General features: G+C 43.7%; 3 protein-coding genes across 5 annotated transcripts; all 3 read right to left on the reverse strand.

Moving 5' to 3' along the window:
* Positions 1–1332: 1332 nt before the first annotated feature.
* LOC118400257 (Krueppel-like factor 15) lies at positions 1333–5088 on the reverse strand. Its single transcript, XM_035796928.2, has 3 exons — positions 4923–5088; positions 2825–3950; positions 1333–1604 (listed from the first exon to the last, which is right to left on the reverse strand). The coding sequence occupies exons 1-3, from the start codon at positions 5017–5019 to the stop codon at positions 1436–1438; spliced, it is 1392 nt and encodes a 463-aa protein (XP_035652821.1). The 5' UTR covers positions 5020–5088; the 3' UTR covers positions 1333–1435.
* Positions 5089–18399: 13311 nt separating this feature from the next.
* On the reverse strand, positions 18400–24963 carry LOC118400258 (solute carrier family 45 member 3-like). 3 transcript variants are annotated; one of them, XM_035796932.2, is made up of 8 exons: positions 24803–24963; positions 22251–22827; positions 21826–22067; positions 21417–21529; positions 20764–21233; positions 20314–20579; positions 19842–20153; positions 18400–19727 (listed from the first exon to the last, which is right to left on the reverse strand). In XM_035796932.2, exons 2-8 carry the CDS (start codon positions 22390–22392, stop codon positions 19536–19538), a joined length of 1737 nt encoding a protein of 578 aa, XP_035652825.1. In that variant the 5' UTR covers positions 22393–22827; positions 24803–24963; the 3' UTR covers positions 18400–19535. The 3 variants fall into 3 exon arrangements, with proteins under 3 accessions (XP_035652825.1, XP_035652823.1, XP_035652822.1); XM_035796930.2 differs by having other exon boundaries at positions 22251–22886; XM_035796929.2 differs by having other exon boundaries at positions 22251–22957.
* Positions 24964–28931: 3968 nt separating this feature from the next.
* Positions 28932–39881, reverse strand: LOC118400259 (nuclear ubiquitous casein and cyclin-dependent kinase substrate 1-like). Its single transcript, XM_035796933.2, has 8 exons — positions 39597–39881; positions 34259–34308; positions 34057–34153; positions 33805–33851; positions 33494–33643; positions 33268–33414; positions 32837–32995; positions 28932–32677 (listed from the first exon to the last, which is right to left on the reverse strand). The coding sequence occupies exons 1-8, from the start codon at positions 39611–39613 to the stop codon at positions 32388–32390; spliced, it is 957 nt and encodes a 318-aa protein (XP_035652826.1). The 5' UTR covers positions 39614–39881; the 3' UTR covers positions 28932–32387.
* Between the last annotated feature and the right edge of the window lie 31853 nt (positions 39882–71734).

Raw genomic sequence — 71734 nt, forward strand, 5'->3', positions numbered from 1 at the left:
AATCGAATCCACAAAATGTTGATGCTCCAGATACTCAACTAGTCTAAAGAAGGCCAGTTTTATTGCTTCTTTAATCGTGACAAGATTTTTCAGCTGTGCTAACATAATTGCAAAAGGGTTTTCTAATGATCAATTAGCCTTTTAAAATTATAAACTTGGATTCGCTAACATAATGGGCCTCTGTACACCTATGTAGATATTCCATTAAAATAAAATCTGCCGTTTCCAGCTACAATAGTCATTTACAACATTAACAATGTCTACACTCTATTTCTGATCAATTTGATGTTATTTTAAAATGGACAAAAAAAAGTGCTTGTCTTCTAAAACAAGGAAATTTAAGTGACCCCAAACTTCTGAACTGTAGTTTAAATAGCATGCTATAGAAGTATCCAGACACTTTTTTACAATCAATTGTTTTTGAGAAACTTACACCACCAGCGATATACTTCCTCATGCTCGTTCTGCAGTTAAACATGATCAAAGGCTCCAAAAACACCGAAATACATCATTTTAGAAACAGCAACGCTCTCAGTATAGTGATGCAGGCCTTTAGATGTGTCATTGAGAACTTTATCCGCAACGTTATATTCCATTTTGTGCGACTCGAGCGATAATTCTCTGTGTAGCCCACAAGACTTCTCCACACAGAGAAGCAGCACATCTGCAGAGGGGAAACCGCTTCAGTCGCACAAAATTGAATATAACGTTGCGGATAACGTTTAGAATGACACAGTATCGAGTGTCTGGGCACTTTTACAACATGCCATTTACATTCAAAATACAGATTTGGTTCAAATAAAGTGAACTTCTTCTTTAAGCTGAACAATCACATCCCTGAAATGGCCGTTACCTGTTAGCTCACTGTGTAGCACCAGGACAAGCCCTCATCTGCTCCGGTTGCAGGAGGGAGGGGAGGCGGCAGAGGCCGGTTAGGGTCTGAATCAGATTCAGTGCCCTATTCCAGGGTCCCGGGGGCCCTCTGGGTGCACATTTTGTTTATTGCCCTATTATTACACAGCTGATTAAACTAACCAACTCATCATCAAGCTTTGATTATTTTAAATCAGCTGTGTAGGGAAAAAAAATCCAAATTGGCACCCAGGGGGGGCCCCAGGACCAAGTTTGGGAAACCCTGCCCTACATTCTGGCCCAGGACTGCTTTTATAGCACCAGAGTCCTGATGAGGACCCAGACTCTCTGGCAAGGCCTCCGCGGGGTAGGGCTGGGTGGATGAGTCTCATGAGTCTGTCAGCCCATGGTGAGGTTGAGATTGTACTGAGCTGGGTTGGGCTGGGCAAGCACAGCCAGGGTAAAGGTAGGGGACCAGGCTGCAGGTTCTTATTATTCTGCCGTCCTGGTCAAGTGCTGTAACAGAGTTAAGGGTGAGTGAAGGTGGGTGGGTGGCATCAGGATCCAGACTGGGCTGGCTGGGTCAGACGGTAGTTCTGATGTTTTTGCCAGGCCGGGGGCTGCGGTGCACCTTGGTGTGTTTGGAGAGGTGGTCGCTGCGGGCAAACTTCTTCTCACACAGAGAGCACTCGTAAGGCTTGACCCCGGAGTGGGAGCGCCGGTGACGAGACAGCTCATCAGAACGAGAGAACCTACAGAGACAGAGGAGCACAGGTCAACACCCAAAGCCCTGCGATAAAACAAGTTGGTGTTTTGATAATTTTCTGAATTCGAAATGTTTGAGGTAAACATTCAGTCGGTTACAGCTAAGTGTGTCAGGAGGCCGGTTATTCCCACTGTTTGATAGCCCCCAGACTAGCGCTCAGACTCAACTCTGAGGGAAATAGGAACAATAAATGGTGGGTCAAACAGTACTTACAATACACACTGAGTGTACAAAACATTAGGAACACCCTCCTAATATTGAGTTGCACCCCTTATGTCCTGAGAACAGCCTTAGTTCATTGGGGCATGGACTCCACAAGGTGTCGAAAGTATTCCACAGGGAGTCAACATGCTGGCCGATGTGGACTCCAATGCTTCCCACAGTTGTGTCAAGTTGGCTGGACGTACTTTGGGTGGCAGACCACTCTTAATACACACGGGAAACTGTTGAGTGTGAAAAATCCAGCGTGTTGCAGTTCTTGACACACTCAAACTGGTGCGCCTGGCACCTACTAAAATACCATGTTCAAAGGCACATAAGTCTTTTGTACTGTACGCCCATTCACTCCAAATGGCACACATACACAATCCATGTCTCAAGGCTTGAAAGTCTTTCTTTAACCCGTCTCCTCCCCTTTATCTACACTGATTGAGGTGGATTTAACAAATGACATAAATAAGGGATCATAGCTTTCTCCTAGATTAACCTGGTCAGTCTATGTCATGGTAAGACCAGGTGTTTCTAATGTTTTGTAAACTCTGTGTACAAACATTATAAGCATATCCTTTCACATCCTCCAACTACCTCAATAACCCTAACGTTTCCCTTAGGAAGCTCACTGCAGTTGCTTATAGGGATATTAGAAACTGTGAGCGTGTTGTAATATCTCATATTTGCAGAGCCTCTATTGTCTTATAAAAGCTCTACTCCCTACCTCCACAGACAGATATTATTTGTCTTTATGCTCAGCTTTGCAAAATAATTACAGTGGAATACTGTGTCAACATCCTAACAAGGGGTATAGAGCATGTTTTCTACTGTCATCATTACACCCACTTCATTTTGAACTAGTCATTACAGGCTTTCTTCTCTCTGTTTAATTATCCTATCACATGTTAATAACTAGCCTATATGATAATGAACTAAACAAACCTAAGCTTCCTGTGTTTTCTGCATGTTGACTAGCATTGTTATGATATAACCCACCTCCAGCCACAGTCAGGCCAGCTGCAGGTGTAGGGCTTCTCTCCGGTGTGTCTGCGGAAGTGGGCCTTCAGATGGCTGCTCTTGGTGTACATCTTCTCACAGCCTGGATGAGAACACTTGTGCACCCTCAGCGTCTCTGTAGGAGGGGGTCTGTTCACCTTATGTGGGGCCACAGCTTTCACCACGGCCCCTCCACTGTGACCCCCAACCACCGTTGCCCCAGCAAGCCCCCCGGCAATCCTCACGGTGATCGGTAGAGGGGCAATCTTCACGTACTTCTGGTCTGGAACTCCGGCGTCCATGCTGGCTACGTTGAGAAGGGTGGCTGGGGCAGAGGGCACCTGTGAGGCAAGCAGGGTAAAGTTCTGCCCTCCGTGGAGCCCCAAGACCAGGTGGGCCAGTCTCAGCCCACTGGACGGCCCAGGAGTAGAGCCTGTCTGGGGGAGAGGCTGGGCCAGCGGCAGCGACTGGACCTGGAGTACCAAGGGTGCTCCCAAGAGCACTGAGGGGTTGGAGGAGGATGGGGAGGGGCACAGGGCTGCTGGGCTGTGGGTGTGAGGGATGTTGGGGGTTTGTGGGTTGGGGGGTGACAGGGCAGCGCTGGTCCCTGGGTCACTTTGTCCTCCTGGGGAGGAGAGAGTATGTTCAATGGAGCTGGAAGGGGAGGGAGCAGGCTCCTCCATGGGTTCACTAGAGAAGAGAACCCCCTCTCTCACTAACTCCATCTTCTCCCTGAGGAACTCCTCGATGTCCTCAAGGGTGGGAGAGAAGGGCGAGGGCAGGCGGGGGCTGAAGTCAGGCAGCCTGGGGTCCTGCAGCATGCCTTCTTCTCGCTTCTCCCTATCCCGCTCTATGGGGGTAAAATCCTCCTCCTCTTCCTCCTCTCCAGGGCTGAAGCTGAGCCGAGCACCAATGTCCCCAGCATCTGGGCTGTAACCGGAGGCAAAGCTATCCCCCTCGCTCCTCCCCTCACTCCCCTCTCCCTCCTCAAGCTCCAGGGAGATCAGACGAACACTGTCCCTAAAGAGGTCATTATCAGAGACCAGCGCTCTGCTGCGTAACGACACCATTGATACCGTCCAGATACACAGGAAAGTTGAGCAGAGAACCACGCTTCTCACTACACCTGCACAGAAAATGTGAGGGATAGCGTAGTTAAAAATGTGAACGGTTAAACATGAATAAGAATGCAATATTTAATACTGATATGCTGTTTAGGAAAGTTGCACCTTGCTGTATTTGAAGGAACAGCGGAAATGTGGAATGGTCCAATGGAAATGCGAGTGCAAGGTGAGAGGATGTGTCAGCCAAGGTGGTTTGTGAAACCAGCATAAACGTGTATCTTTTGGATTTGAAAGATTCTTTCTCGCTTATACTAACGTTAAGTTCCAAAGGTTTCCAAAACCATACTGCAAGCGAAGCGTATTTGCGTTCAGACAGAGTGTTGGGATTGTAGTGTTCACATGGAGCCAGCTGTGGTCCATACCATCAACTGAGAAGTGGGGCCGGCTGTAAAATGTGTATACCCCCATTGGGTTCTCCAGAGCTAGGTAATAATAGGCTGAAAGCTAACAATCAACAAATTATTAGGCCAAACATCTAATCCGAATGGTATCAAGGCCGAAACACATGTGCTAAAACAGAGCAAATATATCTATCATCAAATTAAAAATAATAAACCGAATGTGTCATTTGATTTCATTAATTCGAACATCATAACAATAAAGCAACACGCGGGATAATTAATGGATACATTGTGCACAATGACGCCTCCAGCGTAAACACTTCCCACATGACGCCCATATGGGTCTCGGGCGCTAAACAACATGTTGCAGGACTGTAATAAGTGCGTAATTACACCAAAGTGAATCATGTTATACAATCGATAAACGTTATTCGGCGTAAGCAAACAGTATTATTTAAAACTTCAACTGCTTTTAAACTCAGCGCATGGGCAGGCGAGGCGCATGGCAAGCCACCTGACTGCAACAGCCAGACAGGAATTCACGAGTCTCAAGTTCGGAGGGTTCTATAAATACAAATCTAAGCATCCAGCGCAAACGAAAAGAACAACTAACATTAGTAATGTCGAACTTACCGTCTATTATCATGAAATATATTAAGAGCTTTCGAAATACACCGTCCTCGAAGTTTTTTGTCCGTCGTGTTATTGTTGCAGAGAGAGATCCCGTCATTGCCAAGGCTCCATGTTGGCATTCTTTATGAGCCCATCACATGACTGGATTTCTGTACGCTCAGAGGCAAGGATCCAATTCCGGCTGTTTGGTTGGCTAAGGTTACGGAGGCTCGCCCTAAAACAAGAGATTTAATTGGTTTCCGCTTGATGGACGCTGTTTTTCCCCCATTATTTTGGAAACGTCATTAATCTAGGCCGACTGTCCCTATGGCACCGGGAAAATTAGAATTAACGCCACCACAGTTATGTATCCAGTGTTTTCAAAATTATATCGTACATACAACGTGGCTCATTCAGAAACCATGTGTCATGAACTGACAAGATGGCAGAGTTTTGAACTGCAGCAGGTGGTACGATGGACATTTTGTTAAATTATAGCCTATGCATTGCTTAATTAGGATGAAGAATTATAGCCTTTTTCATGGTTAACCAAATGTTGGAGTGTCTGTCAGCCCTGCAGAGAGCACATGTATAAACATTAGACTAAGACTGGTCTCATAGACTAGACATAACATAGTTAATGTAAATCCGGGATACTCAAATTATTATATGTCACGTTTGGTATGGTTACATAAGTTAGAAGGTTACTTAGGTATAAAGGAAAGGAGGGTGGTTGGTCGGTGTGAGTGGGTGGGTGTATGAAGCAAATATCTAGCAACCGTCGGGGTGGTTGGGGGTGTATAAAGCGAATGACTAGCATGCCAAAGATTGCATGTTCAAATCTCATCACAGACAATTTGAGCATTTTAGCTAATTAGCACCACTGCTTTTAATCATGGCAAGGCGACCGGAAACATGACCGAGTACAAACAGTGTAGCTATTCCCTCCGCAAGGCAATCAAACAAGCTAAGCATCAGTATAGAGTTGCAATTCAACGGCTCAGACACGAGACATATGTGGCAGGGTCTACAGTCAATCATGGATTACAAAAAGAAAACCAGCCCGTCGTGGACACCAACGTTTTGCTCCCAGACAACCTAAGCAACTTCTTTGTAGTGGGCCGTGCCACTGACACGGCCCACTACCAAAACCTGCGGGCTCTCCTTCACCACAGCCAACGTGAGTGAAACATTTAAATGTGTTAACCCTCTCAAGGCTGCCGACCCAGACGGCATCCCTAGCCGAGTCCTCAGAGCATGCACAGACCAGCTGGCTGGTGTGTTTATGGACATATTCAATCAATCCCTATCCCAGTCTGCTGTTCCCACATACTTCAAGAGGGCCACATTTGTTCCTGTTCCCAAGAAAGCTAAGGTAACTGAGCTAAATGACTATCGCCCCGTAGCACTCACTTTCTTCATCATGAAGTGCATTGAGAGACTAGTCAAGTGCCATATCACCTCCACCCTACCTGACACCCTAGACCCACTCCAATTTTCTTACTGCCCCAATAGGTCCACAGACGACGCAATCACAATAGTACCCTCCAAACTCATCATTAAGCTCGAGACCCTGGGTCTGAACCACACCCTGTGCAACTGGGTCCTGGACTTTGATGGGCCGCCCCCAGGTGGTGAGGGTAGAAAACAACATCTCCACCCGTGAATCCTCAACACTGGGACCCCACAAGGGTGCGTTCTCAGCCCTCTCCTGTACTCCCTGTTCACCCATGACTGCTTGGCCTTGGACGTATCCAACTCAATCATCAAGTTTGCAGATGACACTACAGTGGTCGGCTTGATTTCCAACAACGAAGAGACAGCCTACAGGGAGGCGGTGAGGGCCCTCGGAGTGTGGAAAAATAACCTGACACTCAACGTCAACAAAACAAAGGAGATGATCATGGACTTCAGGAAACAGCAGAGGGAGCACCCCTCTATCCACATCAACGGGACAGTAGTGGAGAATGTGGAAGTTTTAGGTTCCTCGGCGTACACATCACAGACAAACTGAAATGGTCCACCCACACAGACAGCGTGGTGAAGGAGCAACAGCGCTTCTTCAACCTCAGGAGGCTGAAGATATTCGGCTTGTCACCGAAAACACTCACAAACTTTTACAGATGCCCAATCGAGAGTATCCTGTCGGGCTGTATAATCAACTGGTACGGCAGCTGCTCTGCCCACAACCGTAAGGCTCTCCAGAGGGTAATGAGGTCTACACAACGCATCACCGGGTGCAAAATACCTGCTCTCCAGAACACCTACAGCACCCGATGTCTCAGGAAGGCCAAAAATATAATCAAGGACAACAACCACCCAAGCCACTGCCTGTTCACCCAGTTATCATCCAAAAGGCGAGGTCAGTACAGGTGCATCAAAGCTGGGACCAAGAGAGGGAAATACAGCTTCTATCTGAAGGCCATCAGACTGTTAAACATGTTAGCATTAGTCACCTAGCTAACGTTAGCTGCAACAAATTGGAATTCATAACATATCATAATTTTTTCCTATTCGTAACATATTTTACTTTTTCAAATCCCTAGCAAATTGTACAAATTACAATTCGAACATATATGAATTGTAATTCATAACATATCATATGAAATGGATGATGGACATCCACAAATTAATACATACCATATCAAACATAACAGATCATACTAAATAGATCATTCTAACGGATTTACGTACAGAATAATATGAAATGCACTGAGACCACATTGCAAGACAAGAGCCTACTTCCGTTATCATGTTTGGGAGTGTTTTAGCGATACAACGGGGACCTCTGCTGGAGATTCAGGATATTGGCCACAATGATCCAGTCTGCTGTGTTTTTAATTCCTTCATTGTGTTGGTGTGGATTTGGGGGGTGTAATCTGATTCCAGCCGAGTCCTTATGAATAACTTCTGTATCAAACATAACGGACAATCAAACTCAAATAATTTAGTTTACATATGAAAACGAATGTTTGATGTTTAAAATATTTTATTCACAAGATAAAAGGAGAGAGAAGCTTGCAAATAAAAATGAAATTATGTAAGGCACTACAACCTGCTATTACTTTGTGTAACAACTTAACCTTTCCCTTGATACAATTACAAACGGTTTAAAACCATAAAATAAATAAAACAATCCAATATATTATCAAAAACGTTTGAGCCTTACGTAAAATTCAATTGATTGGACATGTTTTGGAAAGGCACACACCTGTCTATATAAGGCAAAAACCAAGCCATGAGGTCGAAGGAATTGTCCGTAGAGCACTGAGACAGGATTGTGTCGAGGCACAGATCTGGGGAAGAGTACCAAAACATTTCTGCAGCATTGAAGGTCCCCAAGAACACAATGGCCTCCATCATTCAGGAAGAAGTTTGGAACCACCAAGACTCTTCTTAGAGTTGGCAGCCTGGCCAAACTGAGAATATCGGGGGAGAAGGGCCTTGGCCAGGGAGGTGACCAAAAACCCTATGGTCACTCTGACTGAGCTCTAGAGTTCCTCTGTGGAGATGGGAGAACCTTCCAGAAGGACAGTCATCTCTGCAGCACACCACCAATTGGGCCTTTATGGCAGAGTGGCCAGACAGAAGCCACTCCTCAGTAAAAGGCACATGACAGCCCGCTTTGCCAAAAGGCACCAAAAGACTCTCAGACCATGAGAAACAAGATTATCTTCGGCCTGATTGCCAAGCACCATGTCTAGAGGAAACCTGGCACCGTCCCTACAGTGAAGCATTGTGGTGGCAGCATCATGCAGTGGGGATGTTTTTCAGCTGCAGGGACTGGGAGACTCGTCAGGATCAAGGCAAAGATGAACGTAGCAAAGTACAGAGATATCCTCGATGAAAAACTGTTCCATGGCACACAGGGCCTCAGACTGGGGCAAAGGTTCACCTTCCAACAGGACAACAACTCTAAGCACACAGCCAAGACAACGCAGGAGTGGCTTCGGGACAAGTCTCTGAAATCCTTGAATGGCCCAGCCAGAGTCCGGACTTGAACCAGATCGAACATCTCTGGAGAGACATGAAAAAAGCTGTGCAGCAACACTCCCCGTCCAACCAGACAGAGCTTGAGAGGATCTGCAGAGAAGAACGAGAGAACTCCCCAAATACATGTGTGCCAAGCTTGTAGCGTCATACCCAGGAAGACTCATGGCTGTAATCGCTGCCAAAGGTGCTTCAACAAAGTACTGAAAGTGTCTGAATCCTGTGATATTTCAGTGTTTTATTGATATCACTCGAATCAGTGTAGATGAAGGGGAGGAGATGGGTTAAAGAAGGATTTTTAAGCCTTGAGACATGGATTGTGTGCGTGCGCCATTCAGAGGGTGAATGGGCAAGACAGAAAATGTAAGTGCCTTTGAACGGGGTATGGTAGTAGATGCTAGGTACACCGGTTTGTATCAGGAACTGCAGCGCTGGGTTTTTCCACGCTCAACAGTTTCCTGTTTGTATCAAGAATAGTCCCCCACCCCAACGACATCGAGCCAACTTGATACAACTGTGGGAAAGAAGTTGGAGTCAACATGGACCAGCATCCCTGTGGAAAGATGGACCAGAATCTATGTGGAAAGCTTTTGACGCCTTGTAGAGTTCATGCACTGATGGATTGAGGCTGTCCTGAGGGCAAAAGGGGTTGGGGGGGGGGCAGGGTTCAGCTTAATATTAGGAAGGTGTTCTTAATGTTTTGTACACTCAGTTTAGGTTAGTATTGAATCTACTGTTTATTAACCCGCAAATCACCGGGTCCTGGGAAAAAAAACGCTTCTCTCTCCTTCCCCCCAGGGAATGGAAGTAATGGATCTAAAATGACAGACAAAATTGAGAGGCAGTTATCCCATCATCCTGAATACTGTGATTTACAACAGATTGCTGTGGGAAGTTCTTGGAACATTTTCAAAGATTAAGATATATACCATCTCTTTATGTCTTTATGTCTTGTGATGGTCCTCTACCTCCTCCTTGGTCCTACAAGATCTATGCAGGACTCCGTTTTGCAGGTCTTGCACTCCAGCTGCTAGCAGCTGTCGCTGAATTGCCAGTAGTTCCACTTGGTTCTAGATTATTGTTTCCAGCTTCATCAGCACGGTTGTTTGGAATACTGTAATAACTTTATGTCGAGTACAAAGGGTATAGTTAACAGTAAAATTCATTTAAATGTTTTCTATTCTTAGTCAATAATAACCTCAGCATAACATCACCAAAATACACTAAGAAATTTGGCTTTGATCTGTGATTATCCAAGTTAAATAGTGTCCATGATACTTTTATGCAGTAGGTCTTAACAAACATATCGGGAACTCATACGAATAAAAGGTAGAATCTTGGGCATCCTGAGTGGTGCAGCGAACTCAGGCACTGCATCGCAGTCTTGGGGCGTCACTAAAGCCTGGGGTTCAATCCCAGACAGTGTCACAACCAGCCGTGACCAGGAGTCTCATAGGGAGGCGCACAATTGATCCAGCATTGTCCAAGTTAGGGGAGGGTTTGGCTGGGGGTGCCTTACCTGGATCATTGCGCTCTAGCGACTCGTGGCGGGCTGGGCGCCTGCAGTTTGACTTCGGTCGTCAGTTGAGCAGTGTTTCCTCTGACACATTGGTGCTTCTGGGTTAAGCGAGAGGGTGTTAAGAAGTGCAGCTTGGCGGGTCATGTTTCGCACGGATGACTCGATCCTTGCCTCCCCCGAGCCCGTTGGGGAGTTGCAGCGATGAGACAAGATCATGAAAAAGGGGGTAAAATTCCACCCTCTGGAGAGATCTGTGGTTGCGGGTGGTGCAGTTGCCATACCAGGTGGTGATACAGCCCAACAGTATGCTCTCAATTGTACATCTGTAAAAGTTCGTAAGGGTCTTAGGGACCAAGCCAAATTTCTTCAGCCTCCTAAGGTTGAGAAGAGCTGTTATGCCTTTTTCACCACACTGTCGGTGTGGGTGGACCATTTCAGATTATCATTGATGTATATGCCGAGAAACGTGAACGTTTTCACCTTTTCCACTGCGGTCCCGTCGATCTGAATTAGCGGCCTGCTCTCTCGGTTGTCTCCTACATTTTGTTGACGTTGAGGTAGAGGTCATTTTCCTGACACCACTACACCAGGGCCATCACCTCCTCCCTGTAGGCTGTCTCGTCATTGCTAATCAGGCCTATTACTGTTGTGTCGTCTGCAAACTTAATGATTGAGTTGGAGGCATGAGTGGCCACTCTCTCATCGGTTAACAGGGAGTACAGGAGGGGGCTGAGCACGCACCCTTGTGAGGCCCCTGTGTTGAGGATCAGTGTAGTGGAGGTGTTGTTTCCTACCTTCACCACCTGAGGGTGGCCTGTCAGGAAGTCCAGGACCCAGTTGCAGAGAGCGGGGTTCAGACCCTGGGCCCCAAACTTAATGATGAGCTTGGAGGGTACTATGCTGTTGAAGCCTGAGCTATAATCAATGAACATCATTCTTACATAGGTATTCCTCTTGTCCAGATGGGAGAGGGCAGTGTGCAGTGCAATGGCGATTGCATCATCTGTGGATCTATTGGGGCCTGATTGGTGTCACACTTTTGCCACAGCCCCAGCTAACACACCTGACCCCAATGATCAACTAATCATGATATTCAGTTTAGAATGCAATTAGTTTAAATCAGCTGGGTTTGCTAGCGATGGGGGAAAAGCATGACATCAATCAGGCCCCTGAGGACTGGAATTGCCCAGGCCTGGTCTAGGCTGTCAGGTAAGGTGGAGGTGTTATGATCCTTAACTAGCCTCTCAAAGCACTTCATGATGACACAAGTGAGTGCTACAGAGCGATAGTCATTTAGTTCAGTTATCTTTGCCTTCTTGGGTATAGAAACCATGGTGGACACCTTGAAGCAAGTGGGGACAGCAGAATGCAATAGAGAGAGATTGAATATGTCCGTAAACACTCCAGCCCGCTGGTCTGTGGATTCTCTGAGGACGTGGCTAGGGATGCCATCTGGACCTGCTGCCTTGCGAGGGTTAACACGCTTAAATGTCTTACTTACATTGGTCATGGAGAATGAGACCCCACAGTCCTTGGGAGCGGACCATGTTGGTGGCACTGTGCTATCCTCAAAGCGGGCAAAGGTGTTTAGCTTGTCCGGGAGCAAGACGTCGGTGTCTGCGACTTGGCTGATTTTCCCTTGTAAGCCGTAATTGTCTGTAGACCCTGCCACATACATCTCTTGTCTGAGCCGTTGAATTGCAACTCCATTTTGTCTCTGTATTAACATTTTGCCTGTTTGATTGCCTTACAGAGGAAATGATTACTGTTTGTATCTGACCATATTTCCAGTCACCTTGCCGTGGTTAAATGCAGTGGTTCGTGCTTTCAGTTTTGCGCGAGTGCTGCCATCTATCCACGTTTTTTGGTTTGGGTAGGTTTTAATAGTCACAGTGGACACAACATCCCCTATACACTTCCTGATGAACTCAGTCACAGTGTCTGTGTATACGTCATTGTTATTCTCTGAGGCAACCCAGAACATATCCTAGTCCATGTGATTGAAACAATCTTGAAGCATGGATTCTAAATATACCTTAGCAAGGGTACTCCTGTTTGAGTTTCTTCCTATAGGAAGGGAGGAGCAGAATGGAGTTGTGATCTGATTTGCCGAAGAGAGGGCGGTGGAGGGCCTTGTAGCTGTCCTGGAAGGGAGAGTAACAATGTTTGAGAGTTTTTGTAGTGCGAGTGCTACAGGCAATGTCTTGATAGAACTTCGGTAGTGTTTTCCCCAAATTTGCTTTGTTAAAATCCCCAGTTTCCTTAAATCAGGATACATGGTTTCCAGTTTGAACAAAGTCCAGTGTAGTTCCTTGAGGACCGTTGTGGAATCGGCTTGAGGGGGAATACACACGGCTGTGACTATAAGCAAAGAGAATTCTCTTGGTAGGTAATACGGTTGACATTTTATTGTGAGATATTCGGATGAACAAAAGGACTTGAGTTCCTGTAGATTATCACAATCACACCATGAGTAGTTGATCATGAAACATACACCACCGCCTTTCTTCTTCCCAGAGAGTTCCTTATTCATGTCTGCGCAATGTACTGAGAACCCAGCTGTCTGTATGCACGGGGACAGTATATCCAGAGAGAGCCATTACTCTGTGAAATAAAAAATGTTGTGGGTTAAAAACTTCAAAGTTGCTTAGGAGCTAGAAGCAAAGCTACCATGTCTTTCGGCACCATCTTCAGTTTGAGTGCCCATCTTCAGTTGGAGTGCTGAATGAACACTTAAGGAGAAAGTACAGATTAATGGAACAACGGCATTTTGGAGTCGACACAGACTCCTGACTATCAAATTTCACAATTTGAATTTTTTTAAGTGCCAGGTTTAGAATACTGTAGCTGATGTACTTTGTGATCTTGGATGTGCTGCCATTAATTATTTCTCTCTCTTGTAACTATTACCTAAGGGACAGAGATGTGCTCGAGACCACCCGGTTTGTTTCTCATTCATCAATGCCCTCCCTTCCTTTGACCTGACTTCAACTTTATCCACACAGCATCTCCTGCCCTGTCGGCACCATTGAGAGCATCTTGAATGGCTGCATCACCGCTTGGTATGGCAACTGCTCGCATCTGACAGCAAGGCACTACAGAGGGTAGTGCATACAGCTCAGTACATCACTGGGGCACGAGCTCCCTGTCATCCAGAACCTCTATACCAGGCGGTGTCAGAGGAAGACTCCAGCCATCCAAGTTACACTCTGTTCTCTCTGCTTCTGCACGGTAAGCAATCAATCAAATGTATTTATAAAGCCCTTCTTACGTCATCAGATGTCACAAAGTGCTATACAGAAACCCAGCATAAAACCCCAAACAGCAAGAAATGGAGGTGTAGAAGCACGGTTGCTAGGAGAAAATCACTAGAAAGGCCAGAACTTAGGAAGAAACCTAGATAGGAACCAGGCTATGAGGGGTGGCCAGTCCTCTTCTGGCTATGCCAGGTGGAGAAAATAACAGAACATGGCCAAGATGTTCAAATATTCATAGATGACCAGCAGGGTCAAATAATAATAATCACAGTGGTTGTTGAGGGTACAACAGGTCAGCACATCAGGAGTACATATCAGTTGGCTTTTCAAAGCCGATCATTCAGAGTATCTCTACTGCTCCTGCTGTCTCTAGAGAGTTGAAAACAACAGGTCTGGGACAGGTAGCACGTCCGGTTCCATAGCCGCAGGCAGAACAGTTGAAATTGGAGCATCAGCACGGCCAGGTGGACTGGGGACAGCAAGGAGTCATCAGGCCAGGTAGTCGTGAGGCATGGCCCTAGGGCTCAGGTCCTCTGAGAGAGAGAAAGATAGAAAGAAAGAAAGAAAGACATAGAAAGAATTAGAGAGGATACTTAAATTCACACAGGACACCGGATAAGACAGGAGAAATACTCCAGATATAACAGACTGACCCTAGCCCCCCGACACATAAACTACTGCAGCATAAACACTGGAGGCTGAGACAGGAAGGGTCGGGAGACACCGTGGCTGAGACAAGGCCGAGTATAGCCCACAAAGATCTCCACCACAGCACAACCCAAGGGGGGGCGCCAACCTGGACAGAAAGATCACTTCAGTGACTCAACCTACTCAAGTGACGCACCCCTCCTAGGGACAGAATGGAAGAGCACCAGTAAATCAGTGACTCAGACCCTGTATTAGTGTTAGAGGCAGAGAATCCCAGTGGCGAGAGGGGAACTGGCCAGGCAGAGACAGCAAGGGCGGGTCGTCGCTCCAGTGCCTTTCCGTTCACCTTCACACTCCTGGGCCAGACTACACTCAATCAGCGGTATAAGCGGTACTGGTACCCGAGTGCCAAATCTGGGACCTAAGTGCTTTTGAACAGATTCTACCCCAAAGCCATAAGACTGCCAAGCAGTTAATCAAACGGCTAACCAGACATTCTGCTTTTTTACCCATAGCTAGATGTCCATAGTACTTCAATCACCTAACCAAACCTACATGTACATATTACCTCAATAAATCAACACAAGTACCTCTTTCTTCAGTACACTAACTCATTACCGGTACTCCTTGTATATAGCCTTGTTATTGTTATTTTATTGTGTAACTATTTTACTTAATATTTATTGTTAATTTTCTTACTTTTTAACTGCATTGCCGGGAATGGGCTCATAAGTAAGCATTTTACGGTACAATCTACACACTTGTTGTATTCGGCGCATGTGACAAATCCATTAGATTTGATTTGTATGAACTTTTTAAAAGTTAAGTTGGCACTCTTCTGTAGAAAACATACATAAGGGTAGTTATAGGGACCGGATTGTAGGAACAAATTTCATTAAAAATATATATTTTTAAATTGGCAAAAATGTATAAAACTTGTTTTTGCTTTTCTCACTATAGGGTATTGTATGGAGATTAATACGGGAAAAAAACTATTTAATTTTAGAATAAGGCTGTAACGTTACAAAATGTGGAAGTGAATACTCTCCAAATGCACTGTATTTACATGATGGGTCATGTGACTTGGTTACCATCGTCAGGTACTAGCCAAGTAGCCTAGTCAATCAACAAGTCAAATCTATCGCCACCCGTTTCAAAATGCTCAAATTATAACCCAATTTATGACATGGCAAGAGGTTTATCTGACGTCAATTGTCACTCTCCATGGAAATAAGTTTTTAAAATAGTTTTATGGTCAGACCTAGCTAGCAGCCAATGCAGCTGGAGAACATGCTAGCTTAGCTAGCTAACTTATGCATAAAAAAAAGAAATCAACATACACATGTTAAAAAATAACTGTATTATCCCCTAACATGTTAATATAAACACGTGGTAGATTTGTATGTTTCTCTGACTCCTTACCTGTACAAATACTAATATTAGCAGTACTTGAAACAAGCTCAACTGCCTGGCAGCCATTTATTTCCCCAACTTTCAACATTTGCTATGGTGACCAAGGTGTCACGTGACTGTTTGTATTGTAAATAAATTGTAAAGTAGCGTTCAAATCAAGTTTTTTGGGGGGAAATAAAAAACTAGCAAGCTATTTACGAAATGATGGACACTCACCTCCACACACTTTATCTCCTCTTTCAGCAGTTTGATCCAATGGAACTTCAATACGGAACATTCCCAGAACGTTCCCAGAACTTTTTTTCTTCCAAAGACCAAACGGGAACCACAAATCCCATTTGGCCTACATATAAGTTCTAATTCACCAAAATAATAACGTTATTTAATGAGGTTATTTGAACTTTCTCAGAAAACAATTTGTTACTAATTTACCAAAATAGCAACGTTCCCTTAAGGTTCTCCTTTGGTTCTTAGTAAAAATAACTTTCCCAGAATTTTGGTTTATTGTTGGGGGTCTTATTTTTCTAAAATGAAAAGAAGAACCTTTAGGTAATGTTACAATAACGTTCTGTGCTAGCTGGGAAGCTTGTGTGTGCAGAGCAGCACAAGAATAAAATAAAAAAATCTAATGTGAAACATGATACCTATAGTATCCTAGTATCCTTACCTAGCGTCGATAAGGTCAATCCATTCTATTTAAACATCTTTCCCTAATTTCTGAATTTGTCTACGCTTGTAATGTCATCAGTAGGCTACAGTAACCTATGCTTCAGATGGGGGTGGCAGGTAACCTACACACACGTACACCCATTGGCAAAGATTTCCAGCTGGCGGGCAGACTATGGAATGAGTTTCTGAATGACAGCAGAGAGGAAAAGGAAGAGAGGCCTAACTCAGTAGAAAATCTGTCCGGAGCACCTGTCTGTCCGGAGCTGCCAGAGTCTCCCGTCTGTCCGGAGCTGCCAGAGTCTCCCGTCTGTCCGGAGCTGCCAGAGTCTCCCGTCTGTCCGGAGCTGCCAGAGTCTCCCGTCTGTCCGGAGCTGCCAGAGTCTCCCGTCTGTCCGGAGCTGCCAGAGTCTCCCGTCTGTCCGGAGCTGCCAGAGTCTCCCGTCTGTCCGGAGCTGCCAGAGTCTCCCGTCTGTCCGGAGCTGCCAGAGTCTCCCGTCTGTCCGGAGCTGCCAGAGTCTCCCGTCTGTCCGGAGCTGCCAGAGTCTCCCGTCTGTCCGGAGCTGCCAGAGTCTCCCGTCTGTCCGGAGCTGCCAGAGTCTCCCGTCTGTCCGGAGCTGCCAGAGTCTCCCGTCTGTCCGGAGCTGCCAGAGTCTCCCGTCTGTCCGGAGCTGCCAGAGTCTCCCGTCTGTCCGGAGCTGCCAGAGTCTCCCGTCTGTCCGGAGCTGCCAGAGTCTCCCGTCTGTCCGGAGCTGCCAGAGTCTCCCGTCTGTCCGGAGCTGCCAGAGTCTCCCGTCTGTCCGGAGCTGCCAGAGTCTCCCGTCTGTCCGGAGCTGCCAGAGTCTCCCGTCTGTCCGGAGCTGCCAGAGTCTCCCGTCTGTCCGGAGCTGCCAGAGTCTCCCGTCTGTCCGGAGCTGCCAGAGTCTCCCGTCTGTCCGGAGCTGCCAGAGTCTCCCGTCTGTCCGGAGCTGCCAGAGTCTCCCGTCTGTCCGGAGCTGCCAGAGTCTCCCGTCTGTCCGGAGCTGCCAGAGTCTCCCGTCTGTCCGGAGCTGCCAGAGTCTCCCGTCAGCCAAGAGCTGCCAGAGTCGTCAGTCAGCCAGGAGTTGCCAGAGCCGTCAGTCAGCCAGGAGCTGCAGGAATTGCCTCTTTTCTCTTTTTGTTATTTCCGTGTTCATTTTAATAAATATGGACACATACCACGCTGCACCTTGGTCCTCACCTTCTTCCACCAATGGCTGTTACAGTGTATGTAAACTTCTGACCCACTGGGAATATGATGAAAGAAATAGAAGCTGAAATAAATCAATCTCTCTACTATTATTCTGACATTTCACATTCTTAAAATAAAGTGGTGACTGACCTAAGACAGGGATTTTTTTCTAGGATTAAATGTCAGGAATTGTGAAAAACTTAGTTTAAATGTATTTGGATAAGGTGTATTTAAATGTCAGACTTCAACTGTACATGACAGACAAGTGAGATTGAAGACGAGTCTCTGCTAGTACTGTACCACAGAGATTTTAAACCCAGAAGCTCAACATCAAGAGATTTCCGGGAACACTTGCAAAACAGACAAGAGACTAGGCAGGGGTTTGAAAAGGTAGAGGTAATTTCTTAGCTGTTCATTAAAAAAAATCTAAAGCCACAACAGAGTCGAGCCAATGTCTTAAATAGTTACACGTTATTCCTCCAACCTCATGAAAGTGACAAACTGACATGTTTTCAGGCGCAGTTCGGTGCGAGACAACCGTTAGACCTGATGCCTTGTTTCTACGCTAGCCAAAGTCACCTACAAGTGTGATTGGTGATTTCTATTAGAGAAGCAGTTTTAGCCTATCTTCATATTGTACTGTATTTAACTGTACTATGTTTCATATGACACTCCTTATGAGAGTGGATCCAGATAGCTTCCCTAGCAACAGAGCACAGCAGGATCGGATCAGACCAATGATGTTTAAAAACCCTGGTGCTGTATAGAAGCCACCGGACAGCCATCATGGCACTCCTCAATTGACATGTTTATTCTATTACAGACACCTGAATGCATACTTTTAAATATATTATGTGCGCTGAACAAAGATAAAAAATGAAAAAAATATATAAAACATTTACCGTAAAGTTTTTTTTGGTACTAATATTACTGTCCCCCCCCCCAAAATACTTAAATGTAATGTAATTTTTTCCTTGAAACATTTAATTGAAATACTGTAGAATTCCAGTCATCTCTATGGAGGACTGCTCCTACTGGGGAATGCCAATATGGCCTACTGGCTTCAAAGCCTCGCAATTGCCAATACATAGCATCGTCAGCCGAGGATTTATATACGTAATTGGATCAGGCACACTGAGAGGAGTCCCCTGACCCCCCCCACCCCAAACACACACACACCAGGATTTATCATTACCATGGAAACATGGGGGGGAAAACACACACAAAAACACACCACCTCTCCTCCTTACCCCTCAACCCCAATGCAAATAGCAGAGTGGGAGTCATACCCCAACTTTCCCTCTGGCCCTGGGGCTCACATAAATACATACATCCACATATACATCTAGTAAACTTACTGTACACAAATGCACAACAGACTTCAGAATACTTTCATGGCCTTAGATAGCAATCATGCAACATTTTAGTTATAGCAGTGAACAAAGTGTACTTTGAAACATGTTAGATTGCAGTAACCAATAGCAAACATAATACATTTCAGACATGGCAATAAGCAGTATCAATTTATCCTCCTTTATTGTGTCAGAGGAACAGTAGCCTGTCTCAGTATTCCCCCTGATATCTTGAAGCATCTGTGACCAGCATATATGGTGACCAATCTTGGAAGGAAAACTATTTTACTGTCCATTACAGTGTTTCCCAGGATTTACCTACTTTCTTGGTTGTGCCAGCACACTAAACAAGAAGTACCTGTCCTTTCAGGCAGTCTTAGAGGTGCTGATATCAGGACTGCAATCATCCACCCTTGGTTCTTTAACCCCTGATGCATTTGAGGAGTCAGGTGGCATATTTTGAAATCTACAGGATTCCATACCGGATTCTACAGGATTCCGGATTCCATTCGATGATAATGGTCAGACAAAATCCAATAGAAATTTGTAATTCCACAACACAGATACATCCACAATGGGTTAACTGTTTAGCCCCGTCAGTGTTGGAGCGCTGTCCTTTGACCCTGTGAGCTTGTGGAGGTCACTGCGTGTGAAGACGACACAGGTGGAGCAGAGCATGGCCATGATGCTGAGGGAGCAGGCTGAGGCCATATAGGCACTGACACTGTGAGACTGCTGCACTATGGAGCCCAGACACAGAGCAGGCAGCACCTGGCCAGAGAACAGAACACAATAGAATAACCATTATTGTTGAGGCAAATAACACACACTCATCTGTTCACTGGTCATCTGGTCTAACCTGTAGAACCTAGCTTTAGTGTTTACCTGTGAAAGCAGGTAGGCACTGTCTAGGATAGCCATGTCTAGACACATCCCTCTCTGAGGTAGGGGTATGGGCTCTCCTTCTCTCTCCAGGGGAGAGGGCAGGGGTATGGGCTCTCCTCTCTCCAGGGGAAGGGACACGTGGGGGGAGGTGGAGGAGGAAGAGAGAAGGGGATCTCCGGGGAGATTGACCCCCTCTGGATACCTGTTGCCATGGATGTGGACGGAGTCAGGGGGAACAAGGGGCTTGGAGGGGATGTGGTCATCACTATCTCCTGGGTGAGAAGGTCTGGATTTGGAACTGGGGAAGAAGACCTGAAAGAAAGAAAGAAAGAAAGAAAGAAAGAAAGAGAGAGCGAGAGAGAGAGCGAGAGAGAGAGAGCGAGAGAGAGAGCGATAGAGGGAAGAGGGTGGGATTGGGTTTATCTACTGTGATCACTTCCCTGTCAGAACATGTAGTGGTAATCTGTCTCACCTGTCTGTCAGAGTGGTACAGACACAGCAGGGTGTAGGGCAGGACCTGCAGCACACAGAAGGTATATCCAGTAGCTGCGGCCATGACAGTGATCATCACTACACTCTTTGAGAAACTCATCACAGCTGTAGCTAACGCTAACAGGACCACGCTGCTAACATACACAGCCCGGGTGCCTAGCAACACTATCCAACGCTCCATCAGGATGGAGCAGACCACTGAGGTCAGGCACTGCAGGAATAGACCCACACTCGCCATGCGCACACCTGGGGAGATACGGGGGTAAGTAGGTGTATGAGTGTATTGAAATGGATGCATTTAAAATCTAATATGAAAATGTTAAAAGGGTTTAAGATAATGAGTGAAAAGGAAAAAAGGAGAAGACAAATTTGCTGCAAACATTGTGGTAAATGAAAAGATAATAATCAAGTAAAAGTCTGTCCATCCTACCTTCATCGTATCGTAGTCTCTCCTGTGTTCCAGGTGTAGCGTTGGGTACTCCCCGGTACAGCCCCACTCCCATAAAGTCTGTGTAGAACAGCATGAAGCTCATCAGAGCCATCCAGCTGAACAGTTCGGCTACAAACAGCCTGCGTATGACTGCCGGCACGTGCATACACACACTGTACATGCGTGGCAGCGCCGACACACACAGCGACACACTCCGCCCCACCGCCAGCCGCACACACTGAGGCCGCGGCAGCAAGGAGTGTGCACAGTATCGGCTCAGGGCGGAGCTAACACTAAGATCCTTCCTAGTTGTCTCTCCCCCTCTGGTGTATCTTTCCTCTGAGATGAAGACTGTGCTGAGGAGGCAGGTGAGGAAGATGAGGGTGAGCAGGGCATAGATGAAGGCCTCCTGGCCGCCCAGGTAGGCTGCTGTCGGGGCATGGCTCCAGTCCAGGGCTGGCAGCAGGTACCTAGGATGAGACAGAGAGGACACAGGAGGACTCTGGTCTATTTAATGATATGATCTCTGTCCAATTCACTATCTCAGAGAGCTGGAGAGTTACCCTGCCCCAGGCAGCACCTGGGGCTGATCTTTAGGGAATAGAGAGAGAGAGCGAGTGAGAGCAATAGATAGAGACAGAGAGGTCCCTTACCCCAGGCATCCTCCCAGGCTGATCATCAGTGAGTAGACAGAGAAGGCCCTTCTGCTCTCCTTCTCTCCTGGGAACTGGTCTGAGATCAGAGCTTCCAGCGGAGTGAAACAGGCCTGTGGATCACAACAGTCATTTAGCTTCTATAAACACCGCACGCACGCACGCACGCACGCACGCACACACAGTAAGAAGCAAAAAAGACCATTTGAATTCAAAGAAAGAATTCAAATATAGTCAGAAACATTCTATATCACAATGCTATCTAAGCAAAATTCCAGTAAACTACAGCAATTACAGGCCCATAAACTACTTCACTTCAACTCTATTGTATTTACAATAATGGCCTAACCCAGATACAGATACTGGACTAGTGTATTTATACTATTTAACAATATATTTTCTGCTCTACCTGCCCAGAGAACTCCAGCAGACAGGCTGACCCCGCCAGCAGGACCCTCTCCAGCCAGCGGGGGTGCTGTGGGTAGAGCAAGGCAGCTAGGTGAGAGGCCTGGGGCATCACCTGCAGGCCCAGCAGAATCCCCACACAAAGGAGCCAGATGAATGGCCGCCGCCGACCGAAACGTCCACGCCACGAGTCACTATACAAACCGATAATGGGCACGAAGATCAAACCCAGAACTGGACCCACTCCTGAGAGAGAGAGAGAGAGAGAGAGGGAGAGAGAGAGAGAGAGAGAGAGAGAGAGAACAGGAAGGAAGAGAAGGAGATCTACTTCAGAGCTGAAGAACAAATAATTTATTCAAACCATGGTCATACAGTGTTCACACTACAGTCATTCAAGAATGACAATATGGTCATAGAGTGTTGCCTCACCCAGCACCATGGTCATGTAGCGTTCCTCCATGCCGGCCTGCAGCAGTAGAGGGGGGATGTAGAAGGTCCCTGCAGCCATACACACCTCCAGACCACAGGTCAAAGCATTCACCAGCAACAGCTGACACACACGGCCCTGCATGACTCAAAGATGCTTCCTCTGTCTATACCTCTATATCTATCTATCTCGCTCTCTGGTCTATCCCCTACTCTCTGTCTCTCTCCCACACAGTTTCTGAGACAACTGTGATACAGGAGTTTATAGTGACTGTTTGGACAGGACAGAATGCTCTTCTCTATCCATGTAATCTAAGGGTCTAGGCTTACAGGGGGTAGTCCTTGAGTGACCTGCGTATGTAAATGAGTACGTGGGGCAGAGTGAAAGGAGGCTGGTGTTTGTGTCCCATGCTGCTGTCCGGAGGTCCCAATGTCTCTTTACTCAAGATAGTGGATAACAGACTAGATAGCTGACTGGATGGCTTCCCCATGTATAGTGTTGTCTGTACTCACATTGCACTTCTGGCAGACAGAGATAGTGGGAGAGTTGTATGTCTAGCTCCGTCTATTTCTCTCTGTCCTATGGAGGTAGTAGAGAAGGGTCAGTGAAGATAAAGGGTTCCAGTCTTGTGGTCATGCCTGGTGAGTGTAGATGTAGTTAACTCAACTCTGCCAATCAACAGAGAAATCCACACATGGAAACATGGGCCCTGAGAGAAGTAAGGGAGAACAGGCTAACATGAATAGTTACAACAAGATAAAGGATCAAATATCATAAGTCATACTGGATGCAACAAGCTTCCAAATTATTTCTACAATCATTTATACATGTGTTTCCCGACTAGTGGGCCTGGACTTGGGAGTCATTGGTGAGCTTTAGATGAGTCACAAATGCTGAAACTTTAGTAACCACCGGAATAAACTGGTTATAAACAGGTGTGGAGTTAAGCTACAGCTTAACACTTATGACAGAGAAGAGGGGGGAAAGCAGGGTTCCATTTATATATCTGCCTCATCCTGTAACTCGCAGGGAAAACAGGATGGAAAACGATTGATTAAGATTCCAAGATGTGATATATTCAAATAAGACACTTCAGGTGAACTGGAATATACTGTAGCTTTCCAGGAAGGAATCAGATAAATCACTGTGTACATACACCCTGCCAGTTTTATGTACCTTCAGTCATCCGACCATTAACATTCAACACATTGTGCAGATAGAAATGTCTGCTTTAAAGAACTGAGGGACAGGATTCACAGTTGATCCAATGTGGGAGCGTCAGCAATCTATTTCAGTCTCCCTTTATTCTCCCATAAAGGTGTGTGTGTGTGTGTGTGTGTGTGTGTGTGTGTGTGTGTGTGCGTGTGCGTGTGCGTGTGCGTGTGCGCGTGTGCGTGTGCGTGTGCGTGTGTGTGTGTGTGTGTGTGATACTTCTGTGGATCAGCTCAGTCATTTCATCAGTAGATTAAATTTCACTTCCTTATGTTATAAAATGCATTTTACCAAGACAAATAGGATTCTTCATGTTCTGAGTCATTCAGTATGGCCTTTCTCTAACATATCATTAACATTATATGCCAAAAATCAGATTTAGACTTTTTCAATAATAAGCACTGAGCTCGAACCAGGGACCGCAGTGACGCCTCTTGCACTAAAATGTCTTAGACCGCTGCGCCACTCGGGGGGCCCTCGGGAGCCCTGTTGACAGTGCGGTGCTGCTTTTTCAAAGTAACATTTGAGGGTTTTACATGGTCGTCTGCAAAGTTGTTTCTGAGGGTCACAAAAAAACTAAATCAGCATGACACAAGCTGAATTAAATATAAAAGGCTTTGAAAATAAAAAGCTTGCAGGTATGCTCAATATGCCGTTGACATTTCACAGAGATAAGATTGTTTGTGTGAGATATCCTACAGTGTGTACACTGAGGTGTGTCCTCCTCTTTCAGCCTGGCTGCCAGCTCACCTCACACACAATGCAATCAAACCCTGACACAATACGTGGATACCTAGTGTACTGTGCCTAGATAAAGCTATCGGACTTATATCAGGAACAAGAAACTGACTTATAAAGACTTGGCATCACAATTGAGACAACTTGACCAATTAAATGAGGAATATACATAGTCCTGTCATGTTGGAACACAGGAGTGATGATTGCCTATAATGACCCTCTGTATAAGCCTATGTAGATATTCCATAAGAAATCAGCCGTTTCCAGCTACAATAGTCATTTACAACATGAACAAACTCTACACTGTATTTCGGATCAATTTGATGCTATTTTAATGGACAAAATGTTTTGATTTTCTCTCAAAAGCATTTTCTACATTTTCTAAGTGACCCCAAACGTTTGAATGGTAGCGTATATATAATAAGATTTCACAGTAAGCTCTCTGTCATTTCATTATTTTTTACAGGTAAATCAATTATTTATTAAAAAACATCTTGACATTTCTAATTCCCACACTTAAATGATTAAATGAATAAAGACATTTTATAGCTAACACTTCTTTAATTCTGTTAAGTATGGCCTAATCCATCACTACAAAACTCACAGTCTAACGTTCCTCTGGGTCACTCGTAGAGCTGTTTCTGTCCACTCCTCATGTGCCTATGTCTGTCAACTCTCAGAAGGAAGTAAGTCCTGTGTGTGTGTGTGCGTGTCGTTTCCGATAAGCCACGCAATTATAGGCGTAATCAGAAATTGACCTAGGTAACACACCTGTTGTGATGTGTGTCGCACCTGTGGTGAGGTAACACACCTGTTGTGATGTGTGTCGCACCTGTGGTGAGGTAACACACCTGTCTTCAGCTGACGTGGGAGCTGTCAGGAGTGCCAGGCTCAGGCTCAGGTTGGGAACTGGAATATCAGCATTCCCATTACATGTCCTGGAGAATTGACTTGTAGGGACTGGGCTAACCACCACAAGACAGTGTCAGCCAAAAGCAGAACAGCGGCTGTCCCTAATAGTAGAAAACACACTTCTCAGGACACATACTCCTAGGAACACATCGCTTAGGACAATGGTTTCCAACCCTAGTTCTGGAGAGCTTTAGGGTGTGCAGACTTCTGTTCCAGCCCAACACAAAGTCTGTTCCAGCCCAACACAAATTCTGTTCCAGCCCAACACAACTTCTGTTCCAGCCCAACACAACTTCTGTTCCAGCCCAACACAATTGACTCAAAGAATCAAGGTCATAATGATTGTTTGACTAGTGCTAGGCTGTAACAAAGGCCTACACACCCTGTAGCTCTCCAGGACCAGGGTTGGTGACCACTGTTGTAAAAACAGACAGACTCTTTGTGTCTGACTCTCAGTTTAAAGACCTGATTACATCCCAGCAGAGAGGTAAAGCAGTTGTCAGTCAGTCACTACACAGCATGCCCGGGGTGAATGTTTACTGAGTCAGCCATAAAGCTGAGAATCACATCCTGGTCCCACACCTGCCAGCGAAGCGTATCAGTGACAACAACAGGTAAGTAACCTAAACCACTAGGACAGTCAGTCGGAGGTCACTGCTTCAATAAATCCAAAATGAGAGGGATTTAATAGTTATTATGTTACAAAAGAAACACAGCTCTGAGCCACAACTACCGTTGACTGGCACAGAAATCCCAGATGGACATGAATAATGTTCATGTCAGGAAAATCAAGAAATGCTTAACATGAGCAGAGAAATGAGTCATGTAGTAGGGCAAATCATGACAGTGCTCAAGCTGAAACAAGCACTTTGAAGGAGAAAAACACATCAAAGTGTTCATGCGCCAGCAATTAAAAGTGCTGAATTAGGCATTTACAGTGTTAAAGAGGAGAAGGGGAATCAGCACATGAGGTCAGTCACACAAACAAACAAAGTCAGTTAACTGGAATCATGGGTGTAGCAACGCAGGCCTCTTCATGTCTGCGTGTGTGTGTTTACCCCCTCCACACAAAAAGGAAAGAGGGATAGCTCTTGTTCACAGCACCCTGAGGTTTCATCAGTGTGAACGTAGGCCAGTATATCAGCCCCCAATGTGCAGTGAAGTGTTTAGATACACCACTGTAGTCCAAAGTGAATCTTCTGAGTTGTGACATTCTGGCTTTATGAGAAAGGACAGAGGTCTGGCACTCTCTAGTGTAACCGATGTGAAATGGCTAGCTAGTTAGCGATGGTGCGCGCTAATAGCGTTTCAACCGGTGACTTGCACTGGGACCTTGAAGTAGTGGTTCCCCCTGCTCTGCAAGGGCAGCAGCTTTTGTGGAGTGATGGGTAACGGTGCTTCGTGGGTGTCAGTTGTTGATGTGTGCAGAGGGTCCCTGGTTCGAGCCCAGCTCGGGGCGAGGGGAGGGACGGAAGCTATACTGTTACTGTTAAATGCCATTAAATCAAGACAGACTGAAAAATCTGAGTTAGGAAAAGCAGAGATGATGGATGGCCGAGCCACTGTGTGAGCAAAACATTTCACTCATCTCAATATATTTGCAAACATTCATATGGAAAAATTGTACAGCCTATAATAGTCCACATGACTGTAGTTATAGCCTACTTTCTGTAGCCTACGTGTGAAATGAGCACAACTCACATTCATTTTGAATACTAGCCCACCTTGTCTGCTCACAAAGTTGTTATAAAACACCTGTTTTTAGTTCCTCATTCACAGACGAGCTCATTCTGGAAATTGTAATGTCAAGACATTATACACTGAGTGTACTGCTCTTCGCGTGACAGACTGACCAGGTGAATCCAGGTAAAAGCTATGATCCCTTATTGATGTAATTTGTTAAATCCACTTCAATCAGTGTAGATGAAGGGGAGGGCAACTTTGATGGGGGTGGGTGCAACAAAAAAACACAACTCATCCTGAGGGGCCACAGTGGCTCGTGGGTCTGCGTACCCACATCCAGTAAAAAAAATGTTTACTGATGCACAACCACATTTTTGAAATTGCACCTTGTGTATTCTATTATTCTAACTCTCAACAGTAAGTTGAGAACACAACTGAGTCCCCCTCCCCTAAAAAAATAAGGTCCACGGGCCTACAAACTTGGGATGTTCTTAATGTTTTCTACAGTGTATAGGCTAAAGCATTATAAAAACGTGCCTAATAAACCAAGATCGCAAACAATACATCAAAACTAATGAAGAACAAAATCGCTGCCAGTAAAATGATAGACTGTTTGAGCTCTAGGTTAACTGACTGACTGAAGTGCAGTATATCCACACCGCATCAAACTCTACAACATTAGAGATGCGTTTAAGGTTACTGTACCTTTTAAACTCCAGTGGTTGAACCTGCAGCTTCATTCTGCAGAGGTCGTGGAGACTGTGTGCGTACTTGGAGATGCTTCCAAGTTTTGTAGCTGAGTCAAATTAATATGTAACAGTCTGCCTGACTGTCTACTGCAATTGTATTGGGGGTAAAAAGTAAGTTAGATAACAAAATACTTTCCATTTCAATATGCGCAAAACATTTGATATTGATAGGCCATGATAACAGAATGATTGACATACCGGTACATTGTCTGCAAAAGCAGAGCTTCTGTATAGTGGAATGCCCTCTTTATGTCCAGTCCTATTGATGTGAAATGTCCACCAACGAATTTGCAGCTGCCAATCAGATGTTTGTGTTTCATTATTGTTCAATCAAGTTGAATGATTCAGATTGGCAGGGCATAGATGATTCTAGTCTATTGATAGTGTGCATCTCAATAGTCTACTCAACAGTGGTTTGCTCTTCTTGTCTCCTCTCCTTCCCTTCATCTGTACTGATGACTAGACACGTGATATTTCCAGTGGGCATCTACCATATTGTTTTCACCTATTCTGTGACTACAAATGAGTGTTAAAGAAGGGAATGAGGCCACTAGACTAGATTACTGTGATGCACCCGTAGACTGCATGGAAACATTGCCACTTTGTGGCTAACAGTGTGTAGTGCCGAGGTTGGGCCCTTGGAGGAAAAGTCCCCTGGAATAGAGCCCCGCAGTGAAGGTTCATAATACCCATAAAACCTAGCGGTCAAACAGGGAAATGGTTCCAATAGTTTTTCCACCATTCATTTATCCTATAATTTATAAAACATTTAAATAAGGGCAGTGTTTCCTGCAGGCTTACCATGGTGTGATGTTTTGATAACCGTGTAAGTCTCTCTCAGACAAGGTGACTTTTATAAAAATATTCGGCACTACTTACTCTCAGATTCAAACATTCTAATTAGCATAAAAGTAGGCATGCAAGACTACAAATCCCTGCAAGCTCCCTCCTGCACAGCATCTCTAGCTGACACCTTTGCTAAAAGGTATTGTTTCAATTTAAAACTTGCATAAGGCATTCATCCAGAGAATCTTACCTTTGGCTCGATTTGGCAGTCTCGTCCAGATCATCATGACATTTGTAGTTCTTTATGATAGCCACATTAGCAGCTAATTAGCATTTAATTTGTGTCGGGTAAATACAGGCAAATATATTAATAAAAGTCACCTTGTCCGTGAGACATTTACATGGTTATCAAAATGTCACACCAGGGTAAGCATACACAAAACACAGGCCTTATTGGAAGTATTTCTAAAATCCCCTATGGGAAAAATGATGGGAACCATTTCCTTGTTTGACCGCTAGGTTTTGTGGGTATTATGACTCTATGAGCCCCACATCACTCTCACATAAAACACAGAGGTCGACATCAGAAAACAACTAGTTAAATCCATATAAAAAGTAGGTTGCCTTTATTAGAAGCCGGGAAACCAAAACATCGTCAACATCATTGTTGTCGTTAATACTTTAAGACCACAATATTGTTTTCTTCATCATCATCACTGCTCACTTTTCCACAACATGCAAAAGATTCAACAGTTCAACGTTCCCTTTCCACACTACTGACAAAAGCTTCTCGGCTCCATCACCTGTAAGAATCCCAATTTTGCTTAAATTGTACTAGCAATGTAAATGTAAGCTACATAGAAAATATTAATGAAAAGCAATAGAAATGCAGGGATACTGAAGAAAGCATAGGAAAGTAAGAGCAAATCCATGATTTATCATGGTTATGTCTTCATGTTAAACAGGGGGATTCCAATCTGGGCCTGGAGGTCCAGAGCACTGCTTGTTTTCATCCTTCCCCTCTACTAAGGGCCTGATTCAGACCTGGGACACCAGTGACAGTCATTCGGTTATCGAGCATAAAAAAGCCCAGCAGTATGGAACTCATATTCCTGTGTTGGAGCCCCCGCTGCCTGAACACAGAAACCCCATACAGTACAAGCATTCAGTGACATTCAGGAATATGATAGAAGCCCTATACTAGGATGACCAATCTAAATGAACTCCTAACCCCAAGGCCTTTGTGTAGAAAAGGATTGAATAGGTATACTCAATATGGTCAAAGGGCTAGGGGTCAGTTCAGAATTAGGCAAATAAACATATCCACTGCAGTCAGGAGGGTAACAGTGAAAGTGCACCAGAACCAGGGTCAGTTTGGGTCTGCTCAAACAGCTTCTAGGGCATGTGTTTGCAGTCTTGGGGTCTTGAGTGATTTGGTATTGGTCAGAACACATCATTGGGCCTGAAGGATAGGCTAACAAAATATATACATACAGTCCTCCCCTGGTATGAAAGCGTTGATCTTGGTCAGCTAGGTCTTTTATTTGATTACATGTCAGACACCCCCTCCTCATCCTCTTTTTCTATGTCAGATCTATGGCTTCGGTTGGTCATCACCAGAGGCAGAGCAGTCATTTGCTGAAGTTCAAAGTGACCCCTAATGCCCTAGGCAGTACTGCAGACTGGGTGGAATCATTTCAGATCTACAGGATTGTCTCAGGATTAGGGGGCTAGGGATTGGTTTAGTATTCACCCTAAACACAATAAAATACCCTCCAATCCACATGTATCACACCATACACAGTGCCTCCTCTAGTTCAGCAGGACCAAAGGAAAATAAGGCAAGAAGAAACAGATTCAATCTTTAAGCATCCAAACGCGTTTTAATAACTGGTAGAGTTCATTCTCAGCTAAAACAATAATGAATCCATATAGACCAAGAACACTTTTTGATACCATAGGTTTGGCTCAAAAGGTTTTCAACCAAGGGAGTTGAAAAACAGCACTCATATCATGCTGTCTCTCACCTCTGCACCATTTGCAGATCAGAAACAACCAGGAAGGCATAAGCAGTGGTTTGACCTATATTCCTTCATATTGTTGTCACCTATCCAGTCATATCAGATCTCTGCAGGGCAGAGTAGGGGAAATACAGCTAGTGTTTCTTGGTTGTGGACGAGAGCAGAGGTGTGGAGCAAAACATTAGCTGGCATCAAGCTTCTGTGAAAGAGGGAGTGAGTATGAACTGAGTGAAGGAGCAGGAGATGAGAATAGAGAGAAAGGAAGTGAGTGGAACAGAAAGGAGGGATGGCTGGGTCTGCTCTCCCAGACAGTTATAACACAGCAGAAAAACAGATGGATAGGGTCAACTTTTCTTTAAAATCAAGATAAATTTTATTTCTTTTCTTAAAAAACAAACATTACAAAAAAAATCTGAATAGAGAAGTAAAGCAAACCAACAAAAACAAAAATCAATTTGGGGACTCAAAAAAAAAAAACCTCTCAATTAAATTTAAAAAAGCTTGGGGATGCCTGGCACAAAGGGTTGAACAAGAGAGGATGTTCTGTGTGTATGTATCATGCCCAGCAGTGGCATTCAAAGCATCTAACATCTCTGGACCACAAACCAAAGGAAGAGGGCATAGGGTGAGGAAACACCAAACCCCTTGAGCGTGTGCTCCATCACACCCTTGCACTGTAGTAATACCAGCACACGGTAAAGACGCATGAAGAAGAGGTTCTCGGAGGGCTGATCCAGGACCTGCTTCCATGACCCCTCAATCACCACATCATTAACCGTTTACAGCTCATAGCACTCTGTCTAAAGCACAATAACACACTGCTACTGCAAACCAGTGATCTTCAACTCTGTTCCTACTAGCACATTACTGAACCGTTACATATTCAATAACAAAACAAGCTTTGTGTATGTGTTAAACTGACGGTCCTTGACACAGGACCAGGGCATAACCTCAGAGTAGGGGGAAATATAACAGAGCATTAATTAAACTAAATTAACATTAAAATAACAACCATAAAAACCTTCCTGCTAAAATGTGTTGTGTTTGAGAGAGTTTCAAAAGCACAGTGTCTGTCTGCACAGTGCTATGGGGTTAGTTGGCCGAGTACCTCAGTGAGGGCAATCTAGATACAGGGAAATAGACAGGAAACACAGACATCATATCCTCCCTCAAGAGTCTCCAGTGTGGCACTCTCTGATTCGTCAGCGGTGGGTTCCGACTGAACCAATGGGTAGTGTTGCACAGTGAATAAAGTGCTTTGATTGAACACCAGCAGTCCACTGACAAACCAGGAAGGAGAGGGAGACCCTAACCCAGACTGGCTGAACAAACCCAGGGCTCAGTTAGTAATCCCTGATCTAACACTACTGGATAGGCAAAAGCAAGGGTTACACTACATTGCTTGCACCTATTCCAGTCATGTCAGACCAGAGATTACTTGAGGAGGAAAGGGGACGGAGACAGGAGTAGAAAGAAAATGGCTGTAGAAAGTGTATTTTTTATAGAAGGCCCACTTACACACACACCTGCAGAGAGAAAACTAACGACTACACACCAAGCGACTGTCGAGGACGGATCCATACTAGCACTGAGCTCTCAGAAAGGCAAACTAACAAAGCCGAAAGAAACTGTTTTCTGATATTCACACAGACTTGTGTAGGAAAGACTAATGCAGTCACTGCAGAGAAGGAGATGAGAAATGCGAGGAAAGGTGAGCCAGTGGAGGTGTTGCTGAGCAGAGCGGACAGTGATGGGGTGGATGGGACAGAGAGTCAAATCTCACATGTTCTTTCCTCCCACCCCCTCACAGCCATATGGTGGTATACATGTTCTCATGCACAGACACTGTCCTCAGTCAGTCATTCATTAGGGGAAGATAAAAATGAACACTAAACAACAACACCACGAGGTTCAAACCATTGAGCCAGGCCACCACGGAAACCGAAATAAAATCCTCTAAACCAAGAGAAACAAAACAAAAAACGTAAGGTTAAGAGAGAAAGATGTGGAAGGGGAGAGAGGTGGAACTTCTGTGGGGCTAGTCTTCCCCAGAGGGTGCATCCTCTTCCGAACCGTCCTCTTCTTCCTCCTCCTCCTCCTCTGCGTCTTCCTTTTCCTTCTTCTCCTTCCCAGGTACCTCCTTAGTTTTCTTGGGAGCGGGGGAGGAGTCTTTCTTCACCACCTCCTCCTCCTCTTCTTCTTCCTCTTCCAGAGGGCTCTCTGGCTCCTCCTCTTCCTCCTCCTCCTCCTCTTTGGGCGAGCTCTTCTCCGGGGCCTTGGCGGCACTTGAGCGACCTTTACCCTTTCCTTTCATTGGGCTGGGGGTCACTGGGAGAGGCGCACACACACAGTTAGGGATACACATTCATTCAATTATGTTTTGAGGCTGGGAGGATACAAAAACTTTATCGAAAAACAGCCTGTACAACAACCTATGCTTTTTGTTCTGAAGGATACGGGTGATTGATTCATAGTGAGCAGTCCTACCGGTGGCCTTTAGTCTTGGTTTGGGGGATTTCTTCTCCTTCCTCTCCGGCCTGCTCCGTCTGATCACCTTCTTGCTGCTCCTCTTGCTCTTGGAGCGGCCGTAGTCACTATCATCATCATCCTCAACCATGAAGTCTTCATCACTGCCCGACTCATCAGCTAGAGAGGAGAGGGGGACGAGCTTGTGATTATTGGTCATTTCACCTGACAAATGTCACTTTCCATATTGGTTTAATTTACGCTCCATGAAAGCCATTCATGTGGTTTATTTATAGTTTGTAAAGCACTGTGGTTGATATACGCTCAATGTAATACTGAGTGGTTGACTTACGATCCATGTAGATTTGCTCAGTGCTGTGTGGATAACTAAGTTTCAGTGTACATTTTTGTGGTTGTGTCAGTAGGACTATAGTGTAGAGTGGTTGACTTACGGTCTGGGAAGGCCTCCTCTTTGTCTTCACGTTCCTCGTCCTCGCTACCCCCGTCTCCCAGCAGGATCTCTCTCTGTTTGGACACGGCCTTGGTGGCAGCCTGGCGCACCGTACGCACCTTACGACTCACCTCCTCATCACTGTCATCTACACACAGAAAGACGTAGTCAGGTTATAACACAGTCATTATAACTGGTACACACACACCTCAGTGCATGAGTCTTACCTGCAGGTCGTTTTCTCTTGGGTGTCCTCTTAGTGGGCTTTGCCACCTTGGCTGTTTTTCCCTTTTTCCCTCGTTTAGCTTCAAAGTCACTCCCTCCATCCTCGTCATCCTCCTCTCCAAAGTCGTTGCCTTCATCACTACCAAAGTCATCTGCACCCAAACAGAAACATTCACCATTAGTACGGTCCCAAAATATCTCCTATCCCTAGTCCCCTTTCAATAGCCCAAACCCCTATAACCTTAGCATCATACATTTATCAGAAATGAAGATTTAACAAACATAATATTGTTAATCAACCAGAATGGCTTACCTGCTGAATCATTTTTGGATTTTGAGAGTTTTTCATCAGAATCCTCACTGAAACCAAAAACAACAACTGAGCAACAAGCACCAAAGGAGGCAGATACAGTTCCTCTACACATCAAGGCCGGATATTATGCGACCGCTTAATCTTGAGTTGAGCCCTCAACTCGTATTTCGAAATAATGCTTGACGACAACGTGAGATGTTCACTGAAGTGCGAGTTAGGATTCAGCCTTGTGCTGCTGTTCTCTGGGCTCACCTGTCCTCCTGAGAGTTCTTTGAACGCTTGCGCTTCACCTCACGAGGAGCCGCACGAGGCTTCTTAGGCTTGTCTGAGTTCCTCCCATACTCCTCATCTACAAGGGAAGGGAAAGGGGGTTACACACTCACAGTTTAGCTACAGGGGAGAGGGGTTGCAGTTGCACACACACACACACACACACACACACTTGCCCTCTCACCTGCATCATCAGACTCTTGGAATTGGGAGTAATTCACCACCTTCTTGTTCCTGTTAAGTAAACAAACAGCCAATCAGAAATTCCCTTTCCTGTTTCTAGTCAGTTAGGAAGACTGTCGTTGTAGGACAAAACATGCAGAAATAATAATCATCACAGCCGTTCACTACCGTACAGGTTACATGCTGTCAGAGTGACCCAGTCATCTTACTCAGCCCTCTCCTCACAGAGGACACAATAAGGCTAAAGGGTACAAATTAATAGTCTAATGTGGCTATTCATCTGCACCAATCTCAACACACAGGGTTGATTAAAGATAAATATCTTTTGAATGTCCAATGCTTTATGTGAGTCCAGATGGGCCCAATTATATAATGTTAGCTATGTAGGCCTACCTCGTTCTACTAATTCACAAATACGCTTTTCACAAAATCATGCTGCTCTGAACAATACCGTGCTAGCTGGAATATTGGCCTGATAATATCTTGTGGTGGCGACTCAAGACCATGCTAGCCCACTGATTGTGTGATCGGCATTGGCCCTAGAAACGAACAGAAGTCTTCAGATTAGAGATTAGACAAACATAACACTATGAACCCCATCTGGTTCATATAAAATGCCAAACTCTATATGGTTCTTATCTCCAGTAAGAGGATAATATATGTGTCAGAATGCAGCCAAAGATTTCAGGAGCAACCGGGTTATCAAGTCTCAGCTCCCTCTATTCTACCACACTCAGCGGTCAACCATTTATCAGCAGCATGTGTTGCATGCGTTTTAATAATCAAGCTCCCTCACACAGACAGGGAGTTTTAGGAAACTGGTGTCCCACTTCTCCAGTTTCAAGGGCTCATTTGGGAATGTGGATGAGTGGAATGGTTGAACGCACGCGCACACACTGAAATTAAATGTTTGACCCCCCCCAGTTTTATCATTGCACTGTGATACAAAACGTGGCATCTGTGCCTTAAGAGTGGTCGGATAGGCTGTTTGGCAGTATGAGCTGCCTGGATTTAAGATGGACACCACAGAATGTGCGAATGGCAGCTGTTGTCTGTGTGTGTTCTCTGACTTGTAAAGGCAAGCAGAACAAAAACTGGCTACTTTTATTTGACTGATGTAGCTGGCAAGGTAACTGCTGTTTGACATAACAGGAAAAAAGTATTTATTTCCAGTGCTGAGTTAGTAGTGTAACTGATATGTAACATTAGCTAATGCGTTACATGTTTCAATCCCTCTCGACTGAAGTTCTGTCTGAAGTGAATTAACTAGTTTGCTAGCTAGTAGCTACCACAGCCAGTTCAGCTTTAGATCTCTGCTACCTGACAAATAGCTAGCAGCTAACAGCTGTTGTGTGCATGGAAATGTTTTGTAGCCTTTGTTTTGTCCTGTTTCAACAGTAGTAAATTAACTTGGCTAGTTTTCACCAGCTGGTGTACCATTAGAGCAAGCCAAAAGTTGGCTAATGTTAGCTAGCTAGCTCACTAACTTTAGCTATTTGTTTTGCCTCAATCACTATTATTTTTGCCTCAATCAGTTACATTTCCATTTAACTAGGCAAGTCAGTTAAGAACAAATTCTTATTTACAATGACGGCCTACCCCGGCTAAACCCTGACAGCGCTGGGCAAATTGTGCGCCACCCTATGGGACTCCCAATCATGGCCAGTTGTGATACAGCCTGGATTCGAACCAGGGTAGTAGTGTAGTACTGTAATGACGCATCTCGCACTGAGATGCAGTTCCTTAGACCACCTCGCCACTTTATTCTCTCTTTGCGTCTAACAGTGGACAAGCCAGAAGATTTATATACTTAAAATAGTTTCAGGCAGTCTGACAAAAGTTGATTTCCAAACTGTATCAATTGTTGATAGGCTTTTTCCAATGACACAAAACAAAAATGTGAGGAAGACTATTAATGATAATGAATGGATACAGATATGTTGGAATGCCCAGTTTTGTTCATAAACTGCAGTCATTTATGTCTGAGCTTATAAGACCACCCATTACCTCAACTAACCGGTACCCCCTGCATAAAGCCTGGGCATTGGTATTGTACTGCTGCTCTTTAATACTTTTTTACTCTTATTTATTTTTTGTTGTTTGTATTTTTCTTAAAACTGCATTGTTGGTTCAGGGCTTGTCAGTAAACATTTCACTGTAAGGTCTACAGGCCAACAGGTATACCTGTTGTATTCAGCGCATGTGACAAATAAAATTGGACTTGATTCATATATGCCAATGAAACTGAATATCATGGACTCAAATGTAATTCCTCTGCTGGAGGTGTAAAACACAAAAAGGGGACATATATCTGCATATGTTATGCTCTTGTGAAGGCTGGCTGAATTCAGCATGTTTACAGTTTCTCCCTTCCCGCCATTTTTGTTTGCTTGGAAATGTTGATACTGGAGACTTATCAGAAGTGTAATCTAGCATTTATAGTGGCTCAGAAATGCATTACCATTAATTGGAAGGTTGGTTATCCTCCCACAATGGATGGCAGAAATGTAATGCATCACTAGACTAGATTCATTACAAGATTAAAGGTATAATGTGCAACTTTCATAAGGTCTGGGTGCCTTATATGAAATACTGTACAACAAAAGGAGTTCATTTAGAAAACCCGCCCACTTAAGTGGAGATACCTATTCAGGCAATCCCTAACTGCTGGGCTGCCCAGTCATGGCCCTGGGGGGTTGCCGTACTGTTGGTTAATGAATGTTTCACTAAGATCCTAAAGCTGAGTGGGGTGTGCTGAGTTGGGGCGCTGCAGGGTGGTGGATCCCTAGGGACAGGACAGGGCAATCCAGCTATATAGCGTGCACAAGTAAAAACAGCTCTACAGTACTATTAGGCCTATAATGAATTACAGTACCCTCAATTATTGGGACAGCTAATAATTTTTTCTTCTTTTCTTCATACCCCAAGCCTGGATTTGAAATCAAACAATGACAATGGTGTTTAAGTGCAGACTGTTACCCTTTAGAAATTAGAGCACTTGTTGTACATAGTCCCCACCCATTTTAAGGGACCAAAAGTATTCGGCCAAATCCACTTGTATGTGTATTAAAAGTAGTAAAAAGTATTTGGTCCCACATTCATAGCACACAATGACTACATCAAGCTTGAGACTCCACACATTTGTTGGATGCATTTGCTGTTTGTTTTTGGTTGTTTCAGATTATTTTGTGTCCAGTAGAAATGAATGGTAAATAATGCATTGTCATTTTGGAGTCATGTTTATTGTAAATAAGAATAGAATGTTCCTAAACACTTCTGAACACACATGAATGTGGATGCTACCATGATTACCCGATAATCCTGAATGAATCGTGAATGATAATTAGTGAGAAAATTAGATGCACAAATATCATACCCCTTCAAATTCTAACCTCCCCTGTTATTGTGATGGTGAGAAAAACAGCTCTACAGGGGGTATTAAAAATAAATAAATGTAACCTTCATTTAACGAGGCAAGTCAGTTAAGAACAAATTCTTGATGTGACAGCCTGGATTCGAACCAGGGACTGTGTTCACCTCTTGCACTGAGATGCAGTGCCTTAGACAGCTGCACCACTGAGGAGCCCACATCTATAACTTTCTCACTCATCATTATTCATGATTAATTCAGGATTATCTGTAATCATGGTAGAATCCACATTCATGTTGAAGTGTTCAGAAACATATTATATGCTTAATTACAATTAATGTGACAGCAAAATGGTCATATTAGATGCCCAAGAACATTCTGAGGGAGGACCCCTGTCAGGTTATGCCCCCCACTTCTAAAACCAAAGTTTTCCATCTGCACTTCAGGTGACACACTGCTGACCACAGGCCATGCTCAATATTCTGCCACCACCCTATTGTAGTAGTATTGGTAACAGTCCCACACATGGTTAAATTAGCTAACGGGAGCGAGGAAGAGTACTCAGGGCAATAAGTAATTTTACAAGCGGTTAGATTGCAAGGCCAGGCCCTGTCGCCACCTTGCAACAGACAGACAGGCCGAAAGCTGACCACCACTAGAACAGTGACCGTAATGAGACAAAATATCGAGGGACTGGGACCCGCGAATTACCTGGAAGGAAGAGAGCCTGGGTTACCTGCGACGCCACATTGCTACTTTTTTTGCATATCAGTGGGCGCAATATCGGTTTCATTGTTTGTGGAAGCCAAAAAACTCCACGATTTACGACGGAATTGAGCGGCGACTAGTGTGGGCGGACTAGACCGGTGTCACAAATGTACAAACGACTGATTTCAGCACCCAAAATAGCCCGCAGTTACACACGACATTGTTCAGTGTAATTGGGGCCTGAAATATGTATTTTATATATATTAAAACGTAATTGTATGTGAACTCTGCCGTCCACACTAGTCGCCGCACAAATCATCATAAACCGTTGAGTTAAATCGGCTCTTTGCGGTTAGTGTTGCAACATTCTGCTGGCGCGTGCTTCGTTTCCGATAGCATGCTACATTGAATCAACAAGTATCGTCCATTTGTTGGTGGTTATCTTGAGATACAAAGACGATTTTTTCCCCCTTCGCTCAAATGCGACCCTTTCGGTCTTTTCAGGCAGTGAAGAGCTAGGCATGGGGGGTGTGGTGACTTCTAAAGCCACTCCGCCCCCTCTGACACACTTCCAGTGTTCATTTACTGCCATCAGTGAAAATGTAGTTCCTCCGCTCTCCCCTTCTCCTACCGCGTTTTCACTGAAAACCAACAAGGCTGTCTTCGGCCTTTTAAATGTAATTGTTCCCTAGTAATAAAGACTATCAAAATATACGACAATTGCATTTTAAATGGAGTTAGTGCAGACGTCGCAAGGCTGCGCGCTAACAATAGCACATCCCATGAGCTGATGTCTACCTCTAGCCCTGGTTTTTATTAGCTTTTCAGAGTCTCCCGTGGATGAATGGGTAGCCATATTCGCCAGTCTGTCTCCTTCCCATTTCACGCAAAATACCAGGCCATGCCACAGTCCAGGGACATATAAAACAATGGTAAATCAGACAAAACATATGGTTAGTGCACCAAATTATGTTCGCGTTGGATCGTTTTTTAGGCATGATTTGCACCAGATGCACGCACACACGCCAAGGTACGCGCAATACAGACATTTCAACCTAACCATGGCGAACATTCCACATAGTAAGGAATCATGCTATCAAGTGCGTGCACGACAAGAAAAAAAAACATTTACATAAATGTTTAATCAAATAAACGCAACGGTGACTAAAATGCACAACATGGTAGCGACGTGCGTGTTGCCTGCGAAAGGCAACGTGCACACCGTGCAGCCTCAGCGGAGGACATATTAGGAAAAACCTACCTCACTGGTCTTGACATTTTGCAGAAATACTGTAGAGGTTAAGAATGTAAGAAAGGGGAAATGAAATCTAGAAAAATAAAAACAAAATCGTCCCGCTCTGCAACTCCAAAGGGCGCAACGAGACCTTCCAACTCCAACGCCCCGGCTACAGCGTAAAACTAAATCTAAGGCAACGATTTGTCTTCCAAACGCGATTTTAGTTTATTTTTTTTACCTTCAGCTACTCAAAATGGTGAATAAAACAAACTGAAACTGCAGCCTATGCGCAACCTAACAGAGTGCCCTAGGCATAAAAGACCGCCCATCGTCGCCGCTGAGAGGAGAGCATCAACACTCCAAAGCTTCTATTGGGCAGTTTGAATGATACTTTACTTTTTGGTTGGATGTTTACGTTGCTCATCAAACCCAGTGGTTCAACCCATTTACCCTCCCCCCTTTCAAAGATAGGTTGAGAATGCACTGCTTAGAAAACAAAAAGAGGCCCTCAGTGTGAATGCAAGTTGCCCGAATTTGTGTTCGAAATGACCACAATGTAACTTTCTATTGGGAAATATGCGCGGCCTGCCAGCATGTAGTTAGTTACATGAGTGTCTATAGAAGGCTATGCATTTGTAATTATTTTATTTTCCACTGAGGAGGGCTTGGGGTGCTGACACTGTATCCCCAGGCACTAAATAGTAAGCTTAATTGCACAGAAGACAGTCAGGTATAAATTTGGTTCTACTGTTTGAAAAATAGTGCAGAGTAATACCCTCCTCGCCAGTATCAGAATTTCCGAACAACCATCTGATGTTAAATGCAAATAATTTGAAACAGAAAAATATACATCAGGTTTTAGGCTACATCAACAGTATAGCTTTCCCTGTCAGTATTTGAAGGTGAGGGACATGGACTGTGCCTACAATAAATGCCTTAATTTTATACTAATGACAATACAGCTTGGAGGGGGGTATTCTGATACTGTCTTTATTCATAGCTTTTGTTGACAAATCTACTTGACCTTTGAAGAGATTGTCTCGTGATGAATGAGAGGATTGTGCTGAGACTGTTTGATTGTTAGAATATGTGTAGTATCTATTTCACGTATATGTTTTTCTCCCTCCATAGCAAAGTGAGGAGCTGGAATTATTGTGGATCTCCAAGGACATGGATCCATTAATCGCTTGAAGGCCTCCATTACCTGCATTTAGCTTCCGCTACACAGCCACAGAGCACTAGAAATGATCATGTAATTCATTTCAATAGAGAACATTTAGAATTAGAATAAAGAGAACTCCACGGAGGATGCACAAGTAGAATGGACTGTTGTTTTCTGGGAAAATGGGATTTTAAATAACCAATGTCCATCACTAACAACCCAATGGGCACACCACGTAATTTCAATGTGGAGAATTGGGTAATATTTGGTAGATAGGTTGATTAATGAGATTTCAACTTATTTTTACCCACTTAAAAAAACTGCCTAAAGTTTGTTGAATTCCCAATGTGTTATCGCTATGCTTTGAACCATCTAACAGCACACACAAATTGGAATGGAAAATCTATGTCGGATTTTTGGTTTAGTTGTCAGCAAAATGTGTTAACACTGTGCTTTAAACCATTTAAAAGCACACCAAAGTTCAAATGGGAGCATAATGTCAGATATTTTGTTAATTTATACAACAATTTAATGTGTTGTCACTGTGCCTCAAATTATAGCTCAAACAAATGGCCTGGATTGCAATTGAGATTATTAAAGTACATGGTGAAAGTTCTCAATGCCATTTGAGATTCTGTGCAGATTATTATAGCAATTGTGAAGATTTTCACACCCTTGCGACCCTGAACATGCACACTATCTATGATTACATAAGAAGTCATTTATTTTTCCATTATCCTCAAAATGTGGCCAATGATGTGCTACTCATTTTAAGGTTAAATAAATACTGTTACATTAGTTTCTAAGAGAGCCTTAAAGGTATACTTCGGGATTTTGGCAATGAGGCCCTTTATCTACTTCCCCAGTGTAAGATGAACTATGAGATACAGTCTTTATGTCTCTGCGTGCAGTTTGAAGGAAGTTGCTAACTAGCGCTAGTGCAATTGCTAATGTTAGACTTCCAGTCATTGCAGTAACGCTAGTTAGCATTGGACACAGAGACATAAAAAGTTAATCTGACTCTGGGAAAGTAAAGGGCCTCATTGCCAAAATCCTGAAGTATCCCTATAAGATTAGGCTATTTACTGTCTTACAAAAGTAAAATTGAATTGTGTTTGGTTGACAAAGCAACTAAATAACAACATTTAAAGGAGATGTATCTACTGCTTGAATGGTTACATCTGAGCCACTGGCTTAATTGTCACGCCCTGGTCGTAGTATTTTGTGTTTTTCTTCATGTATTTGGTGAGGCCAGGGTGTGACATGGGTTTTTGTATGTGGTGTGTAGATAGTGGGATTGTAGCTTAGTGGGGTGTTCTAGGTTAGTCTATGGCTGTCTGAAGTGGTTCTTAATCAGAGGCAGGTGTTTATCGTTGTCTCTGATTGGGAACCATATTTAGGCAGCCATATTCTTTGGTTGTTTTGTGGGTGATTTTCCTGAGTGTCTTGATGTCCTTGTGCTGTGTTAGTTGACACATGTATAGGCTGTTTTCGGTTTTCGTTTTGTAGTGTTTATTCGTGTTGACGTTGTTTAATTAAACATGGATCGCAATATACACGCTGCAGTTTGGTCCAACTCTCCTTCACCATATGAAAACCGTGACATTAATCCTATTTTTTACTTTTATTTTTGGTTGAGATGGAGACGTGAAACCATCGTATCATTTGTTAACTTGTTGACAAGTTAATAGGCTGTTTACCATATTGCAAAAGTGACGTTAAATTGTGTTTGTTAACGCAATCAAATATACGCTTTTGAAAGCTGTCTTTTCTGCTTGGATAGCTCCATATGTGCCACTTAGTGTGGTTTTATTTCCAGTTTGTTTACAAATGAATAATTGACATGTTGGATTCAAGTCTCCATTTCAACCAAAAATCTAAGTTAAAGAATATAATTAAATCAAATCAAACTTTAAATGCACTTATATAGTTTGATTTGATCCAAAACCATTCTTTAACATAGATTTTAGGTTGAGATGGAGACGTGAATCCAACATTAATGATTAACTTGAAGACTACATTTGAAATCAACCAAAGCTTGAAGCCCTGGGACTATATATATTGTCTATTTTTAGTTGAATCCTGGGTTGAATTGAAACATTTGCTGTTGATGACTTCCCAAATGCTGTATAGGCTTAAATAGAATAATTGATAAAGTGTGGTTACATTTCATTTGCTCTGAACCTACTGTTTAGAATGACTTCGATAGCAACAGTTAATCTATTAAGTGTAGATTGTTCAACAATCATTCTCACAATAGAACTTTGGTAATAGTCAGTGACAAATATCAAGGCTAAGCAGGAATGGGAGACTGATGGGGTAGCTGTAGATTTATCAACTCTCTAGTAGGAGGTGCTGCCCAGACAATTTTTATAGTGGGTATTATGTTGAAGATCTGACGTTGTTTCAAAGGTACAAATTCAGCATATTTTATACGAGGTTCGTCTATGCTGAAAATTGGTTACCATGATGTAATCCTGTGGTTGAAATTTTACCCTCAAAACAACAGTTTGAGGACATTGTTCAAATCAAATATTTTCCACATAGATTCCACATCACAATACGTTGACATTGACCAATTGCATAGAAACAACGTTGAGTTAATCATTTTGTGCCTAGTGGGAATGTCACAAAGGGCTATATGTAGAGGTTTCAATAACTCAGGGTCAAGGGCCTATTCAGGGGGATGTAACGTTGCACAATGTCATACAGATGTAGAACAAATATGGGTATTTCTCATAGAATAGGGAATCATGTAAGCTCCATTCATTCCATTTATCTGCATCTTTTACGTTCCACATCACTAAACACAGACCTAGTTGTTCTATTTGATTTGTCCCATGCCAGATTTGGTTGAATTGTGCTTGTGTGTAAAATGAATAAGCTCAATTGTTGAGCACGAAAGTTCCCAATAACAGCCCCAGGAATCAGTGGAAGAATAGAGGGCCAGCCATTTTACTTTACCATTAGGAGCTAGTAACACGTATTTAGCAGGACCCGCTACAACATCTGCTAAACTTTATACTTGACCAATACACTTTGATTTGATTTGTTGTAAAGTCATACCATTAAGGGCAAATGGACCTCTGCTCTCTCACCTTTCATTTCTTCCTCTGGTGTCAATCATTGTTGTGCACCAGTCATGGATGAATCTGAGATATGCTATGAATTATGTAAAATAGCGATACATTACCCACAGCTCGATGTAACACAGGACCTGGAAAAATTATATGAATATAGTACATTGCCAAAAAGGGAAGTGAATCCTTCCAAGCTGGTCCCAAGGGTCAAACATCTTTATTTGAGCTTTTGATACAACTACTATAATTCACCAAATAAGAAACTGCACATAGTTCTTGCGTAGTTCCAACAGCACATTCCCTCTGTGTGATAACATTTTGAAGCTGATCTAATTTAAAGTGTAGTACACGTGTAGTAACGAATAGTAGGGCTTTGCTCAAATTGTAGATTATGTTCAGTGCTGGTTTGGAAAGGGAAGTGTTATCAACGAGCAGTGTGTGTGTGTGTGTGTGTGTGTGTGTGTGTGTGTGTGTGTGTGTGTGAAATGTTTTCAGTAAGAGTTTGAAGTTGTGTAGAGCTGAGAACTGGGCGACACTGGTGCAGGGGTGACCAATATAACTGCTATATGTAGTGCACTGAGTAACAGCAAATAATAGATCCATGATCAAGATACAGTTGTAGAAAATAATGTTGAAACACAGGGATTTAAACAATTAACTTATACATGACAAACATTGAGGGGTGCTTCAGAGTAGTCAGAAGCATTGTGTGGTGTTGTCACGGTCGTCCTCCTCTTCATCTGAAGAGGAGAGGAGAGAAGGATCGGAGGACCAAAATGCGGCGTGGTAGGTGTTCATTAATTTTAATAAAGAAAACACTGAAACACTATACAAAAACAATAAATGAAATAACCGTGACGCTAATGCGAACTGTGCTGAAACAAGCAATCAACATAGACAATCACCCACAAACAAACAGTGCAACCCAGGCTACCTAAGTATGATTCTCAATCAGAGACAACTAATGACACCTGCCTCTGATTGAGAACCATACTAGGCCAAAACATAGAAATCCCCAAATCATAGAAAATCAAACATAGACTGCCCACCACAACTCACGCCCTGACCATACTAAATAATGAATACAAAACAAAGGAAATAAAGGTCAGAACGTCACAGGTGTGTATGGAAGGTGTGTGCATGCTACCTGTGGGTTGTAAATGTATCAGGTGAAGCAGCTTAAAAAATGTATGCTGTCTGTCTTCTGTGTGAGATCAGACGGACCTCTGTCTATCTGGGCTTAGGGATGATACTGGAATAAGGAGAAGACATGTTTCCATGGTAACCAGGTGAGATAGTTTCTCCCCTCGACATCATCCCTTATTATGCTTTTTGTCCATTCTGCATTGATCCAGCATCTGAGTTTAAGCTTACCTAAAATGGATGGAATTAGATGCCAATCTTTCTAAAGGTCTTCTGATTTCTCGGGGGGGAAATAAACATTGATTTTGGGGTGTAAGGTTGCTAAAGGTTGTTTCCAAGGTTGCCAAAAAATAAACAGTTTGTCATTTACCCAACATGCCAGAGCAGAGATATTTCATTGTTTCAGCTTTCTGTAAACCTCAGGTACATAAGAACATGTAATTGATCCTCTCTGCCACCATGCCTTGCGTCCAGAGCCATTTCATACTTCAGCCTTTATGAATTCTTCAACTACAGGGAACAGCTACTCCATTTCACGATGCACTAATACCCTCACATTCCTTCTGCCTCAAATCACTTACAAATTTAGGCCAGCGAACTGTGGCAATTTGTGACATTAATGGATGAAAGCCAGTTCCCAACACCAGGAATTTCCTACCCCTGGACTAAGAGCTATGTAAAGTGGCTAGGGGCAGAAATAGAACCAGGCCAGCCACAGCAGTTTCTGGATCAGTAATACATCTGCCGGTGTTGTACTGCTATCTACTGGTTAGAGAATGATATTACAAACCATCCATAGAAACTGTCCGATCTTGTACTGAATGTTCTTTTTTCAAGATGAACGCACATAACAATGAAATCACACTGAAATCACACGGGGGCAGTGCAAGAAAGCCATTGGCAATGTGCATAATCAAGTTTCTTCCTACATCCCATAGCCTACTGTGAAGCCTGACTCACATGATAGCTGACCTGAGAAGATTCTGGGTTATCTGTGCCCAATCATTTTTGCACCATGTTTTGTGCTGCTACCATGTTGCGCTGCTGCTATGTTGTAATGCTACCATGTTGTTGTCATGTTGTGTTCCTATCATGCTGTGTTTTCATGTGTTGCTGCCATGTTGTCATCCTAGGTCTCTCTTTTGTAGTGTGGTATTGTCTCTCTTGTCGTGATGTGTGTTTTGTCCTATATTGTACATTATTTTTAATTTTTAATCCCAGCCCCATCCCTGCAGGAAGCATTTTGCTTTCTGGTAGGCCGTCATTGTTAATAAGAATTTGTTCTTAACTGACTTGCCTAGTTAAATAAAGGTTAAATAAATAAATCAAATCAGGGTTATCTGTTGACAAGCTTCAACTTGTCTGAGAGAGAGAGAGAGAGAGAGAGAGAGAGAGAGAGAGAGAGAGAGAGAGAGAGAGAGAGAGGGAGGGAGAGAGAGAGAGAGAGAGAGAGAGAGAGAGAGAGAGAGAGAGAGAGAGAGAGAGAGAGAGAATGAAAGAAAGAAAGAAAATGCTCAGGGCTAAATTATTTTCCATGAATGAATTTGCTATTTAAAGACTTACAGTTGAAGTCAGAAATTGACATACACTTAGGTTGGAGTCACACATTTCTTGTTAACAAACTATAGTTCTGGCAAGTCGGTAAGGACATCTACTTTGTGCATGACACAATTGATTTTTCCAACAATTGTTTACAGACAGATTATTTCACTGTATCACAATTCCAGTGGGTCAGAAGTTTACATACACTAAGGTGACTGGTCCTTTAAACAGCTTGGAAAATTCCAGAAAAATATGTCATGGCTTTAGAAGCTTCTGACAGGCTAAATTATATAATTTGACTCAATTGGAGGAGGTGTACCTGTGGATGTATTTCAAGGCCTACCTTCATACTCAGTGCCTCTTTGCTTGACATCATGGGAAAATCAAAAGAAATCAGCCAAGACCTCAGATTAAAAAAATTGTAGACCTCCACAAGTCTGGTTCATCCTTGGGAGCAATTTCCAAACGCCTGAAGGTACCACTTTCATCTGTACAAACAATAGTATGCAAGTATAAACACTATGGGACCACTCAGCCGTCACACCGCTCAGGAAGGAGATGCGTTCTGTCTCCTAGAGATGAATGTACTTTGGTGAAAAAAGTGCAAATCAATCCCAGAATAACAGCAAAGGACCCTGTGAAGATGCTGGAGGAAACAGGTACAAAAATGTCTATATCCTCAGTTAAACGAGTCCTATATCGACATAACCTGAAAGCCCGCCAGGCAAGGAAGAAGCCACTGCTCCAAAACCGCCATTAAAAAAGCCAGACTACGGTTTGCAACTGCACATGGGGTCAAAGATCGTACTTTTTGGAGAAATGTCCTTTGGTCTGATGAAACAAAAATAGACCTGTTTGGCCATAATGACAATCGTTATGTTTGGAGGAAAAAGGGGGAGGCCGGCAAGCCGAAGAACACTATCCCAACCGTGAAGCACGGGGGTGGCAGCATCATGTTGTGGGGGTGCTTTGCTGCAGGAGGGACTGGTGCACTTCAGAAAATAGATTGCATAATGAGGCAGGAAAATTATGTGGATATTTTGAAGCAACACCTCAAGACATCAGTCAGGAAGTTAAAGCTTGGTTGCAAATGGGTCTTCCAAATGGACAACGACCCCAAGCCTACTTCCAAAGTTATGGCAAAATGGCTTAAAGACAACAATTTCAAGGTATTGGAGTAGCCATCACATTGAGCCTTGACCTCAATCCTATAGAAAATGTGTGGGCAGAACTGAAAAATAGTTTGCGAGCAAGGAGGCCTACAAACCTGACTCAGTTACACCAGCTCTGTCAGGAGGAATGGGTCAAAATTCACCCAACTTATTGTGGGAAGCTTGTGGAAGGCTCCCCGAAACATTTGACCCAAGTTAAACAATTTAAAGGCAATGCTACCAAATACTAATTGAGTGCATGTAAACTTCTGACCCACTGGGAATGTGATGAAAGAAATAAAAGCTGAAATAAATCATTCTCTCTACTATTATTCTGACATTTCAGATTCTTAATATAAAGCGGTGATCCTAACTGACCTAAAACAGGGAATTTGTACTAAGATTAAATGTCAGAAATGGTGAAAAACTGAGTTTAAATGTATTTGGCTAAGGTGTATGTAAACTTCCGACTTAAACTATGTAATTTCTTCTGGCAGAGAAGTAATTATTTTATCCCTTGCTTTTTCTGTTTCATCCCTTACTTTCTCAGTTCTTTCTCTAAATGAGTTGCTCTGGGGGGTTTATTATGGTAGGAGAAAATCCAAAGAAAAACCAACCAGATGTTTTCTTTTTTGAGATCCCATGCTCTTACAATGGAAAGTATAGGGGCATATCAAAATCCAGATCCCAGATTGCAACTCCTATGGCTTCAACTAGATGTCAACAGTCTTTGATCAAGGTTTCAGGATTGTTTCCTCCAAAATTAGGAAGAATTAGTACTGGGACTCAGAGTTGGAAATCTCAGATTTGGAAATCAGTCTGTGCGCGCATGATGAAGAGGACGCACACCTGCTAATATCGTTTTCCTGTTGAACATACTTTTTTCCGTATTAAATATTATAGTTTAATTACATTTTTAGGGTACCAGAGGGTTGACTAGAAACGTATTTGGACCTTTTTTAACAAAGTTTTGGAGTAGCTTTTTGGATTCCTTTCTCTGCATGTTGAACAGGTGGATTACGCAAATCGATGGCGCCAACTAAACAGACTTTTTGGGATATTTAAAAAAAAAACGACATTTTTATTTCGACTTTATTTAACCAGGTATTATCTCCTACACCATTCTATATACTTTCGGCCCGTCATTGGACACTGTGCTATCCAACCTCCAAACGAGCTTCAATGCCATACAGCACTCTTTCCGTGGCCTCCAACTGCTCTTAAACGCGAGTAAAACCAAATGCATGCTTTTCAACCGATCGCTGCCTGCACCCGCATGCCCGACTAGCATCACCACCCTGGATGGTTCCAACCTTGAATATGTGGACATCTATAAGTACCTAGGTGTCTGGCTAGACTGCAAACTCTCCTTCCAGACTCACATCAAACATCTCCAATCAAAAATCAAATCCAGAGTCGGCTTTCTATTCCGCAACAAAGCCTCCTTCACTCACGCTGCCAAGCTTACCTAGTAAAACTGACTATCCTACCGATCCTCGACTTCGGCGATGTCATCTACAAAATGGCTTCCAACACTCTACTCAGCAAACTGGATGCAGTCTATCACAGTGCCATCCGTTTTGTCACTAAAGCACCTTATACCACCCATCACTGCGACTTGTATGCTCTAGTCGGCTGGCCCTCACTACATATTCGTCGCCAGACCCACTGGCTCCAGGTCATCTACAAGTCCATGCTAGGTAAAGCTCCGCCTTATCTCAGTTCACTGGTCACGATGGCAACACCCATCCGTAGCACGCGCTCCAGCAGGTGTATCTCACTGATCATCCCTAAAGCCAACACCTCATTTGGCCGCCTTTCGTTCCAGTACTCTGCTGCCTGTGACTGGAACGAATTGCAAAAATCGCTGAAGTTGGAGACTTTTATCTCCCTCTCCAACTTCAAACATCAGCTATCCGAGCAGCTAACCGATCGCTGCAGCTGTACATAGTCTATAGGTAAATAGCTCACCCTTTTTCACCTACCTCATTCCCATACTGTTTTTATACTGTTTTTATTTATTTACTTTTCTGCTCTTTTGCACACCAATATCTCTACCTGTACATGCCCATCTGATCATTTATCACTCCAGTGTTAATCTGCAAAATTGTATTATTCGCCTACCTCCTCATGCCTTTTGCACACATTGTATATAGACTGCCCATTTTTTTCTACTGTGTTATTGACTTGCTAATTGTTTACTCCATGTGTAACTCTGTGTTGTCTGTTCACACTGCTATGCTTTATCTTGGCCAGGTCGCAGTTGCAAATGAGAACTTGTTCTCAACTAGCCTACCTGGTTAAATAAAGGTGAAATAAAAAAATAAAAAAATATTGGACAAGTGGACCCTACTTCAGAAGAGATAGTGGGGGAGCGAGGGACATGAAGAGAGCGAGACAGAGACAGAGACAGAGACAGAGACAGAGACAGAGACAGAGTCTGTGTGTTTGTCTCTGTCACAATGAGAACTCTGCAGTTTTATGAATTCAGCTTACCAGTGTTATGACAGGGATTGCATCCCCTGCTGAGAATTGCTATACTCATCATGTCACCAGCTCTCCATTTAACCCTTACATTCATATTCTAGTACCAATAATAAATAAACTGGACAAAAATTTAAACACAACATATAAAGTGTTGGTCCCATGTTTCATGAGCTGAAATAAAGATCCCATAAATGTTCCATACGCACAAAAAGCTGATTTATCTACAATGTTGCCCACAAATTTGTTTATATCCCTGTTAGTGAGCATTTCTCCTTTTATTTATTTTTATTTTACCTTTATTTAACTAGGCAAGTCAGTTAACAACAAATTCTTATTTTCAATGACGGCCTAGGAACAAATTACCTTTGCCAAGTTAATCCATCCACCTGACAAGTGGGGTATATCAAGAAGCTGATTAAACAGCATGATCATTACACAGGTGCACCTTTTGCTGGGGACAATAAAATGCCACTCTAAAATGTGCAGTTTTGTCACACAATGCAACAGATGTCTCAAGTTTTGAGGGAGTGTGCAATTGGCATGCTGACTCCAGGAACGTCCACCAGAGCTGTTGCCAGAGAATGTAATGTTAATTTCTCTACCATAAGCCGCATCAAATGTTGTTTTAGAGAATTTGTCAGTATGTCCAACCAGCTTCACAACTGCAGACCATGTGTACTGAAGTCCAGCGTTGTAACCGACTTCAGTGGGGTTATGCTCACCTTCGATGGCCACAAGCAAGCTGGAGAAGTGTGCTCTTCACGGATGAATCCTGGCTTCAACTGTACCGGGCAGATGGCAGACAGCATGTATGGCGTTGTGTGGGCGAGCGGTTTGCTGATGTCAATGTTGTGAACAGAGTGCCCCGTGGTGGTGGGGTTATGGTATGGGCAGGCATAAGCTACAGACAATGAACATAATCACATTTTATTGATGGCAATTTGAATTTACAGATATACTGTGACGAGATGAGGACCATTGTCGTGCCATTCATCCGCCGCCATGACCTCATGTTTCAGCATGATAATGCACGGCCCCATGTCACAAGGATCTCGGAAGCTGTCCCTGTTCTTCCATGGCCTGCATACAACATCAGGCAAATGGTGGTCACACCAGATACTGACTGGTTTTCTGATCCACACCCCTACATTTTTTAAAGGTATCTGTGACCAACAGATGCATGTCTGTATTCTCAGTCATGTGAAATCCATAGATTAGGGCAAAATTGATTTATTTAAATGAACTGATTTACTTATAGGAACTGTAACTCAGTAAAATCTTTGAAATTGATGCATGTTGCATTTATATTTTTGTTCAGTATAGCATGTGATGTCCTTTGTTAAACTTTCAAATAACTTCTGTTCTAATGAATCACTGTGTGAGTTTGACTCCAGTATGAGGATGAGGCCCATTCACTTTCTGTAGAGAATGGATGTGTACACTCTATTCAGTATTTATTTAGAGTGAAGCAACATTTTTTAAATTTGGCTCTATAGTCCAGCATTTTATATTAGTTATAAAAGGTTTCATATGATGCAACAGTACAAAATGTCAGTTGAGGGTATTTTCATACATATATCATGACACAAGGCAAGTGAGCCATGTTTCCGTGAAGCAAAGAACGTTACAGTCTCCAGAGGGACATCAGAGACTGTAACGTTCTTTGCTTCACGGAAACATGGCTCACTGGAGAGACGCTAACGGAATCGGTACAGCCAGCTGATTTCTTCACGCATCGCGCCGACAGAAACAAACATCTTTCTGGTAAGAAGAGGGGCGGGGGCGTATGCCTTATGGTTAACGAGACGTGGTGTGATCACAACAACATACAGGGACTCAAGTCCTTCTGTTCACCTGATTTAGAATTCCTCACAATCAAATGTCGACCGCATTATCTACCAAGGGAATTCTCTTCGATTATAATCACAGCCCCAAGCAGACACATCGGTGGCCCAGAATAAACTTTATTTGACTCTTTGCAAACTGGAAACCACATAACCTGAGGCTGCATTCATTGTAGCTGGGGATTTTAACAAGGCTAATCTGAAAACAAGACTCACTAAATTGTATCAGCATATCGATTGCGCAACCAGGGCTGGTAAAACCTTGGATCATTGCTATTCTAACTTCCGCGACGCATATAACGCCCTCCTTTCGGAAAAGCTGACCACGACTCCATTTTGTTGCTCCCTGCCTACAGACAGAAACTAAAACAGGTCTGTTCAACGGCTGTTCAACGCTGTTCAACGGGTCTGTTCAACGCTGGTCCGACCAATCTGATTCCACGCTTCAAGACTGCTTCGGTCACGTGGACTGGGATATGTTCCGCATTGCTTCCAACAACAACATTGACAAATACACGGTTTCGGTGAGCGAGTTCATTAGAAAGTGCATTGAAGATGTCGTTCCCATAGCAATGATTAAAACATTCCCTAACCAGAAACCGTAGATTGATGGCAGCATTCGCGTGAAACTGAAAGTGCAAACCACTGCTTTTAACCAGGTGACCTGAAACATGACCGAATACAAACAGTGTAGCTATTCCCTCTGCAAGGCAATCAAACAAGCTAAGCATCAATACAGAGACAAAGTAGAGTCACAATTCAACAGCTCAGACACAAGAGGTATGTGGCAGGGTCTACAGGCAATCACGGATTGCAAAAAGAAAACCAGCCCCGTCACGGACCAGGATGTCTTGCTCCCAGGCAGACAAAATAACTTTTTTGCCCGCTTTGAGGACAATACAGTGCCACTGACAAGGTAAAACATTTAAACGTGTTAACCCTCGCAAGGCTGCAGGCCCAGACGGCATCCCCAGCCGCGCCCTCAGAGCATGCGCAGACCAGCTGGCTGGTGTGTTTACGGACATATTCAATCAATCCTTATCCCATTCTGTTGTTCCCACATGCTTCAAGAGGGCCACCATGGTCCCTATTCCCAAGAAAGCTAAGGTAACTGAACTAAACGACTACCGTCCCGTAGCACTCACTTCCGTCATCAGGAAGAGCTTTGAGAGACTAGTCAAGAACCATATCACCTCCACCCTACCTGACACCCTAGACCCACTCCAATTTGTTTACCGCCCAAATAGGTCCACAGACGATGCAATCTCAACCACACTGCACACTGCCCTAACCCATCTGGACAAGAGGAATAACTATGTGAGAATGCTGTTCATCGACTACAGCTCAGTATTTAACACCATAGTACCCTCCAAGCTCGTCATCAAGCTCGAGACCCTGGGTCTCGACCCCGCCCTGTGCAACTGGGTACTGGACTTCCTGACGGGCCGCCCCCCAGGTGGTGAGGGTAGGTAACAACATCTCCACCCCGCTGACCGTCAACACTGGGGCCCCACAAGGGTGCGTTCTGAGCCCTCTGCTGTAAGTCGCTCTGGATAAGAGCGTCTGCTAAATGACATAAATGTAAATGTAAATGTACTCCCTGTTCACCCACGACTGCGAGGCCATGCACGCCTCCAACTCAATCATCAAGTTTGTGGATGACACTACAGTGGTAGGCTTGATTACCAACAACGACGAGACGGCCTACAGGGAGGAGGTGAGGGCCCTCAGAGTGAGGTGTCAGGAAAATAACCTCACACTCAACGTCAACAAAACAAAGGAGATGATTGTGGACTTCAGGAAACAGCAGAGGGAGCACCCCCCTATCCACATCGATGGGACAGTAGTGGAAAGGGTAGTAAGTTTCAAGTTCCTCGGCGTACACATCACGGACAAACTGAATTGGTCCACCCACACAGACAGCGTCGTGAAGAAGGCGCAGCAGCGCCTCTTCAACCTCAGGAGGCTGATGAAATTCGGCTTGTCACCAAAAGCACTCACAATCTTCTACAGATGCACAATTGAGAGCATCCTGTCGGGCTGTATCACCGCCTGGTACGGCAACTGCTCCGCCCACATCCGTAAGGCTCTCTAGAGGGTATCGAGGTCTGCACAACGCATCACCGGGGGCAGACTACCTGCCCTCCAGGACACCTACACCACCCGATGTCACAGGAAGGCCATAAAGATCATCAAGGACAACAACCAGCCGAGCCACTGCCTGTTCACCCCACTATCATCCAGAAGGCGAGGTCAGTACAGGTGCATTAAAGCGGGGACCGAGAGACTGAAAAACAGCTTCTATCTCAAGGCCATCAGACTGTTAAACAGCCACCACTAACATTGAGTTGCTACTGCCAACACACTGACTCAACGCCAGACACTTTAATAATGGGAATTGATGGAAATTGATGGAAAATATATCACTAGCCACTTTAAGCAATGCTGCTTAATATAATGTTTACATACCCTACATTACTCATCTCATATGTATATGTATATACTGTACTCTATATCATCTACTGCATCTTTATGTAAACATGTATCACTAGCCACTTTAAACTATGCCACTTTGTTTACATACCCTACATTACTCATCTCATATGTACATACTGTACTCATTTACATTTACATTTAAGTCATTTAGCAGACGCTCTTATCCAGAGCGACTTACTGCATCTTGCCTATGCCGTTCTGTACCATCACTCATTCATATATCTTTATGTACATATTCTTTATCCCTTTACACTTGTGTGTATAAGGTAGTAGTTGTGGAATTGTTAGGTTAGATTACTCGTTGGTTATTACTGCATTGTCGGAACTAGATGCACAAGCATTTCGCTACACTCGCATTAACATCTGTTAACCATGTATATGTGACAAATACATTTGATTTGATTTGACCCAGATGCGAACAGAGGAGGCAGATGGTTGGAGTCGTACAATATTTATTAATCCAGTAGGGGGAGGCAAGAGAATGGTCTTGGACAGGCAAAAGGGTCAAAACCAGTTCAGAGTCCAAAAGGTACTGAAGGGCAGGCAGAATCAACGTCAGGGCAGGCAGGATGATCAGGCAGGTGGGAAAGTAGTCCAGAGTCAGGCAGGGGTCAAAACCGGGAAGACTAACAAAAAGATAATAGCAAAAGGAGTACTGGGAAAGCACGCTGGTTTACTTGACTAAACATACAAGACGAACTGGCACAGAGAGACAGGAAACCCAGGGAAAAATACACTGGGGGAAATGGATCAGGGTGAAACAGATCAGAGAGTGTGCAAACTGTCATCAAGGCAAAGGGTGGCTATTTGAAGAATCTCAAATATGAAATATATTTGGATTTGTTTAACACTTTTTTGTTACTACTTGATTCCACATGTGTTATTTTGTAGTTTTGATGTCTTCACTATTATTCTACAATGCAGAAAATAGTACAAATATAAAACATCCCTTGAATGTGTAGGTCTTCTAAAGCTCTTGACCGGTAGTGTAAAACTCAAATGTACTACTATGATGATGACTATTATGATTTTACAGTAAGTTTAAAAATACATCTCATATTGACAAGATCATAGATGTACTGTATGTAACAAATCAAATGTCACTGCTTTACAAAAATTGCATTGGCTAATACCTTATTAATGCCATTTATGTAGCAGACACTTTTTAAAGTGACAACAGTCCACACATTTTGTTATGTGACCCCAGTGGGAATTGAACCCACAACTCTAGTGTTGCTATTGCCATTCTCTTATGAACTGAGCCACTTACAGGACCACTGCAATACATAAGTATAATACAATACTGTAAAATACAATACACAATTACAATACAGCTGGAATATGTTTTATTGCCACCTCCATGAGTGTACCATTCTCTATCAGGCCATGGATGAGACATGCAATGATTTCAATCCAAACCTACACTAATGTCAAACGTTTGGGGGTCACTTAGAAATATCCTTGTTTTTGTCCATTAAAATAACATCAAATTGATCAGAAATACAGTGTGGACATTGTTAATGTTGAATGACTATTGTAGCTGGAAACGGCTGATTTTTTTATGGAATATCTACATAGGCATACAGAGGCCCATTATCAGCAACCATTATCAGCAACCATTACCCCTGTGTTCCAATGGCACATTGTGTTAGCTAATCCAAGTTTATCATTTTAAAATAATAATTGATTATTAGAAAACCCTTTTGCAATTATGTATAGACAGCTCCTTTATACTAGACGAGTATCTGGAGCGTCAGCATTTGTGGGTTCGATTAAGGGCTCAAAATGGTCAGAAACAAAGTACTTTCTTGTCTATTCTTGTCTATTCTTGTTCTGAGAAATCAAATCAAATCAAATTTTATTGGTCACATACACATGGTTAGCAGATGTTAATGCGAGTGTAGCGAAATGCTTGTGCTTCTAGTTCTGACCGTGCAGTAATATCTAACAAGTAATCTAACAATTTCTCAACAACTATACACACAAGTGTAAAGGAATGATTAAGAATATGTACATATAAATATATGGATGAGCGATGGCCGAACGGCATAGGCAAGATGCAGTAGATGGTAAAGAGTACAGTATATACATGTGAGATGAGTTATGTAGGGTTTGTAAACATTATATCAAGTGGCATTGTTTAAGTCACTGGTGATATATTTATTACATCCAATTATTAATTATTAAAAGGGCCAGAGATTGAGTCTGTATGTTGGCAGAAGCACAGGGCTCCGGGCAGCCGAGCGGAAATGGAGGAAAACTCGCCTCCCTGCGGACCTGGCATCCTTTCACTCCCTCATCTCTACATTTTCCTCCTCTGTCTCTGCTGCTAAAGCCACTTTCTACCACTCTAAATTCCAAGCATCTGCCTCTAACCCTAGGAAGCTCTTTGCCACCTTCTCCTCCCTCCTGAATCCTCCTCCCCCCCCTCCTCCCTCTCTGCAGATGACTTCGTCAACCATTTTGAAAAGAAGGTCGACGACATCCGATCCTCGTTTGCTAAGTCAAACGACACCGCTGGTTCTGCTCACACTGCCCTACCCTGTGCTCTGACCTCTTTCTCCCCTCTCTCTCCAGATGAAATCTCGCGTCTTGTGACGGCCGGCCGCCCAACAACCTGCCCGCTTGACCCTATCCCCTCCTCTCTTCTCCAGACCATTTCCGGAGACCTTCTCCCTTACCTCACCTCGCTCATCAACTCATCCCTGACCGCTGGCTACGTCCCTTCCGTCTTTAAGAGAGCGAGAGTTGCACCCCTTCTGAAAAAACCTACACTCGATCCCTCCGATGTCAACAACTACAGACCAGTATCCCTTCTTTCTTTTCTCTCCAAAACTCTTGAACGTGCCGTCCTTGGCCAGCTCTCCCGCTATCTCTCTCAGAATGACCTTCTTGATCCAAATCAGTCAGGTTTCAAGACTAGTCATTCAACTGAGACTGCTCTTCTCTGTATCACGGAGGCGCTCCGCACTGCTAAAGCTAACTCTCTCTCCTCTGCTCTCATCCTTCTAGACCTATCGGCTGCCTTCGATACTGTGAACCATCAGATCCTCCTCTCCACCCTCTCCGAGTTGGGCATCTCCGGCGCGGCCCACGCTTGGATTGCGTCCTACCTGACAGGTCGCTCCTACCAGGTGGCGTGGCGAGAATCTGTCTCCTCACCACGCGCTCTCACCACTGGTGTCCCCCAGGGCTCTGTTCTAGGCCCTCTCCTATTCTCGCTATACACCAAGTCACTTGGCTCTGTCATAACCTCACATGGTCTCTCCTATCATTGCTATGCAGACGACACACAATTAATCTTCTCCTTTCCCCCTTCTGATGACCAGGTGGCGAATCGCATCTCTGCATGTCTGGCAGACATATCAGTGTGGATGACGGATCACCACCTCAAGCTGAACCTCGGCAAGACGGAGCTGCTCTTCCTCCCGGGGAAGGACTGCCCGTTCCATGATCTCGCCATCATGGTTGACAACTCCATTGTGTCCTCCTCCCAGAGCGCTAAGAACCTTGGCGTGATCCTGGACAACACCCTGTCGTTCTCAACTAACAGGAACGGGTGGTGGCCCGTTCCTGTAGGTTCATGCTCTACAACATCCGCAGAGTACGACCCTGCCTCACACAGGAAGCGGCGCAGGTCCTAATCCAGGCACTTGTCATCTCCCGTCTGGATTACTGCAACTCGCTGTTGGCTGGGCTCCCTGCCTGTGCCATTAAACCTCTACAACTCATCCAGAACGCCGCAGCCCGTCTGGTGTTCAACCTTCCCAAGTTCTCTCACGTCACCCCGCTCCTCCGCTCTCTCCACTGGCTTCCAGTTGAAGCTCGCATCCGCTACAAGACCATGGTGCTTGCCTACGGAGCTGTGAGGGGAACGGCACCTCAGTACCTCCAGGCTCTGATCAGGCCCTACACCCAAACAAGGGCACTGCGTTCATCCACCTCTGGCTTGCTCGCCTCCCTACCACTGAGGAAGTACAGTTCCCGCTCAGCCCAGTCAAAACTGTTCGCTGCTCTGGCCCCCCAATGGTGGAACAAACTCCCTCACGACGCCAGGACAGCGGAGTCAATCACCACCTTCCGGAGACACCTGAAACCCCACCTCTTTAAGGAATACCTAGGATAGGATAAAGTAATCCTTCTCACCCCCCCCCCTTAAAAGATTTAGATGCACTATTGTAAAGTGGCTGTTCCACTGGATGTCATAAGGTGAATGCAACAATTTGTAAGTCGCTCTGGATAAGAGCGTCTGCTAAATGACTTAAATGTAAATGTAAATGTAAAGAAGCCACTCAATGTTAGTGATTGCTGTTTAACAGTCTGATGGCCTTGAGATAGAAGCTGTTTTTCAGTCTCTCGGTCCCAGCTTTGATGAGACTGGAAAACAGCTTCTATCTAAAGGCCATCAGATCAAATAAAAGCTATTCCATGCGAGAAATTGCCAAGAAACTGAAGATCTCGTACACCGTTGTGTACTACTACCTTCACAGAACAGCGCAAACTAACTCTAACTTGATTAGAAAGAGGAGTGGGAGGCACCGGTGCACAACTGAGCAAGAGGAAAAGTACAGTAGAAGTCCTCAACTGGCAGCTTCATTAAATAGTACCCGCAAAACACCAGTCTCAACATCAACAGTGAAGAGGCGACTCCGGTATGCTGGCCTTCGAGGCAGAGTTACAAAGAAAAGACCAAATCACAGACTGGCCAATAAAAATAAAAGATTAAGATGGGCAAAAGAACACAGACACTGGACAGAGGAAATCTGCCTAGAAGGCCAGCATCCCGGGGTCGCCTCTTCACTCTTGACGTTGAGACTGGTGTTTTGCGGGTACGATTCAGAGACTTGTCCTGAAGCCACTCCTGCATTGTCTTGGCTGTGTGTTTAGGGTCGTTGTCCCGTTGGAAGGTGAACCTTCACCCTAGTCTGAGGTTCTGAGCACTCTGGAGCAGGTTTTCATCAAGGATCTCTCTGTACGTTGCTCTGTTCATCTTTACCTCAATCCTGACTAGTCTCCCAGTCCCTGCCGCTGAAAAACAACTGACCCACTGGGTACAGACGTCTTCTGGCACTCTGGTCTTCCGGTGGACATCGTTTCCGATCGTGGCCCCCAGTTCAAATCGCGGGTATGGAAAGCCTTCATGGAGAAGCTGGGGGAGGAGGATCCATGAGAGGAACACTCTGACCTCACTTCGTCACTCCTCCACTGGGCTCCCTTCCAGTGTGTCCTGGGGTATCAGCCAGCCGTGGCCCTGTGGACCTAGAGCCAGACCAAAGACCCTTCGGTGGACGAGTAGTTCCTGAGCACAGATGAGGTTTGGAGCACTGCCCACGTGAGGCTCCACAGCATGCCGTCCACCACCAGAAGGAGCAGGCAGATCGCGACCGCAGTGAGGCTCCTGTGTTACATCTCGGTGTTTACGTCTCTCTCTCCACCAGGAACCTCAAGCTCCACCTGCCATTCCAGAAGCTGAGCCCCCAGTTTGTGGGTCCCTTTAAAGTCCTCCAGTGGATCAATGAGGTAACTTATCGCTTTCAACTCCCCACCAACTACCGGACCTTACCCTCTTTTCATGTTTCCCTCCTCAGGCCAGTGGTTCCTGGTCTCCTGGCTGGTGCCAGGGGACCAGGAACACCACACCACCCCCCCACGAATGCTGTCAAGTCCCTCCTGGACTCCTGATTTCATGGGGGTCGGTTCCAGTACCTGTTGGACTTGGAGGGGTACGGCCCAGAGGAGCTCTGTTGGGTCTCGGCGGCCGACATCCTGGACACCAATATCATCCGGGATTTCCATCTACACCATCCGGACCGGCCCGCTCCTCGCCCTCAGGCTGTCCTCCTGGCCGGCGTCGTCCTGCGGCTGGGGGGTTTACTGTCACACCTACCCCCGCTCCGTTGCATGACGTCCCCGGTCTACTACCAGCCATCACCTTGATTACTCTCCCTTTATTTAGCCCTCTGTAGCCTAAGTCATCAAGAAGTATTGGTTTGTGTTCACGTTCAGTACGCTTCTACTATTTTGCTTAACAGCCTTTTCTCATCATTAAATATTCTGCACCTGCTTCCCGTCTCCCAGCGTCTTCATTGCTCCCTCCTCTCAGACTGGCTGCCAGATGCAAATCAAATCCAAGTTCAGTTCAAGAAATAGAGTTAAGAAAATATTTTTATTTTATTTTATTTTTTAAAATAACAATATTGATAGAGGAAAATATAGTTTAGATGATCAATTATGTATTCGTTAATGATTAGAAACCATTTATTCTAATACTATTATGTTACGATATGAAAAGTAAAGGTTATTGGTTAAGCTGTTACTGAAAATGTAAGCAGAACTAATTTGATTGTCTGTGCCTCTTGGGAAGGTCAAGGGGGAGAAAAAGCTTTTCAGACAAGATAAGAATGTTTGGGTTTTGTTCCATTGGTGAGAGAAATCTGTATCTTTTAGACAGGTTGTAATGTCTGGTTTATGAGGGGAGTAGAAAGCATCTCCGGACCTAAACAAAAAAACAACGGGGCTATCGTGGGAAACTGATGATGTAATTTTGAGTTTATAACCTGTGGAAATCTGTGTATGGGTTAGTACTCTCTGGAATTAAACGCTCTTTAACCTGGCTTTTAAGACTGGTCTCGATCTACTTCATGCATAATTAATGAACTTACAACTCATTAAATTAATTAGAAATGAGTGCTAATTGGTTTTGGCAATTAAAACATTAAAGGAATTTAGAATTCCTCTATCAATTTGGTCCTTCGAGCCGGATCTAAACAACTCTACCTGTTATCTGAAGGTAATACGCTGAAAAATCATGCACGGACGAGTTTTTGACTCGTTTTACTAAAGACCTGACCTCTGAATTGAGGTTAAAATTGAAACAGGCCTGCGTATTATCACAGAGGACAGGAAGGGTGACTAGATACAACGAACAGTGCTTTTCCCAGTCGGCAGCAGGTTTGCAAAAGATATAACTGAACGGATATTATGTGTTCTAGATAGAATTGATAAAATAAGTTATTAAACATAATGGCGAGACTCTTTGATGTAAAACGCTATTTCGCCCAAAATGATCTGGTGGAATAATTTATTGAGATGGGAGTCGTAATTAAATAGATGTATCATAGAAGAGAGAGAGTTACCTAAAGTTAAATGGAGGGGATAACGGAGAGATACGATACAATTCCAGCCTGCCCTGACGTTATGGCTATTTATGAATCATTTGACATGAGAAGTTTAGCACAAAAACAGGGTACGTTAAATGTTAGGGTAAATTAAATTGAGAAGTTCGGTTGGGTTTACTCTGATGATTAGAATTTAAAACTGAACTCAATCTGAATAGGGAATATATATTTTACAAAGGCAGGCAGATTTGTGCCTATAGCCAGCAACGGAATTGCTATACACTCAATGGGGCTATATAGTGCAACGCTTTGGACTATAAATTAGGTGAGAATAGTTTAATCGTAAGAAGTTGTGATTGTTTTTCTAATTATTGATTTTTGGTTAAGGTAACGCCAGTGAAATTGAACGAAAAGTAACGTATTCTAAAAATGATCTGATTTCCGACCTCATTGTGGGGAACAAATGAAAAGTCTTACCTTAAAGGGACAGTGCACGGTAATCACAGTGGTTTGAGTGTATGACAGTGGAAAATATTGTGGGACGACAATTCGAAGATAGAAAAATAAGTTACATGATACCTCAAGGGATTTAAAACAAACGATGTGAGGGGATTATCATAATTATTAGGTTTTGTTTTTGTAGTAAACGTTTGGGTTAAGGGGATTTCCCTGTTCCCAGAGACAAGGCATTTTAAAGGCGTACACTCACTAATGCTGGTCTGAGTTTGTAATTAGACAAGTGAATAATGTATTGGGAATAGAGTTGTAATTAAAAATACTAAGTCAAAGACGAGACAGGTACTTAGAGCAAAATGGATTCTAAATGATAACCCTAACCCTAACCCTTTTTATAAAATTTGCGAATTGAGAGATGTTGATTGATGTTGTAGACTAATTCAGGGTTCAACAGAGGTGATAAATTAGGTTTGGTTTATCGAACCCGAAATACTGTTGTTACAGACAGCCAACCATTATTTACAATGAGTTGAAAATCGTTGCGATATGAGTCAAGGTTGAACGCTTGTTGATGACGTCACTAGCGAGACACTTTTGTCACCAGGGACTGGGGATAACGGAGCAAATCGTATCTAGGTTTCCAGAAGTGATATAAAAATGTTTTGGTTATTTGCTTAATGGTTATGGCCAATTTTAGGGGTTGATAAAACTGGAACAGTGTGTTCTGGCGGTTTTAGATAGAACTCTTTGTTCCGGAACGGATGAGAGTTACCCAAGATAAGTAAATTAAAGGAGCCATGAGAGAATGCGAATGCATATTTATTAAATATCGGGGATTAAATTACGGATTCCTTACACTGTGAAATGTATGACATTTGCGGCAGAGAGAAAAAGTAATACATTGGATAATAATGTTATCGGGTTAATTGTATCTAAAGGTAGCATGGTCATTTAAGTAAACATATCCGTAGGGGTGTGGTGGCACACTTTAGAGGCCTCCTGGGATTATAACTTTGGGGAGAGATAAGCTTTAAACGACCAAATTGAAAAAGGTCTGCAAATTATATACATGGAACAACTGTTAGAACTGTTTGTTTAGTGCAAGGGTATTTTAAAGAGGCAGGCTCACATATGGAACCTTATGAGATGTTTTTTTATGGGTTTGAATTATACAGGTGACTATTTCTATTCAAAAGATAAAGGGTTCTTTATGCCTAATATGGTATGACCTTTTGACCTTATCATGACTGGCTCCCAAGGTCTGATCAGCCTCCGGGGAGAGTCATTTGTATAATGAATGGGGTCATATTGAGTTACTAGTTTTAAGGTAAATTCATTAGAAATGAAGCAGTTTTGGTTGAGGGTTAGAATTACTGTTTGAACCGCAAATGAGAAAGTGGTTCAGGATTCTGTCTTATAACATTAGCTGTGAAGTTTTTTGAATGGGCTATTAGGGATTTGGTATTGTAACAGAGAGAAAGTCATATTTATCATTGAGAATAAATAGGGGAAGATAACATATTTTGAGCCAACAGGGCAGGGAAGAAATTGAGATATTTTTGTTTGGTTTTAACACTCGGTTACAGGAGTGTCAAAAGATGGGAGACATTACCTGTGTAATGGGGGAGGGTGTCCGTATGATAACCAACTTGGGACAGTTTTGGGACTGGAGAAGAGGATATCTTTATAGCATAGGGGATCCCACAAAGGTGGATAGGCTTTCCATGATATGGGGGAAACCTGGGAGCACTGTTGAACTTTGTAAAGGTGATGAAATCCTACTAAACCATCAAAACTATTAAGCTCTCTGATGCAGGCACTTACACCCTCGGACTACAAAGGACGAGGACAGACATGATGGGTGTTTTTAAGAAGTTCTGTTACAGATGTGGTGAAGGCTTCAGGCATGATGCCTTTGCTTGATGCTCCAGTTGGAGAGACTGAGGATGACCCATGTATGTTTGTTCTCCCTGTCGTGAAGGGTGGCATGGTGTCCACCTGGTGCTGGATAAGAATAGCTGAGAGGACCAGATGGGTTATAAGAATGCTTTGTTCTGCTTTACTCTGTTATCCATGACCAAAGTTTTATTCCACACTTTGCAACACATTAAATCCATGTTATTGTCAGATAGAGGACTGAGGGTCCCCAAGGAGAGGGCTTGTTAGTGTAGGAAGGATTTTTAATATGGTTGGCATTTATTAGACCTTGATTGATTATTATGAGTTTTTGAATGGTGTTGCATTTAGCAGGAATGTAGGACATCTGTGATGATTTAGGATTATTGTTAGGATTAATATAGATTGATTGAGGAAATAGTTCCCTGACCGGGAATTTGTGGGGAATTTGGAGAAAAGCCGCTCATAGACATGTTTTTTTCTAAAAGAGGGTCCATGGGTTTGAATAGAGCCAAACAGTGAGAATAGGTAGTTCAAATTTGGAAAACATGAGAAAGATAACAGTACAGACAGATAGGGGAAAAGACAGGACGAGCCCTTCCCCGCACTGCAGAGACCTTGAAGGTTGGAGAGCAGAGAAGTTAGAGGGGGGGCCAGGAAGAGCAAAGATAACATAGTAGGTAAATAAGTTACTAAATGGGTCAGAATGGGAGCTGTAGATAGAGGAGGTATTTGGCATAAAGGGAATCTACCTGTTTTACCTAAGTCACTGTTTAAATATGCTGCTGTATTGATACATGGGCAAAGCCATGTATCAACAGGGGGGATGGTAGGAATGGTTAAACAGCACTTTGTAGCATGTGGAAATGTCAGACATAAGGATGGTATACTAAATCTTACCTAAGTCATTGTTTAAAATAAGGCAAGGTTGTTACCTGGGCAGAGCCAGGTAACAAAAGGGGGGAGGTAAATGGTGTTCTAGAATAGGATAAAAAAAAAAAATGTTTAGCTAATAAACAGAACGAATAAGAAACTGTTTTATTAACCAAATCTGTATGTCCAAGATTTTATACACTACAGGAGAACTACAGGTGAAGTCACTCAATCCAGTCCCATACCAAGGCCTCCTGGTGACAGCTAGCTGAAAGAGCTACCCAGATTCATATCGCACGGCGGGGGGGGGGTAAGACATTTTTCACTATCGAACAATAAACAGAGTTCGGGAGAAGAACTGGAATTAACAGAATTCCGGGGGCCATCTCTCGAATGAAGTAACCCTCCCTGTCCTGTCACCCCTGTTTTTGTTCATAGAAGTGAAGATGTGTCTGGCTCTGGCTGTTGATATGTTCTCGGGGAGAGGGTGGGGTTTCGCGTGTGCACTGACAGTCCTGAGCTGTTTTATTGTGGGGGCCATATTCCTGATTCACCATGATCCCCCGGAAAGTGCCAAAGAGGATAATTTGACTCATGTGCTAGATGAGGGAAATGGGATGTTACCTAAGATTCTCAGAAGGTCACTGAAACAAAATAGTAAGGAAGTGAGGGTGGAATTGGGCAAGGATCTCTCAGTAGAATTTTGTGTAGATCAATTGGGGTCATTCACCCCTTGGCAGTCTAGAACCATGGGACTCTATGGGAAGTATTTGTGTAAAGCACCGTGTAAGTCGTGGAGCCAGGTCATAGCTCACACTGAAAGAGATGGCTACGTAAACCCATACACTCAATTTGGGACCAGGTGGAGTATAGTAAGGGTTGTCGTTTTGGACTGTGTTCCCGAGCAGAGGAAGTATTGTATAAAGGTGCAAATTAACATTAAGGCGGTCAATACTCAGGACCTCGGGTTATGGTATGTGGGCTTCGACCAGTTTTCAACTGATACTATGGTACCGTTCCAGGTGGCAGAAGTTAGAGTCGATAAGGAGAATATGATTGGCCGAAGTTCAACCAATCCCTCTAAAACAACGGCAAGTCCTAGTGTAATCATCCAGGGTAAAGGACCAGTACGAATAGTTCAGACCAAAGACCTTAAAGAGGTAGAGACTGGATTTGGGGAGTCCAACTTATGGTTGGAATGGATACAATAACGCTAAACCCCAGTTAACAACTATCCCTTTTCCACTGAACGGAATTAATTCCCCTAAGGGAATGGCATGTATGGTAAAGCTGTTCATGAAAGCAGGAATGCCAAATAAAATAAAATGGGCCAGTGTCGACATCTGGTGGTTGTGTGGGGGAATGAGTTTGTGCGGTATTGCCGACTGATTGGACTGGACTATGTGCCTTAGTACATTTAGGAATGCCTTTTACACTCATACAACACCAAGACATGAAGTTAGCCAAACGAGAGAGAAGAGATGCTCCATCTGGGTCTTTTGACGACAGAGTATATATTGATAACATTGGGGTTCCACGAGGTGTGCCGGATGAGTTCAAGGCAAGAAATCAGATACTAGCAGGATTAGAGTCAAGCATTTTCTGGTGGTCTACTCTCAATAAGAATGTAGACTGGATTAATTATATTTATTATAATCAACAGCGCTTTATCAATTATTCCAGAGATGCGATTAAAGGTTTGGCAGAACAGACTGAAGCTACCAGCCTGATGGCTTGGCAGAATAGAATTGCATTGGATATGTTATTGGCTGAAAAGGGAGGAGTATGTGTGATCTTCGGGAACATGTGTTGTACTTTCATCCCGAATGACACAGCTCCGGACGAATCAGTGCCCGAAGCCTCAGCTGTTTTGACCACCCTGGCTCACGGGTTGGCAGAAACTCTGGGGTGGATATTTCTCTGAATTAAATTGGGTTGACAGTATTTATGGAAAAATGTGGTGTTATGGGCCACCTTAACCTGTGTGACTGTGTTAGTCTTGTACGTACGTGGTTGATTGCGTGTATGTATGAAAGTTATTGTTTCCAGGACCATAGAGAGATCAATGACACTACAGATGGGGCCGTTATGGGCCGATTCCAGGTTCCGACCCGTGGAGGACTGAAGGCATGTCTACAGAGGAAGTGGACGAATCTGGATCTGTCATTTGTGGGGAATTTATGTTTGATGAGGCTAGTGTTGAGATGAAGGGGAATTAGATTGTAATTTGTTTCCATGATTAAACTGTTTTTTAATGAAGGTCGTGACGAAAATCCGGAAGGAAGAGTTATGATTCTGATGTAGGTTTAAAAACAGTTGGAGTTAAGGTTAGATTTGATTAATGATATTTGGAGAGTTGGATAGCGTCTGCTAAATGACTTAAATGTAAATGTAAAATAATAATGTTAATTTGTTGATTACGTGTGTGTCTATTCATATGATAATCTGATAAACCTCTATAAAAAGGTTAGTTAAATTTGTTTATACTTATATTTTTTATGATTAAATAAAACTAGATGTAGAATTGAATGTATAATATTTGATCAAAGGGAGGATTGATAGAGGAAAATATAGTTTAGATGATCAATTATGTATTCGTTAATGATTAGAAACCATTTATTCTAATACTATTATGTTATGATATGAAAAGTAAAGGTTATTGGTTAAGCTGTTACTGAAAATGTAAGCAGAACTCATTTGATTGTCTGTGCCTCTTGGGAAGGTCAAGGGGGAGAAAAAGCTTTTCAGACAAGATAAGAATGTTTGGGTTTTGTTCCATTGGTGAGAGAAATCTGTATCTTTTAGACAGGTTGTAATGTCTGGTTTATGAGGGGAGTAGAAAGCATCTCCGGACCTAAACAAAAAAACAACGGGGCTATCGTGGGAAACTGATGATGTCATTTTGAGTTTATAACCTGTTGAAATCTGTGTATGGGTTAGTACTCTCTGGCATTAAACGCTCTTTAACCTGGCTTTTAAGACTGGTCTCGATCTACTTCATGCATAATTAATGAACTTACAACTCATTAAATGAATTAGAAATGAGTGCTAATTGGTTTTGGCAATTAAAACATTAAAGGAATTTAGAATTCCTCTATCAAATATTGAGGCTATATACAGTCAATATGCGGGGGTACAGGTTAGTCGAGGTAATTTGTATAGTGAATATGCATAGATAATTAGCAGCGAGTAGCAGCAGTGTAAAAACAAAGAGGGGGGGGTCAATGTAGCTAGTCCTGGTGGCCATTTGATTAATTGTTCAGCAGTCTTTATGGCTTGGGGTAGAAGCTGTTAAGCCGTGCGGTAGCAGAGAGAACATTCTATGACTTGGGTGACTGGAGTCTTTGACCATTTTTTGGGCCTTCCTCAAACACAGCCTAGTATATAGACTAGGTAATGGATGTCAGGAAGCTTGGCCACAGTGATGTACTGGGCCGTCCACACTACCCTCTGTAGCAGCTTACGGTCAGACGGTGAGCAGTTGCCATGTCAGGCGGTGATGCAACCGGTCAGGATGCTCTCGATGGTGCAGCTGTAGAACTGTTTGAGGATCTGGGGACCCATGCCGAACCTTTTCAGTCTCCTCAGGGGGAAAATGTGTTGTCATGTCCTCATCACAACTGTCTTGGTGTGTTTGGACCATGATAGTTTGTTGATGATGTGGACAATAAGGAACTTGAAACTTTCGACCCACTCCACTTCAGTCCTGTCTATGTAAATTGGGCCTGTTCGGCCCTCCTTTTCCTATAGTCCACATTCAGCTCCTTTGTCTTGCTCTCATTGACGGAACGGTTGTTGACCTGGCACCACACTGCCAGGCCTCTGACCTCCTCCCTATATCTTATTGTTATTGGTGATCAGGCCTACCACGGTGATCAGGCCTACCACGGTTGTGTCGTCAACAAACTTAATGATGGTGTTGGAGTCGTGCTTATCCACACAGTCGTGCGTGAACAGGGAGTAAAGTAGGGGACTAAGCACGCACCCCTGAGGGGCCCCAGTGTTGAGGACCAGCGTAGCAGATGTGATGTTGCCTAACCTTCCCACCTGGGGAGGCCCACCAGGAAGTCCAGGGTCCAGTTGCAGAGGGAGATGTTTAGTCCTAGGGGCCTTAGCTTAGTGATGAGCTTTGTTGGTACTATGGTGTTGAACGCTAAGCTGTAGTCCATGAACAGCGTTCTCACATAGGTATTCCTTTTGTCCAGGTGGGAAAGGGCAGTGAGGAGTGTGATTGAGATTGCGTCATCTGTGGATCTGTTGGGGTGGTATGCGAACTGGAGTGGGTCTAGGGTTTGTGGTATGATGGTGTTGACGTGAGCCATGGTCATCCTTTCAAAATACTTAATGGCTACCGACACGAGTGCTATTGGGTGGTAATCATTTAGGCAGGTTACCTGTCAGTGAAGACACTTGCCAGTTGGTCCATGCATGCTTTGAGTACATGTCCTGGTAATCCGCCTGGCCCTGCGGCTTCGTGAATGTTGACCTGTTTAAAGGTCTTGCTCACATCGGCCTGTAATCCATGGCTTCTGGTGGCATATGTACGTATGGTCACTGTGGAGATGACGTCGTTGATACACTTATTGATAAAGCCGGTGACTGAGGTGGTGTACTCCTCAATGCCCTTGGATGAATCCCGGAACTTATTCCAGTCTGTGCTCGCAAAACAGTCCTGTAGCGTAGCATCCACGTGATCTGACCACTTCCGTATCGAGCTAGTCACTGGTACTTCCTGCTTTAGTTTTTGCTTGTAAGCAGGAATCAAGAGGATAGAATTATGTTCAGATTTGCCAAATGGAGGGTAAGGGAGAGCTTTGTATGTGTCTCTGTGTGTGGAGTAATGGTGATCTTAAGTTTTATTTCCTTTGGATGCACATGTGACATTCTGGTAGAAATGAGGTAAAACGGACTTAAGTTTGCCTACGTTGTCACAACAGGTTAAAGCCAGCCAGCTCTATATTATCCGTGTCGTCGTTTATCCACGTTTCGGTGAAACATAAGATATTACAGTTTTTTTATGTCCTGTTGGTAGGATATTCTTAATCGTAGATCATCCAGTTTGTTTACCAATGATTACATGTTGGCCAATAATGCGGAGGGTAGTGGTGGTTTGCCTACTAGTCTGCGAGTTCTTACCATGCGCCCCGCCCTCAGCCCCCTTTTTCTCCGTCTATTCTTCATGCGGATTATGGGGATTTAGGCCTTGTCTCGACGAAGTGATATATCCTTTGCGTCGCTCAATAAATAAAACATCTTTGTCCAGTTTGAGGTGAGTAAATGCTGTTCTGATGTCCAGAAGCTCTTTTCGGTCATAAAAGATGGTGGCAGCAACATTATGTACAAAATGAGTTACAAACAATGCAAACAAAATAAAAAATAGCACAGTTGATTAGGAGTCCATAAAATGGCAGCCATCTCCTCCAAGACCATTAGTCCAGTAAAAAAAAACAAAAAAGCAAATTATTATGCTCAGTCAGCTGTGCCACACAAGTAATACAAAAATGTATCTATTACGACTGTGATCATATACCAAACACTTTTTAAATATACTTTCAAAATGGCTGTAGAAGAACATCATTGGCAGGGCAATTGAAGCATAGCCAATATGCAGTGACAATGTATTGGGCCTATAGCTTACTGCACAAACCTCATTCCTACAGAACTGTTTTAGTTGGTTAACATTCCACTGCATTGGGCAGTAAATCAGTGTCACACAGTGTTTCTTGGTAGTCTTAAACAAATCCATTTTGAAACAAAGTATACACCTCACACACATGGTTAAGGACGGAAAAAAAGGCACCATGTCAGATATTGAGTTGAAATGTATTCAATTTTGAGTTTGCCTCCCAAATTTACACTTTATATGCATCACAGAAAAATGACATACAACAAAAACGTTTGCCGTAGAAAAAAAATATGTTGATTCATTATGAAATGATGAAAAATATGAATAAGATTCCATCCATGAGGCCGCGAGATGGCGATTCAGTAATTTGCCTGCAAGAAAGGGTTTTAATGTTGCATAGGCTTACGTTTTTAAATAATATTTGATAAAAATATGAACTTTAGATCTCGGTTTGCGTTTTGACAGTAATCTTGACTCAGAAAAGGTTGGTGACCACTATTGTAGAGGAATGTATGTGTGTCTGTGTACGCGGTAGGGTGCGTGGGTGGTTATGTATGTGTGTGACTGTGTATTCTGGAGGATGTGTTGCATTTAACCCAGCTCCAGCACTGTTTGATACCACACGTCTCACCTTATGATAAGCACATCAAAATATCTCTCTTCCCCATCTCCTCTTTCCCCTCTCTCTTCTGTTTCCATATACTCTCTTCCCCCTCTCCTCTTTCCCCCCTCTCTTCTGTTTCCATATACTCTCTTCCCCCTCTCCTCTTTCCCCTCTCTCTTCTGTTTCCATATACTCTCTTCCCCCCTCCCCTCTCTTTCCCCTCTCTTCTGTTTCCATATACTCTCTTCCCCTCCTCTTTCCCCTCTCTCTTCTGTTTCCATATACTCTCTTCCCCCTCTCTTCCCCTCTCTCTTCTGTTTCCCCCTCTCTTCTCTCTCTTCTGTTTCCATATACTCTCTTCCCCCTCTTTCCCCTCTCTCTTCTGTTTCCATATACTCTCTTCCCCCCTCCTCTTTCCCCTCTCTCTTCTGTTTCCATATACTCTCTTCCCCCCCCTCTTTCCCCTCTCTCTTCTGTTTCCATATACTCTCTTCCCCCTCTCCTCTTTCCCCTCTCTCTTCTGTTTCCATATACTCTCTTCCCCCTCTCCTCTTTCCCCTCTCTCTTCTGTTTCCATATACTCTCTTCCCCCTCTCCTCTTTCCCCTCTCTCTTCTGTTTCCATATACTCTCTTCCCCTCTCCTCTTTCCCCTCTCTCTTCTGTTTCCATATACTCTCTTCCCC

This window comes from Oncorhynchus keta, chromosome 21 (genome assembly GCF_023373465.1).
Source record: "Oncorhynchus keta strain PuntledgeMale-10-30-2019 chromosome 21, Oket_V2, whole genome shotgun sequence".
NCBI lineage: Eukaryota > Metazoa > Chordata > Actinopteri > Salmoniformes > Salmonidae > Oncorhynchus > Oncorhynchus keta.

What these genes read in the sequence shown, in the direction of transcription:
- LOC118400259 (XM_035796933.2), bottom strand. An exon ending in CCAAGAGTCTGATGATGCAG is followed by an intron (nt 34,154 to 34,258) that starts GTGAGAGGGCAA and finishes CTTCCCTTGTAG; the next exon opens with ATGAGGAGTATGGGAGGAAC. An exon ending in ACCAAGACTAAAGGCCACCG is followed by an intron (nt 32,678 to 32,836) that starts GTAGGACTGCTC and finishes CGCCTCTCCCAG; the next exon opens with TGACCCCCAGCCCAATGAAA.
- LOC118400257 (XM_035796928.2), bottom strand. Translation starts at nt 5,019, where the DNA reads ATGACGGGATCTCTCTCTGCAACAATAACACGACGGACAAAAAACTTC. An exon ending in ATATTTCATGATAATAGACG is followed by an intron (nt 3,951 to 4,922) that starts GTAAGTTCGACA and finishes TTTTCTGTGCAG; the next exon opens with GTGTAGTGAGAAGCGTGGTT. An exon ending in TGGCCTGACTGTGGCTGGAG is followed by an intron (nt 1,605 to 2,824) that starts GTGGGTTATATC and finishes CTGTCTCTGTAG; the next exon opens with GTTCTCTCGTTCTGATGAGC.
- LOC118400258 (XM_035796932.2), bottom strand. Translation starts at nt 22,392, where the DNA reads ATGCAGGGCCGTGTGTGTCAGCTGTTGCTGGTGAATGCTTTGACCTGT. An exon ending in CTACATGACCATGGTGCTGG is followed by an intron (nt 22,068 to 22,250) that starts GTGAGGCAACAC and finishes TCTCTCTCTCAG; the next exon opens with GAGTGGGTCCAGTTCTGGGT. An exon ending in AGCCTGGGAGGATGCCTGGG is followed by an intron (nt 21,234 to 21,416) that starts GTAAGGGACCTC and finishes GTCTCATCCTAG; the next exon opens with GTACCTGCTGCCAGCCCTGG.